The sequence below is a fragment of the Nansenia antarctica genome (assembly GCF_963989245.1).
Source record: "Nansenia antarctica genome assembly, chromosome: 7".
Taxonomy (NCBI): Eukaryota; Metazoa; Chordata; class Actinopteri; order Argentiniformes; family Microstomatidae; genus Nansenia; species Nansenia antarctica.
The window spans coordinates 36007605-36062604 of NC_137677.1; the positions used below are offsets into that span (position 1 = coordinate 36007605).

The 55000-nt window shown below is 42.8% G+C and overlaps 4 protein-coding genes across 4 annotated transcripts in view; all 4 read left to right on the forward strand.

The window, feature by feature from the left end:
* Positions 1 to 15065: 15065 nt before the first annotated feature.
* On the forward strand, positions 15066 to 22427 carry hce2l2 (high choriolytic enzyme 2-like 2; the record flags this gene model as incomplete). Its single annotated transcript, XM_080536701.1, has 7 exons — positions 15066 to 15087; positions 15465 to 15620; positions 16373 to 16490; positions 16686 to 16864; positions 17026 to 17107; positions 18025 to 18149; positions 22372 to 22427. The coding sequence occupies 7 exons, from the start codon at positions 15066 to 15068 to the stop codon at positions 22425 to 22427; spliced, it is 738 nt and encodes a 245-aa protein (XP_080392827.1).
* Positions 22428 to 22723: 296 nt separating this feature from the next.
* Positions 22724 to 28452, forward strand: LOC308162557 (high choriolytic enzyme 2-like; the record flags this gene model as incomplete). The annotated part of the gene is made up of 7 exons (XM_080536703.1): positions 22724 to 22760; positions 25305 to 25478; positions 26354 to 26471; positions 27154 to 27332; positions 27664 to 27745; positions 27837 to 27961; positions 28409 to 28452. 7 exons carry the CDS (start codon positions 22724 to 22726, stop codon positions 28450 to 28452), a joined length of 759 nt encoding a protein of 252 aa, XP_080392829.1.
* Positions 28453 to 32421: 3969 nt separating this feature from the next.
* On the forward strand, positions 32422 to 43258 carry LOC308161653 (transformer-2 protein homolog beta-like). The gene is made up of 8 exons (XM_080535696.1): positions 32422 to 32552; positions 33894 to 34030; positions 35679 to 35835; positions 38451 to 38639; positions 39965 to 40080; positions 40627 to 40821; positions 41165 to 41238; positions 42870 to 43258. Exons 1-8 carry the CDS (start codon positions 32499 to 32501, stop codon positions 42878 to 42880), a joined length of 933 nt encoding a protein of 310 aa, XP_080391822.1. The 5' UTR covers positions 32422 to 32498; the 3' UTR covers positions 42881 to 43258.
* A 3258-nt stretch (positions 43259 to 46516) lies between these two features.
* The window catches only part of igf2bp2a (insulin-like growth factor 2 mRNA binding protein 2a), a gene marked incomplete at its 5' end in the record, with an annotated part of 41342 nt that continues 32858 nt past the window's right edge, over positions 46517 to 55000 (forward strand). The window contains 2 exons of the mRNA XM_080536704.1: positions 46517 to 46691; positions 47700 to 47709. Of these exons, the coding sequence (XP_080392830.1) occupies positions 46517 to 46691; positions 47700 to 47709 (185 nt within the window). The remainder of the gene's footprint in view (positions 46692 to 47699; positions 47710 to 55000) is intronic.

Consider the following 55000-nt stretch of genomic DNA (forward strand, 5'->3'; position numbering starts at 1 on the left):
GTAGAGGTGGCTTAATAAACTGTAAACGAGCTGTAGAGGTGGTTTAATAAACTGTAAACGAGCTGTAGAGGTGGTTTAATAAACTGTAAACGAGCTGTAGAGGTGGCTTAATAAACTGTAAACGAGCTGTAGAGGTGGCTTAATAAACTATAAACGAGCTGTAGAGGTGGTTTAATAAACTGTAAACGAGCTGTAGAGGTGGCTTAATTAATAAACTGTAAACGAGCTGTAGAGGTGGTTTAATAAACTGTAAACGAGCTGTAGAGGTGGCTTAATAAACTGTAAACGAGCTGTAGAGGTGGCTTAATAAACTGTAAACGAGCTGTAGAGGTGGCTTAATAAACTGTAAACGAGCTGTAGAGGTGGCTTAATAAACTGTAAACGAGCTGTAGAGGTGGCTTAATAAACTGTAAACGAGCAGTGTTTTCCCCCTTTCCATATTTTAATAATAAATGTGTGGACTGACGATATAGCGGAGCCTAACATATTCTAATCATTATTTGACATACTTTTATTCTGATAACTATGCCCCCCTCCTCCCAGAGATACAACAAGACGTGAGCTTAGAATGATAAGGTTCTATCTCCGTTTAGGGTAGTTCAGAGATATTGAGCGTCAAAGTTTTTACATTCCATTATGTTCTGTGAGATGGAACCTTTGTATTTTAGGAATTACTAACTCAAAAAATGTCAACATTTTAAAAATAACATCACACAGGCAATAATAAACACATATTAGATATCAGATTATGTAAAAAACAAAATTTGGACAAAAATGGAGATAGAACCTTATAATAGGCTAGGTGCACGATCTCCCTACTTCCTGAAAGGCAACTAGGATGAACATATCCTGTCTCACTCTATTGGTTTAATTGATTAATCAGCTGTGCGGTAAGCGAATTTGCGAAACCTAGGATGGTAGGGGAAGGCAGGGCAATACCGCTACCTGATTGGTTGGCGAAGCACTCGTGATGAGCCCCCTCATTGGCTGGCGAGTCTACCATCTAATTAGCCAGACTCCTTGCTATAATGCTAAGCTAGCAATATTGGGCTAACGCAGCGTTTCCCAAACTGTGGGTCGCGACCCCCTAGTGGGGCGCGGGGGTACTGCAGGGGGGGCGCAGAAATAATATGGGAGGGGAAAAAAATGCACACACAAGAGCTGTAAACAAACACTGCTTGCTTAAGGTTACCATCAGGGGTGTTGTGGGCGTTGGATGATAAAAATGAGAACCTGAATGGAGCGCAGGCCATAAACTGTAACAAAGAGGCAGCGAGGGGGCTCCATTCACGTCATTGACGCGCGCTCCATTCACGTCATTGACGCGCGCACTCCCTCCTCCAGCTATCTAGCAGCAACAACAACAATGGATAAGTTTATGAAAGAGCCAGAAGCTAAACGAAAAGCGAAGGAGCCCATGACAAACGTCCCAAAGTCAAGAAAGTATGACGATACATACCTCTCCCTGGGCTTCACGTCTAATGTGGTCGGTGCGGAGGAACGACCACTGTGTGTCCTCTGTCTCAAAACTTTAGCGGCAGAAAGCATGAAGCCTAGCAAGTTGAAACGTCACTTGGAGACCACACACCCGACTGATGTGAAGAAGCCCCTCGATTTCTTCAAGAGAAAACTCCAAGAATACTGTGGTCAGCAGAGCCGTTTCGTTAAAACAGCATCTGTTACGTCTAATGCTCAACTTGCCTCCTACAAAGTGGCATATCGTATCGCCCAGTCTAAAAAACCACACACCATCGCTGAGGAGTTAATACTCCCTGCTGCAATAGATATGGTTTCACATATGATAGACGAGGCAACAGCCCAAAAACTCAAAGCTATCCCCCTGTCAAACAACACTATTGCGAGACGCATCAATGACATCTCAGAAGACATGAAAGAGCAGCTTGTTGAGAAAATAAAAGACCAACGCTTTGCGCTCCAGGTAGACGAGGCCACAGATAGTAACAAGGACTGTCTGTTAATAGCGTATGTCAGATACATTGATGCGGAGGGTTTGAGCGAGGATTTGCTATTTTGCAACTATGTCCCAAACAGAGCAACAGCTTATGAACTGTTCAAAATCATAGACAAATACCTGAGTGAAGCCGATCTGAAATGGGAGGACTGTGTGGGGATATGCACCGACGGTGCCCAGGCCATGGCAGGAAAACGGGGAGGGCTCCAGACGCTCATCAAGCGCGTTGCACCGAAAGCAGTGTGGACTCACTGCATAATACACAGGGAGGCACTCGCGTCAAAGCAGCTGAGTCCAGAGTTGAATGACGTTTTGTCTCATGTTATCACCACCGTCAATTACATAAAAACAAGACCACTGAAAGCTCGCATTTTTTCCGCTTTGTGCGAGGAGATGGGCTCCGAGCACACAGCCGTGCTATTTCACAGCGAGTCGCGTTGGCTCTCTCGCGGAAAGGTGCTGTCCAGGGTGCTATCGCTGAAAGATGAGATCCGAATCTACTTGGAGGAGGAAGGGAACGAACTTGCCAGCAAGTTTAATGATGAAGACTTCCTCATGAAATTGGCCTACCTAAGCGACATGTTTGAGAAGCTCAATGAATTGAATCTACAGTTGCAGGGCAACAACACACACCTTCCACATCTGGCAGACAGGATACAATCTTTCACACGGAAACTGGACATGTGGGGCAGGAGACTTGAACAGGGGGACATCGACTCATTTGGGAATCTGAAGGCATTCATCGAGACCAATGAGCTGCAGAGCACAGTGGTTCCATGTATGAGAGAGCACATCTCAGCCCTGAAACAAAGCTTCCAGAAATACTTCTCTGTGGATGACAGTGCCAAATACGACTGGATTAGAGATCCATTTGTTGCACCACCACCTGCCATGTTCAGCACTGCGGAAGAGGAACAGTACATCGACATGACTTCAGAGTCAACCATGAGGCTGCAGTTCACATCCACGACTTTGGCTGGGTTTTGGATTGGAGTGGAGAAGGACTACCCTCTCATTGGACAGAAAGCTGTGGGAATACTGCTGCCTTTTGCAACATCGTACCTGTGTGAGATAGGCTTTTCTGCTGTTGCTGCTATCAAAAGCAAATACAGGTCGAAGTTGAACATTGAGAATGAACTGAGAGTGGCAGTCTCAAAACAACAACCCCGCTTTGAGAAGATTTGCAAGGCAAAGCAAGCACACACAAGTCATTGATCGTAATTGTGATAGAAATGTGAGGAGTAAGAATAGTGATGCAGTAGAAATTAGTTAATGTTGAATATTTCAGTGGCACAGGATCATTTGCCAAGCACTTATGTTCCTTTTCAAACCATAATAAAATATAAAACTATAGTTGGATATACTGTATGTGTCTTGTTATTATTAGAAGAGAAAATGTAATGTTTTTACAACTTTATACAATTAATTATATCAATCTAGGTGGGAACCGGGTTAGGGGGGGCTCGAAAATATTTCCAATTACCCAAGGGGGGCCTGATTGAAAAAGTTTGGGAACCACTGGGCTAACGTAAACGCTGGGTTGAAATGCGTGTGTCTCACGCCCAGAGAAGTTAGAAGTCATAAGGAAACATGTTTATTGACTGGGCAACACAGTGTAAATACAGCACTAGCCTGACCTTGGTCATGTGAACCAGCTTCATAAAATAAACCAGAAACACTCATTCTGCAGTCTGCACGTTTTATTCTGATATTAACCAGCTTGTTAACATTCAATTTGTCACATTGTATACCCACAAACCTCTGCGGACCCCCGGTTGAAGACCACTGCTCTAGAGCCAACACTATTATACTGTTTCCTGATACCTATATAATTATTTGTTTAAAAAAAGAAGTAATAAATGGCTAATCTATATACTTAACATTTAGGTGTTGGTATGATACATGTGGTTCACATTGTAAAAGGAATAAAATAAACAATTGAATTGCAATCGATGTATTATGTTTAATTAAAGACAAAAACAGACTTTTACATTTGGGTGTTCTTTTTCTACGTTGTGTGTGTGTACACATCCAATAATGCTTTGTGTCATGAAGAGTCCGGAGGGAGCATGACTATGGGAAAGTGAAAGAGGGGAGCGGTGCACAGCAGAAAATGAACACACTCCCCTGAAGTTGCGTCAACACACACTGTAGCTGACCTAGTAATTGAATTACTTTTCCTCAGATTGCCAGAACCTGCTAACGCAGCTGAACGTGGAGATGTTTGCCAGTAGCTGAAGATCGGCTTGAATATAATCTAAGAGAGTTCAAGTTTAAACAACTCCTAAAGTTCTGAAATGTATTTTTGTGACATTACTGCTCCTTTGATACTGTATTTCCCCTGTGTGGTTGCTTATGCAGTAATATGGTTTGTGGGTATACAATGTGACAAATTGAATGTTAACAAGCTGGTTAATATCAGAATAAAACGTGCAGACTGCAGAATGAGTGTTTTTGGTTTATTTTATGAAGCTGGTTCACATGACCAAGGTCAGGCTAGTACTGTATTTACCAGGGACGTGCCGTCCATATAAGCAGAGGTAAGCAGTGCTTACCCAACAAAAAAATAAAAAAGGGTGAAAATATTAAAATAAAAGTGCATGTAAACCGTTTGTTTGTTTTCATTAAAAGAGTCGTATTTTAGGTCCCAGGGCAGCAGGAGTCTTTCATTTTGACGTTGCATTTTTAGCGCCACCTGTAGGAGTAAGCACTTCCTACTCTGCATTGCGTTGCATATAAGCACTCCTCTCTCTGCTTTCCCTCGCGTACATTCGAATGCGTGAAAATGTCTTTTTTATTTTTTCCGATGCCTCAGCCCGCTGTTTAATGTGGCCAGGGGAAGCATGCTTACAGCCAATCAGAGTAGTTCTTTCATTCCGATAAGTGATTGGCTCTTATCACTTTCAAGTTCACTTAACATTTCACCTTAAGTTTCTGATAGGGCTGAATGAGGTTTTCATAATGTTAAATAAGGTTAAAACAGGATACTCTATATAATTCTGTGTATCACTGTGTAAACTTTGTACAGCCTGTCTCTGGGCTCTGTTAATGATTGTGTGAACCTTGTACACCCTTGTACTCTGGACTCTGTTTATGAACTTTTCCTCACCCATTACCCCTCGTGTTATTGTCCCTGAGCCAATCAAAACAGAGAAGGTCAGCTCGCCCCTTCTCTCCCCTGCTTACATGTTTTGGTCGCTCACGGCCACATCTGTTAATGATTCGTTCTGAACACCACCCCCCTTTTCTAGGACTCTGATAGGATCACAAACTGCCTCCTCCTTTCCATTCTGTATGAGAATAAAAGACTGGCTTACAGGAGGAGAGTTTTAGTATGAATGTGGGGTCTCTCTCTCAGGAGAGGCCTCATATTCGTCCTCCTTGCAAGTAAATAATAATCATGATTGATTCCGTGTCTCTTTGTTGTTTAAAGTCTACTACGGTCTGTTTGAACTAGCGATGGGTTAGCATGGCTTGCTTTACAACCAAGCTGAACAGAATATAGCATTTAAGCCCAGAACCAACCCAACACGTGGTCCTTCGAGCCGGATCTCAAGGTCGTCTGATGGGGGAAGAAGATTCGACACACCGAAGTCTGTCGCGACAGCCCGGGATCGAGCGAACCCGGAGAAAGTCCTGGAACGTCAATTCGCTCCAGGCCGGTGACGTTAGATGTCGAACCTTTCTCCTCCAAAAGGACGGCTGACGAGATCCAGACCAAGACATAAGCAACAAAGACCGGTAAATATAATAGAAACTATGAATGAAAGTGAATTATAATAGAAAAAGAAAGATTGCAATCGAAATGAATAGTCTATCTATCCTAAATTGTACAAAATAGGAATTGTTTGACATGCAAAAAGAATCCATTTCGAAAGACAGATGTATATCTTTTTATGCTATGTAAACAGTAGACTAAGAATGGAACTGAAACTATGACTGAAAGTGAGAATTAGAAAAGTGTAGAATTAGAAAGTGTATGTGTTAGAATTAGTGCAAGATTAGGGTTACTGTATGATCAGTGATAGACAGAGAGAGCAGAGGAGAAGCACACGAGGTGGGGGCTATGTGTCAGAGTGGACACAGAACAGGAAACAGGGAGCATGGAACAGCAGACAGAGAGAGAGAGACACAGAGAGAGGAATGTTAAAGTTGTTTAAGGGGGGGGGGGTGAGGAGAGATTGAGAAATATTAAGAAAATACGCCTATAACTGATATTAAAAAAAAAAAAAAAAAAAGTGAGAAAAGATGAAACAGAAACTAGAAAAAGAAGCATAAATATAAAACCACAAGACTTGTGGAGTGACAGGATGCATGAACTATGCAGTTAAGGATCTCAGAGGAGACTAGGAGACAAGGAGAGGAGACGAGGAGACTAGGAGACAAGGAGAGGAGACGAGGAGACTAGGAGACAAGGAGAGGAGACGAGGAGACTAGGAGACTAGGAGAGGAGACGAGGAGACTAGGAGACGAGTAGAGGAGACGAGGAGAGGAGACTAGGAGACAAGGAGAGGAGACTAGGAGAGGAGACTAGGAGACAGAGACAGAGCGAGAGGGGCAGGGAGAGAGAGAGAGAGAAATATTTGAAGTGGAGTTATGACACAAAGAGGAGGCATGCGGAGAGAAAAAAGAAAAAAAAAAAACTGCCTAGAGAGAGGCAGACAGAGTGAATATAAATTAACTTGTAATGGTATTATAGAAGAGCCAAAGACAAGACAAGACAAGACAGACAGACAGAGAGAGAGGAATAGACAGACAGACAGGAGACAGACAGACAGACAGAGAGAGAGAGAGAAATAGACAGACAGACAGAGAGAGAGAAATAGACAGACAGACAGGAGACAGACAGACAGACAGAGAGAGAGAGAGAGAAATAGACAGACAGACAGAGAGAGAGGAATAGACAGACAGACAGGAGACAGACAGAGAGACAGAGAAACAGAGAGAGAGAGAGAGAGAGAAATGGACAGACAGACAGAGAGAGAGAAATAGACAGACAGACAGAGAGAGAGAGAGACAGACAGAGAGAGAGACAGACAGACAGAGAGAGAGAGAGAGGGAGAGACAGACGGACACAGACAGACAGAGAGAAAGAGAGAGAGAGAGAGAGAAAGAGAGAGAGAGAGAGAGAGAGAGAGAGAGAGAGAGAGAGAGAGAGAGAGAGAGAGAGAGAGGGAGGGAGACAGAGGACAAACTGCTATTTTATTTTTAGTGTGACCCCCTCCTGATCCACAGAACAGAGACCAGGGGAGTAATACGAATTTGGACGAATGACAAAGTTTATAGAATAGATGGGAAAATTGTATTACCACAAAGCCTCTACAAGCAGCAGCTAATTTGATACATGGTCTTTTTAATGACATGTATCAAAAAGCAGGGAAGGTGATTGACAGGGATTAATGCACATTTTCACGTATATAATTACACACAATTAAAAAAAAAAAAAAAAATATAGTGATAATGGCGCACATTTCGTGAACGAATTGATCAAACACGGGGTCCAAACACCTGGACATTGAACAGTGTGTTTCTCTAATGGAAACACACATGAGAATAACACTGACACCTATGGGAATGAATGAATGAATGAATGAATGAAATGAATGAAATGAATGAAATGAATGAAATAAATGAAATTAATGAAATTAATGAATTTGAAATAGTAAATGGGAGAAGGGGTTAGACTACCCATAGTAGACGACATTAGGGAAGTATTGATTGATTGATTGAAAACTTTATTAGAAGATTTGCAGAAGCAAGTGACATGAAAGTACATATTTCAATTGGGGTCCTTGATACTCAATTCATCGTTATATGTAAAGACAGCAGATTTGGCAGAAACGGAAAACACACTGGCCACGAGGATGGCTATTTAGGAAATAGGAAATAGCCAGAACAAATGATCTGCCAGACATCTGTTTCCTACAGGATTCAAGAATACAACCTGATGACCAGATCCTCATCGACGAGATGGAAGGAGAACACTGGCGCAGCCCGCGGTGGGTTGAGCCATTTGGGGTGCTGCTGAGCATCTCAACTGCTGTCAAGATCGCAGAACGAGATACGTGGATACACAAAAGCCATTGAAAGAAAGTGACATTGTTCCCCTCGAACGACGGGTAGTGGTGGAAGCCCGGGCTACAAAGGGGTTATTCATTTAGTGAATATTACGTCTCAAACCCGGTGAAGAATCCTTCAGATCCACTACCTCTTAGAATGAGGGGACCAAATCCTCCCGACGACCCAAACGAGACGCCCGTCCAGGCACACGACCCAGTCTGGGGCAGTAATGTCCCAGATGACAAGAAACCCTGAACTATCAATCAGAGACATTTGTAAACGCATCCCTTACGATAAACGAAGCCCAGAACCGCGAAATCGATCAGATCAGACTGATGACACTCCAGAACTGAATGACTCTTGACCTATCGACTGCAGTGGCAGGAGGAACATGTGTGATGCTTGACATCACATGCCCCTGCTTCAGAGCTATGACTAACAAACTGATTTCAGAAATACTTGTACAAACAAATGTTGATTCAAGAAATTATGATGGAACCTAAGTACCTAACCCAATTTGAGAAACTCTAATCCAAGTTGAGATTCATGTGTGATCTGTACGGCGATGTTGAATGACAGTTAAACTAGACAATATGAAAGAAAGTTAAACGACCTGAATAAAGAGAGAATGTTTGTATCGTGATAAATTATGAAAAACAGCAGGGAATGATAGGGCTGAATGAGGTTTTCATAATGTTAAATAAGGTTAAAACAGGATACTCTATATAATTCTGTGTATCACTGTGTAAACTTTGTACAGCCCGTCTCTGGGCTCTGTTAATGATTGTGTGAACCTTGTACACCCTTGTACTCTGGACTCTGTTTATGAACTTTTCCTCACCCATTACCCCTCGTGTTATTGTCCCTGAGCCAATCAAAACAGAGAAGGTCAGCTCGCCCCTTCTCTCCCCTGCTTACATGTTTTGGTCGCTCACGGCCACATCTGTTAATGATTCGTTCTGAACACCACCCCCCTTTTCTAGGACTCTGATAGGATCACAAACTGCCTCCTCCTTTCCATTCTGTATGAGAATAGACTGGCTTACAGGAGGAGAGTTTTAGTATGAATGTGGGGTCTCTCTCTCTCAGGAGAGGCCTCATATTCGTCCTCCTTGCAAGTAAATAATAATCATGATTGATTCCGTGTCTCTTTGTTGTTTAAAGTCTACTACGGTCTGTTTGAACTAGCGATGGGTTAGCATGGCTTGCTTTACAACCAAGCTGAACAGAATATAGCATTTAAGCCCAGAACCAACCCAACAGTTTCACCTTACTTTCTCTCGCCCGGCAGAATAGCTTATGCCAGCTAGCTCAAACGATCTAAATAATAATAATCAATAAGGATAACTTGCTTGATTTTGTGAATATGGACATTACTGTCAGCGACATAAAGGGATTTCGTAGACTGGACTGGAAAGGCCGGCCGAAGCCACCGGTCACCGATCTTCACACCCAGAAAGGGAGAGACGCCAGCAAGCCTGGTATGAGCGGTTTATATGATTTATATGATTCGCGAGGCTGGTGGCGATCTGTGCTTGTTTATATGGTTTGAGTACTGCTGTGCTGTGGTTCTGGACCAAAAGTGTTTGAAAGAGATAGAGAGGGAGGGTTTGTGATGTGATGTCAAGTGCCTGTGTGACAAAGTGTGAAAAGAAAGTGTGTTGTGAGTTTACTATGGAGGATGGAAACGGTGTGTGTCTGTGTTGTGCATGTGTGCGTTTGCGATGTTGAAACTGGACTCCCAGACTATTGAACCATGAGCACCCCTGATATAGTCGAAACTGGCAACTGTTTTTTTTGTTTTTTGTAATCTGATCACAAAGTGACACTACCGTTTATTAGCGGGTTCTAGGGCATCAAAATTGCATTTCCTTGAAACTGCGTTCACTGATAGCGTGTATGTGTAATTATGTGTATTTCTATATCTTATGCTGACCCAATCTAAAAGCTCACGGCACGTGCCTGGTATTTACACTGTGTTGCCCAGTCAATAAACATGTTTCCTTATGACTTCTAACTTCTCTCGTTAGCCCAATATTGCTAGCTTAGCATTATAGCAAGGAGTCTGGCTAATTAGATGGTAGACTCGCCAGCCAATAAGGGGGCTCATCACGAGTGCTTCGCCAACCAATCAGGTAGCGGTATTGCCCTGCCTTCCCCTACCATCCTAGGTTTCGCAAATTCGCGTGCGGCAAACTGTTGGAACACACAGTGCACAGCTGATTAATCAATTAAACCAATAGAGTGAGACAGGATATGTTCATCCCAGTTGCCTTTCAGGAAGTAGGGAGATCGTGCACCTAGCCTATTCTAACGTCACGAAATGTCACTCTCCAAAGGTGTAAAGGGGAGAGTTGACGGTGAAAACGGGGCATGTAACTAACACAAACACACCGTTCTACGGAGCCCCGCTGGTGAATGTAGCAGCCTGTCTCGAGGCCACGAAAAAATTAGTAGAGACCTCTACCGAGACGGCCTTGTCTTGTTATTGTAATACTTTAGGATAGTCAAACAAAATAAAACGATGAGTGAATTTGACGACGTTTCTAACCTAACCGACAGAGAACTCGAGGTAAGTTGGCAAGATGTTAAACACAGATCACCTCCTTTCTCTGGCACCGTGACTGCCGATGATCTTAATGTTTTAATCACGATGACTGTTGTATAGTTGATTCACTGACTTAGGTAGGGAAAAGTACTTCTTGTAAATCGCATTGGATGTAAAACGTCTACAAAACGAATTCAATGTAGAATTGGTTGCGGATGATCCCTTGCTTAGATGGATTGATAGCAGATTCATAAACACTAGTTTGAGACACGTGTACCTATGTATATACCTTGTATATGGATACTATATATAATATAGTATGTATATATACTTTGTACATATCATATAGTATGTATATATATATATACCATGTATATCTATACAGTATGTATACCTTCTTGGGGTTAGGTTGCCAACAAGGTTCTATCAACTCATACAAAGTATAAACGTTAGGCCTAATCTAACAGCCTTTCAAAAGATAATGTCAATGTTCTGTCTGAAATCTCAGGAGTTGACTGGAAAGCTGCAACGTGCGGTTCTTCAGACCAAAGCAGAGGTGGAGCAGGAGGAGGCAGAGAGGCGGCGTGCTCAGGAGGACTTACACAGAAGGTAAACAGTCATTATGCAGATAGGACGCCAGATCTAATTCTACCATTTCAACTGCAAATCAAAGAAACGGTCACATTTAACACACTCACTCACTCACTTACTCATACACACACACACACACACACTCACACACTCACTCACACACTCACTCACACACTCATACACACACACACACTCACTCACACACTCACTCTCACACTCTCTCTCTCTCTCTCTCACCCTCACACACACACTCTCTCTCTCTCTCTCTCTCTCTCTCTCTCTCTCTCTCTCTCTCTCTCTCTCTCTCTCTCTCTCTCTCTCTCTCTCTCACTCACTCACTCACAATGTTAGCGTTTACAATTCCAGTTGACAGGCCATAATAGTCAGTTGAGTGTGATGTATTTGTGATTCTTAATAGCATTGTGGTCATGTTTCTGTTTAGCACTGAAGAATGGGATCAGAGGATGGTGATGGAGTGGCAGGCAATTGACGTCTGTGATGCCCTGAAGGAATGGGGAGGAGCCCTGCTGCGGAACAGTGAGCTGACTGCTCAGCTAGATGATGCTAACAGGTAGGGTAAATGGTAAATGGACTGCACTTATATAGCGCCTTTTTTGCTGCTCCAAAGCTGCTCCAAAGCTGCTCCAAAGCGCTTTCCAACAGCCTCTCGGTCACCCATTCACACACACATTCACACACCAATGGCGGCAAGCTGCCATGCAAGGCGCTGGCCCGCTCACTGGGAGCAATTTTGGGTCATTTACAAAGTAGTCAAGTTTTTATCATTGGCGGATATTGGGTGTACATTAAAGCATCCCTGTGTGTGTGTGTGTGTGTGTGTGTGTGTGTGTGTGTGTGTGTGTGTGTGTGTGTGTGTGGAATCAATGCACAGTTAGTCACTTCATGAAATATTAGAAGTGTGTTGTTTTAACTCTCCAATATTCTCTCTTCAAAGGAACACTGAACAGCTGCGTAGAACACAACAGTGCCTGATAGACAAGGAGAAAGGTTTGCACCGCCAGTGTCAGGAAGTCAGGTGGTTGCTAGCAGAGGCTCCGTCTCACTGCAAGACAGGTAAAAGGTGCTGCGCTGGTCAGTAAAAAACACAACATGGCGTACTGGAGTGTCATTTGAGCAGGGTTCCCACGGGTCCTTGAAATCCTTGAAAGTTTGTGAATTTGAGGGGAAAAAATCAAGGTCTTAAAAGTTTTTAAAAATAGACATGGGTCATTGAAAGTGCTTGAATTCCCCCCTCTCTCTCTCTCTCTCTCAAAAAAAAAATCTATATTAAAAAATGTTTCATCATCAAGCAAAACATCTCTGTATTGCTTAACTTAACACATATTTCACAATGTATTGTTTTGCTGTGCTGTGGTAGAGAAGGCAAGAGATCATCTAGTGTTCACACATTCAAGCCTCTCTTTTTAATTGTTGTGTGTGAGCGGATAGTTCCTATTATATAAATGATAATCTAGATCTGTCTCAAACTATGCCGTGTTGGGTCCTTGAATTTGAGGGAATTTAGTCTTGAAAGTCCTTGAAAGGTGCTTGAATTTGATGTTTCAGACGGTGTGGGAACCCTGCATTTGAGTCTTATGGACAACCATGTAACTTGTTCTGTAGTAACTTACTGGGTTTACTGTGTGGTTTGGTGATGAAAAGCTGACCAGCCGCAGGAGGACCGGGCCATGGACGTGAAACTGCAGGACGCCTGCCAAGACGCCGCCACTGCCAAGACGACGCCACTCCCTCCTCCTGTCATTTCCCCAAACCCGTCTGCTCCACCTGCCCCTCACCTGGCTGCCCCGAAGGGCCGCAAACAGACCAACTCCTGCAGTAAGTGTGGGGAGCGCAGGACTGTAGCGACTGGCCACAGCCAGTACAAGGGACGTAGATATTGTCCCTCATTTGAGTCTCTGACTAAGGAGCAGTGGATGGAGAAGATGAGGAAGTAGCTCTCTTCTTCTCGTTGTAAATTTAATTTAATAAAACATTTTCTTTTTCAAATATAAATCTTTTATGAGTTTTATTCACATTGACACATTGCTAATAGCTAGTGATGCAGTCCACAAGAGAAAGAAACAGGTCTGATCTTTTTATAACTGATCGTTTCAGATGCATGAACAAAGCTACACACGCAACTTGAATAGAGTAACAGACCTGTAGGCCCATAGCACAGTCATTAAACATCATTAAAACAACAGCAATTGTATATAAACTTCTGTTTGTTATGTCACAAGAAGCAATATGTTGGCAAGGGATCTTGAATTTACACAAAGCAACACTTCTGAAGACGTTATCTGTTTTTATTTCTGGTGCTGGTGGGATTCGAACCGGTGACCTTGGATCCATTCTTCACCCCTATTCAAAAAAGGCAAAGGTAACCCCCCCCCTTTAACAGACTATCCTTCCCAAGCTATGTGGGCCTGGCTTGATATAGTCTGTAGTGACATTAGACTAGCCTAAGTCCCTGCCCGGGCGGTCATTTTTTCAAGTTTATTTATCGTAGCCAGCCGTAGACGGTGCAATGACAAGCTAGCTCCTCAACAAAGCAGCAAATAACAATCAAACAATGCAATAATGATGCAATTAAAGATGTCTGCCTCTTCAACCCCCCCCCCCACACACACACACACACACACACTTCTACCTCTTCATCCCACTACCCCTCTGTACAATTCCTCTACTGTTAATAATACAAATAATATATTTTAAAAATCCATTCATCTTCTAGCATTGTGGCCCCTGGTCCTACCATAGATTTCTTTATTTTCCTATGACTGATGTATAGGTGATTCACTTACTTTAGGGTTAGACCACATTTAGACAAATGTGACGCTTTGAATAAAAGCTCAGCAACTAAAGCTTGTATTCCTTGAGTATAGAAATAGCTAGGCTAAATATTGTGCTGTGTACCAGTAAAGTCATCTAAATATATGTTTTCCTACGCCAGTTGTCCTAGACTAATGTCAACTAAGTTATTACTATACCTACCATTACAATACTTAGGCTATTATTAAAATGAAAACAGGAGAGACATGATGCGATGTTGTATAATGTTGTTGTTGTTGAGGCTTGTCACTCTAAACCCTGAACACTCTAAACCCTGAACACTCTAAACCCTGATCATTGTAAACCAACATATTACATCACCAACAATCCCTGCAATTGTGCAGTAAACACACTTCTGATTGGTGTTTTCCAAAGACTAGCCCGGCTGGGGCTTATATAAGGCTCGATGCCAGCAGGCAAGACAGGTAACTAGTGACAGCAGCAGCTGTGAACACACCTGACTCCATGATGGACCTGCCTATCCTGCTGTGCATCGTTGTGTACACCTTTACATGGGCCATGCCTGCTCAGGTATATGCTAGTGCAGCTAAAATCTGAAGTGGCGGCAGGTAGCCTAGAGGTTAGAGAGGCAGGTAGTCTCGAGGTTAGAGAGGCAGGTAGTCTAGAGGTTAGAGGTCAGATAGTCTAGAGGTTAGAGAGGCAGGTAGTCAACAGAGTTGCTGTTGTCATATCTAAGGTGCTACCACTGCCGTTGTGCCCTTGAGCAAGGCACTTAATCCCTAATTGGGCACTGACTAAGGCTGACCCTGTGCCTAGAGCAAAAAATACATTTAGTTGTGCTCTGTGCAATGACAAAAAGGTTTAATCTGATCTAGTGCATAACAGTTTCATGTGTAGTAGCCTACTGACAACAACCGTTTTTCTCTCTTTTGGTAGAGTACTGTGAAGAGACCAAGAGACCATGACGCAGGTAATAGCAACACACATAATAACACTATTATTTCATGATTCAGGATACCACTTCTAACAAACTGACCCTCTCTTCATTTAGAAGACGACCATGTTATTATACGCAGTGAGATGACTGCAACGGATCAAATCATGGAGGCCAATGACTTTCAAGGTAAGTGCTGTATGATAATTAGCTATCACTAACTGCATACATGTGAAGACATATTGGCCAAAACTATTAAAAACACACAAGTGCACTTAGAAGTGGCATAGCACGCAGATATGCACTTAGAAGTGGCCTAGATTATTCTGCATTGTGTACAGCATCTCCCTCTCATTTAGCGAACGTGGACTTTGCATTTTCTGTCCAGTTAAACTGAAGTGAACGTGTCAACGTGATGATGTTTTTTTTGTGTTTTTTTTTGTTTTTTTTATGTTTTCCGTTCTCCGTTCGTCACTGTTTTTTCTGATACGTTTTCCGTAATGCTACTGTGAACAATTGTGCACGGACAATAACGTTTTCTATTCTATTTCCCGCGTCGTCCTCAGCCGTCCAGGTCCCCGAGGACGGCGCCAGGCTCAGGGACGGAGACATCGCCGTTTCCAAGGGGCCGCATTCCAACTCCTGCTTCGCCCGGAGCTGCTTGTGGCCCAAGTCAGTGGACGGACATGTGTACATCGCCTACAGGCTCTCCCCTGAGTACAGTAAGACCACCATCATGTGTACAGGCTCTCCCCTGTTTATGACTGAATGTTGGTGCTGCTGTACCTCTCCACAGACATCTGAGTACTGAACAATGTAGAATTCGATTAGAAGGAAAGCGGGGTCAGTGAGAAAATAACGCAAATGGTTGTTTTGGTCTGGAGCCTTCGTGTTGTGGTGTGACGGGATGTTGTGGACTTGGTTGGGGGAGTTAGCCTGGTAGTTAGTTAGCCTGGTAGTTAGTTAGCCTGGGAGTTAGTTAGTCTGGTAGTTAGTTAGCCTGGTAGTTAGTTAGCCTGGTAGTTAGTTAGTCTGGGAGTTAGTTAGTCTGGTAGTTAGTTAGTCTGGTAGTTAGTTAGTCTGGGAGTTAGTTAGTCTGGTAGTTAGTTAGTCTGGGAGTTAGTTAGCCTGGGAGTTAGTTAGTCTGGTAGTTAGTTAGTCTGGTAGTTAGTTAGCCTGGGAGTTAGTTAGTCTGGTAGTTAGTTAGTCTGGGAGTTAGTTAGCCTGGGAGTTAGTTAGTCTGGTAGTTAGTTAGTCTGGGAGTTAGTTAGCCTGGTAGTTAGTTAGTCTGGGAGTTAGTTAGCCTGGTAGTTAGTTAGTAGTTAGGTAGTAGGTAGTTAGTTCTGACATTCAGTGAGTTCTACTGTTATATGCTATATCTAATGTTTATATATAATATATATATATATATATATATAAACATTAGATATAGATGTATATATATAAAACGTCAGCCGTCACTTAACCTCCACAGGTGACCTGGATAAGAACGTGATAAGGACAGGCATGGAGGCCGTTGAACAAGGCACCTGTGTGCGTTTCCGTCCGTGGACCCATCAGAGGGACTACCTCGACTTCCAGCCCAAGTCTGGGTGAGAACCTCACGGACCTACAGTACAATTATGTGTGTGTCTCAGGGGGTGGGGCTCAGAGAGGCCGAGCTAGCAATCGGTAGGTCGCTGCGCCAGTTCGATCCCCGACCACCCCAGGAGGGAACCCATGTGAATGTCCGACCCAACGTCTTGACATGCTGTAAGCTGCTGTGTTGTGTGTCTGCTGTTGTGCAGGTGTTGGTCCTACCTGGGGTACCATGGGGGCAGACAGAGCGTGTCTCTGCAGTCTCCAGAGTGCATGTGGTCTGGGGTGACCTCCCATGAACTCATGCACGCCCTGGGCTTCGTGCACGAGCAGTCCCGTGCTGACCGGGACCAGTATGTCGCCATCTTGTGGTCAAACATTTTGAAGGGTAAGACACTAACTAGACGGCGGACACGGTGAGTTGTGTCGTGCATTCAGGAATATTTACAGGCTATAAAGGTCATTTGTAGGTTAAAGGTCATTTGTAGGTTCTAAGTTAGGTAAGGTACGTGAATTAGCTTGTTTTACAGAGATGCTCTGCGTTGACAGATCGCACGCGGAACTTTGAGAAATTCAAGACCAACAACCTGGACTTGCCCTATGACTACAACTCCATCATGCACTTCGGAAGGTGTGTAAGGCTCGCACGCGCTATATATATAGAGATATATATATAGCGATATATGTATATATATATATATATATATATGTATATATGTTTTTAGGGCATTTCTGCTTTATTGGGATAGAGACAGTAGAGATTGACAGGAAGGATGGGTGAGAGAGAGGAGGATAGAGACAGTAGAGATTGACAGGAAGGATGGGTGAGAGAGAGGAGGATAGAGAGAGTAGAGATTGACAGGAAGGATGGGTGAGAGAGAGGAGGATAGAGACAGTAGAGATTGACAGGAAGGATGGGTGAGAGAGAGAGAGGAGGGATGACATGCAGGATATGTCGACGGCCAGAATCGAACCGGGGACCCTGCGATTACACGGCTGATGCCTTAATGTGCTACGCCACCAAGCACCCCGTCTCACTAAGATTCGGATAGTTTCCCAGATTAAACAAAAATGTTAATGTGACAAATCTAGTCTAGTTTGCACTATAATCATTATGATCTAATTTAACCTATAGATATTTTCAGGGTTCCTGCGCTGGTCTTAAAAAGCCTTAAAGTCTAAAATCCAGCAAATCACATTTCAAGGCCTAAAATGGTCTTGAATTTCAGGTATTCGGTCTAAAAATTAGGTGCTAGGTCTTAAAAAATGAGATCCTGCAAGGAAATCTATTTACGCAGAGATTAATCAAGCTGGAACCAAAAAAATGCCACGTCGCTTCCTTTTTTGTCTGTATGGCAGTGAAATCCCTAATTTCATCACCATGAGGATGACAAAAAGCTATCATATGGTGTCGTGATAGGTCTAAAATTATATTCAAAGAGGTCTAAAAAAGGTCTAAAAAGGTGTTATATTTGACTTGTTGAAACTTGTAGGAACCCTGTATTTTGAGGGAATATTGGTTGATGGGGTCTTCGTGTGTAACCTCAGGTATGCCTATTCGGAGGACGGGGACCCCACCATCGTTGCTAAGAGGAGGGTGAACATCCAGATGGGCCAGAGGTCTGCTCCTAGTCAGCTGGACAAGATGAAGATCAACAGGCTCTACAACTGTGGTTGGTTTTATTTTATATTTTATTTATTTTTATTTAACCAGGAGGTCCCTTGAGACGGAGCTGGTGTTGATGCAATGACGGCAAGCGTCAAGCGTCAAGCGTCAAGCCGTTCACACATGCGCATTGAAACAAAATGGTTGTCAACAGCAACAACATTAAGCACCAACTCAACTTCATAGTCGGTCCACACAAAATAATCTGTTTTTACTTTCTTCTTGGCCGCCATAACTTGCTTTTCTGTCTGTTTTGTACTTTTCTTTTCTGTCTGTTTCAAAGAGTTTGGTCTGTTTACGTTTTGAGTAACTGCCCCGTTTGATTACAACTTACTGTGCATGCCCATAACGTTCGATCGGGCGATTGTGTTCAGTTTTGGCTCTTCGTATGGACAGAGATATTTTTGTGGTGTGGACAAAAATATCAGCTTAAAAAAATATCCATATACGTGTAGTCCAGGCCTAAAAGCTATTTTTCAGGGAAGCCTGGCGAAGATAGCACACCAGTACAAGTACGAGGTTACAAAATTGGAGAATAAAACATGATAAAAACAGATACGGGACAACAGATAAATATTATAAAATCCATGGGTTGGTCCCATAGTGTGTATCCTTATCTGAATGTTTTCTGTGAACTACTTTAATCCAGTATTTGAAATTCCTAACCCTAAAATGTTTGTTGTTAACAAAGGTTATCATTATATAAAGATAATAATAGTATGTAATAGTAGAGATAGAGATCTAATTGTACTGTATCCACTCATGATGTCCTGATTCCACTCTCTCTCTATCTCTCTCTCTCTCTCTCTCTCTCTCTCTCTCTCTCTCTCTCTCTCTCCAGATGCTGATACTGTGGCCTACTAATCAGACAATGATTCAAAATGATTAAATTAATTGATGAAAAGATAATGGGAACATTTCAATAAAGATACATTCCAAGCTTCATATTTGCTTCACCGTGTTTCTCTATGTCCAGTGTCTCACGTACTGTTGAGCCAACCAAGTTAACACAGAAATAGAAACTTTAAAAGTAGAGTTTCAATGTTTATCCCCACCATAAAGGAATGTATTGCTGTTCCTATGAAACATACTATTTTGTGCAAGACGTTTAGAAGAACTCAGTTTGATAACAAATGTGACAGGGTCTGGTGAAAAAGTCCCCAAGTAGGGCAAGTTTTTTTTACAGATTATAAAAGTGCAGATTGTAAGCTTTCAAATGATGTGTTATACTGGAGAAAATCGCTCTGAATCAAAACAGACGTGTTTGCTACCATTGCGTTGGTAGCTAGCTAGCAGCTAAGAATAAACATCACTATGAACATCTAACTGCATGTTTAGCACATCACAACATGCTGATAGAACATCAACATGCAAAGAAACTACACATAATTAGATGATCACACAGTCCTTGCTTTTGAACACGTCCTAAAATGTAGGTTTGTTTACAGACCATGTATGACTAACCCAGTGGCCTAGAAGCAGGGCGGCAGACTATACAGTGAATACAGGTCATTTGCGCGACTTGAGAATTGCTGGCATGCGGTCCTTTTCGCCAGACCGTGTCACAAATGTGGTATTGCGTCCTACGGTACCATCTTACTGTGTGTGGTAGCTGTAGTTATTTTAGTCGTCATTAACTTGTTATTGCTCCCTGAGAAAATGACTGGTTTCCTGTTCAGACCTCGGATCGTCTGGGTCAGATGATCTTAACTGGGTCACGTGATCTCTGGATCCTAACTGCTGAGTTCTTCGACAACTCAGCAAAGGTGCAAAACACCCTTGGATGTCTCATAATAATAATAATAATAATAATAACTTTTTATTTGTATTTCCTGCAAACGTTGCAGCTCAAAGTGCTCCAATCATTATATAATCATAATTTAATTATTTAGTCATTTAAAGGCAATATTAAAAAGATGGGTTTTTAGTCTTGACCCTAATGTAAACTGGCAGTGCATTCCACAATTTCGGTGCATAAAATGAGAATGCAGCCTCACCAAATCTCTTCTTTTGTACATGTGGTACACAGAGAAAACCAGCGTCAGAAGACCTAAGAGCTCTATTGGGCACAAGATCTTTCAGATATTCTGGTGCTATGCCAGTGAGAGCTTTATAAACAAGCAGACTCATGTCTCAAAAGTGCTGAATGTCACACATGCAAAAGTACAGGGTATAGATGGGAGACAGTAACTTTAGCCACTCATTATGGACTTATCATCATTGGCCATCATCACTTAATGTCATAGTGGCGATATGTGGGATAGTCTGAGGGAGGGACTACTCTGAGCTTATGGCTCAGGTCCTCTAAGGTAAATGAGGGGTACACCCGTCACGGTGTTCTTTGTTTACTCACACTGGGTCCTGACTCACCATTGATCAGGCTGGGTACACAGTCACACAGTAGGTGTGTTGGAGGTGAGGAGGAGGGTACATAGGTATGCTGTCAGGACCAGTGTGAAGAAGACCAGAGACCAGTCTGGGCCAAGGTGATGCACTCTGCCTTGATCTACCTCGGAATCCTCTTTGGAATGATGACCGACACCTGCAGCCTACCTGTTCAGGTAGGCCCTGATGGAGAGGCTCTTGCATCCCTCCTTGTTGACCTAATACTACATCACCTGTCTTAATACTCCCTCACTTGTCTTAATACTCTATCACCTGTCTTAATACTCCATCACCTGTCTTAATACTCCATCACCTGTCTTAATACTCTAGCACCTGTCTTAATACTCTTAATCACCTGCTCACCTTAGAAACATTGCTAAAGTAAGACCACTTCTAAACCAAAAATATGCTGAAAAACTGATTCATGCCTTTGTTTCAAGCCGGCTCGATTACTGTAACGCACTTTTTACTGACCTTCCTAAAAAAACTACTGCAATACTTCAGCTCATTCAAAACTCTGCAGCTCGGCTTCTAACTAGAACCAAGAGGAGAGAGCACATTACTCCAATCCTAGCTACTCTGCACTGGCTGCCAGTAACATGTAGGGTTGATTTTAAGGTCCTCCTCCTTATATACAAAGCCCTTAATGGGCGAGGGCCAAAGTACATTGCTAATTCCCTTGTCAACTATGTACCCTCAAGAACACTAAGATCATCTATTGCAGGTTTATTAGAGGTCCCCAGCAACAGTCAGAAGAAGATCGGGAGCGAAGCCTTTGCCAACTATGCCCCAAAGCTTTGGAACACATTACCTTTAGTGATCAGGGAAGCCAGCTCACTAAATATTGTTAAAAGAAAGCTAAAAACGTAATTCTTCAATATAGCCTTCAACTAGCTCATCTGCACCTGCCTGTTGCTCATTTGCCAGCTACTGCACTTAAAATGTTTTTTTTATTGTATTTTCTTTACCTCTCTGCTTTTTACTGTAGGCTTAAGGAAGGGACAGTAGGTCCTGGATACTAGATTTCAGGGGTAACCAGACCCGCCGAGATCCAAGTAGGCTAAAGGAAGGGACAGTAGGTCCTGGATACTAGATTTCAGGGGTAACCAGACCCGCCGAGATCCAAGTAAGCTAAAGGAAGGGACAGTAGGTCCTGGATACTGGATTTTAGGGGTAACCAGACCCCAGGAAGGGACGATAAGTCCTGGATTTTAGGGGTAACCAGACCCCAGTTGAAATACCCTGCAAACTAAGTGAGAAGGGTAGGACATTGTGGGTGGGGTAGCGTGCACGGCAGGACTGCGAACCCAGGCCAGGGGGAGTCCGGTGCAGGTCCCACGTTAGCATGCCTCCACTCACAAGGGGCACAAGGGGGACTAAAACAATGTTGTTACGTAATATTGTATTTTATCTTTACCTGTTCTTTTTACTGTTTTCCCCTGCTTTTATATTCATTCTATGCTTGTATATGTTTTTATATATGTTTTTAGGGTTACCTGCCTTAATACTCCATCACCTGTCTTAATACTCCATCACCTGTCTTAATACTCCATCACCTGTCTTAATACTCTATCACCTGTCTTAATACTCCATCACCTGTCTTAATACTCCATCACCTGTCTTAATACTCTATCACCTGTCTTAATACTCCCTCACCTGTCTTAATACTCTATCACCTGTCTTAATACTCCATCACCTGTCTTAATACTCCATCACCTGTCTTAATACTCCATCACCTGTCTTAATACTCTATCACCTGTCTTAATACTCCATCACCTGTCTTAATACTCTATCACCTGTCTTAATACTCCATCACCTGTCTTATCTTTCCCTTTCCTCAACAGAATTTATCTTCAGTACAGGTGGGGAAAATAAGGCTGAAAAGAAGATACTCTGGTAAGTTCTTGAAATATTTCTGTATTGTTGTTGCAATGGCATAGACCTTCCACTGTATTGTCAAAATAGAACCTTGGATGTTCCTAATAGATCATAATTAGCAGATAATGTTGAATGGATTTCCGCTCCTCAGCGATTAGTGTAATTACAGTCATATCAGCACAATAGATTTTTGGGGCTCAGAGGTTTTCAGCACAGCGACATGCTTGAACAAAGGAAGATTCCTGAACTAAGAAGCTTTCTTCTTTTGAACACATTCCTGCCGTCATTTGAATAGAGGTGATAATCAACCCAGAGGACATGAACGCCATGGATAAGATCCTGGAAGCCAATGTCGGTAAGTACATCCACAACAACAACAACAACAACAACAACAACAACAATAGAATGAAGATAATAAGCTAATCAAAACAGTAACAGTAATAATAATAAATAAATAATAATAATAATAACCCCACTGCAAATAATAGATCCCTGCTGCTAGATTTATCTAGCAAAAATATTCTAAAATGTTATATATTTGTTATTATTGTTACTGTAACTGTTTTCATTAGCTTATTACCTTTATTACATTCTATTGTTGTTGTTGTTGTTGTTGTTGTTGTTGTTGTTGTGTAGAGCTGGGGGCCATTCCACTAAAGGTGGCTTAGTATAGCGGCGATATAAATAAATGCGGCGATCAGGCAACTCGAGATTGGAATTCAAGCCTCAGGTGATTCCTCGAACGAGGATCAGCCTTGTGTTATGAGTGTTCACAGAAGACAGGCTTACAAATCTTCGATATGGGCGCGTGCACGCAGACATAAAGAGCCCAGAAGAGTCGATCTGTCGAAATGTAGATACTCCACTCTGCAGGGGTTCTACATTTGCGCAGCATTCCCGAATTATTGATCTTTATGAAGACGGAAAAATAAGATGTAAAATAGTGCAATACTGCCGCAATTAACAAGGCGAGGGAAATGGTTTGGCAAGAAATTGTTGACCGATTAAATGCGTAGGTCATACTAGCCCCAGTTATTGTTATATGTTCATATTTTAATAAATGAATATTACTACTGTGGTGATATACGCAGCAGGCTACCAGCCGTCATATCGCCACAATGGCCTAGTGGTACCGACCGCTGCCGTGGTATTTGTTCGTCATTTTAAATCGGTGGTTCAAATCCTTCTTCAGACGCACTTTTTACTGCATTTCGTTGTCTGAATCTAATCTAAAATCTCATCTAAAAATGTAGGCTATAAAATTATGGTGCAGGCTAATTTACAAGAAATTACACGATTACAATGGTGTTTGAAGCCCACTGCAAAAATGTTTGACGCGTGTCTTACTATAGCCTGTGTTTTAGCCTGGAATGCTCTGCCCAGGGGGGTATTCCACGAAGCTCGATAAAGTTCTAAGCCTCGATAAAGTTCTAAGCCTCGAAAATGTTAGCTTGCGTTCGGTGCCATCAATGTGGCTCAAATAATTCGCTGCTTGGTTGAGCTCCTTCTGAGTCAGATATAATTAGCCTGCTCGCGACCAGGTTAAAACACAGGCTATAGTAAGACGCGCGTCAAAAAAGGCTCACAGGCGGAAACTAAACCCCGAACGACAGTTCCTCTTTTAGGAAATATTAGTTCCCACTTCACACGAGATAGATAGATGGATAGGTTGACTGTGTGATAGATAGATAATTTGATATTTTGAAAGTGTGATCGATCGATAGATAGTTTGATTGTGTGATAGATAACTTGATATTTTGAAAGTGTGATAGATAGATCGATAGATCAATAAAGAAAAGAGTGTAAAAAAAAAGTAATAGTCTCAACTTGCATTGCTGTCATCACAGCGGTCTGGCTGGCGTAGTGGTTAAGGCAGCCGGCTGGAGTTCCAAAGGTTGCGAGTTCGAGACTTGACTAAGTGATTCTTTTTTTTTTTTACATTTAACCGAAGATTTCATGCAAAGGATTCAAACACCATTGTAATCGTGTCAGTTCTTGTAAATTAGCCTGCACTATAATCTTATAGCCTATATACTTTTTTAGATGAGATTTTAGATTAGATTCAGACAACGAAATGCAGTAAAAAGTGCGTCTGAAGAGGGATTTGAACCACCGTCTAAAAATGACGAATAAATCCTATGGCAGCGGTCGATACCACTAGGCCATTGTGGTGATATGACGGTTTGTAGCCTGCTGCTGATATCACCACAGTAGTAAATATTCATTTATTAAAATATGAACATATAACAATAACTGGGGCTAGTATGACCTACGCATTTAATCGGTCAACAATTTCTTGCCAAACCATTTCCCTCGCCTTGTTAATTGCGGCAGTATTGCACTATTTTACATCTTATTTTTCCGTCTTCATAAAAATCTATAATTCGGAATGCTGCGCAAATGTAGGACCCCTGCAGAGTGGAGTATCTTCATTTCGACAGATCGACTCTTCTGGGCTCTTTATGTCTGCGTGCACGCGCCCATATCGAAGATTTGTAAGCCTGTCTTCTGTGAACACTGATGACACAAGGCTGATCCTCGTTCGAGGAATCACCTGAGGCTTGAATTCCAATCTCGAGTTCCCTGATCGCCGCATTTATTTATATCGCCGCTATACTGATCCACCTTTAGTGGAATGGCCCCCAGGGCGTTTCCTATCATTGTGTTCTTGTATTCAATGTAATAATAATAATAATAATAATACATTTTATTTGTATTGCACTTTTCATTCAAAAGAATCTCAGAGTGCTACAGAGTGCTACAGAGTAAAACAAACAAACAAACATAATAAGTTAAAAACAAAACAACCTAAAAACATAATAAGTTAAAAACATAGTAAAAAACAAACAATGTAAATGACAAATAAACAGAAGTTGAACTTGAACTGTCTGTCTGACAGCGCCATGGCGTCCGCGGGGCGTGTGGTTCCGGGAGGGGGACATCGCCCACTCAGCAGTGCGCCGTGCCACCTCCACCATGCGCAGCGCCGTGTCCTGCCCTGACAACTCCTGTCTGTGGCCCAGATCTGTGGATGGATTTGTCTACGTGCCATATGTCATCTCTCCGCAGTATGGCGAGTATCTGCAGGTGGCCGGCTGTCACGGGAAATACCGTCCCGGTAGAATGCGTCCCGGTGACAACATCAGGTCTTTGGAACACCCTTGTTATGTGGATGCTGGCATTCTGAACAGACTCCACACTCTACCACCGGATTAATGTCCGGATTGTGTGCGAGGCGACTCAGGTACATCGCAGCGAGCGGTAGAGTTTACTCAGGAATGTCTGGAATGCTAGCATCTGCGATTACGTCACCGGGAGACATTCTGGTAGCCCGGACAAATCTAGCTAGCTGTCCCGAACACTAGCATCGCCATAGCAAGGGCGTTCGAAAGACCTGATGACGTCACCCGGACACATTTTGGCCACCCGGACAGTATTTGCCATGACTGGGATGCTTAGTGGCGTAGCACACTAACGCACATACCGCATGATTGCAAGGTCCCTGGTTCGATTCTGTCCATCAACATATCCCGCATGTCATCTCTCCTCTCTGTCTCACACACACCCTTCCTGTCAATCTCTACTGTCTCTATCTCAGTCAAGCAGAAATGCCCTAAAAACATTATTATTATCATTACTTTTTTTTAATGTAATTTTCTGAAGCAAGAAGAAAAAGAAGATGGTATGTCAGTCATAAAACCTGATGTTTACCTAGCAAATATTTACCTGATATTTACCTACCTATTTACCTACCGCATCTACTCTACAAACAACCAGCAGTGAGTTAGAGAGTTGTAAATATCAGGCTTTATGACAGACGCCATCTTCTTTTTCTTCTTGCTTCAGAAAATGACATTCTTAATTTGAAGTTGAACCTCAGAGGTGATCGACTATGTGAACTACACATATAAGCCAGTCATTCAACTGTTTTTTGTTGTTGTTGCACAGATGATATGGATAGAATCACCATAGAAACAGGAATGTTGGACATCTCCTCCGGTACGTGTGTGAAGTTTGTACCACACAGCCACGAGGTCAGCTACCTCGACATCCAGCCCAAGTTTGGGTGAGTGCGAGTGTGCTATCTGCTAGTTTGTAATTCCTTTATACATTTGTACACTCCTGTCTGTCCAGTTGCTTGGTGTACGACAGAGAACACACAAGAGAGAGTCCTGTACATTGACTAATTCAGTCCAGAGGGTGAATAAAGTCACCCTAATTGTCAACACTCTAGAGTGCCAAGGGTGACTGTATTCACCAAAAATGCATATATTACGATACTTCATTTTGTAGCCAATCAAAGTACTGTTGCTAGGTAAATACCACATAAAACATCTGGAACTCTAGGTGGTGAGTGTTCTGGAATGATTTGGCAGTTGTTGAGTTAATGGTAATGTTCCATGTTGTCTCTGCTGAAAGTGTGGATATCTTTAAAAGAAAACTCAAAACATACCTTTTTAGCCTGGCTTTTATCTAGTGTCTATCTCAACTTGCACTCCTATTTCTTATCTCCTATTGCTTGTTTTATTGTATTTTATTTTAAGCGCTTTGAGTTGCATTTCATGTACGAAAGGCGCTATATAAATAAAGCTTTACTTATTTACTTACTTACTTACTTATTTACTATTGTTTTTTATGTTCAGCACTTGGAGTTGCATTCAATGCATGACTTGTGCTATATAAATAACGTTTGATTGATTTATTGCTTGATTGATTGATTGATTGATTGATTGCTGTTGTCCTATCAGCTGCTGGTCCTTCGTGGGACAGACCGGAGGTCCCCAGCTCCTGTCTCTGCAGTCTCCCGGGTGTATGTGGTCTGGGGTCGCCTCACACGAGTTCATGCACGCTCTTGGCTTCGTGCACGAGCAATCGCGCTCAGACCGGGACCACCATGTGACCATCATGTGGGAGAACATCAGAGCCGGTTAGGAACCTCCTATACATTGAATAATGAACCCGTGGCCTGAAAACTCACTGACTGCCAAAGAATCTCTGGAACACTCACCACCTACAATGCCAAGTGTTTTATGTGGTGTTTACCTAGCAACAACACTTGGATCGGCATCGTCATTGTTGCATTCTTGGTGAATAAAGTCACATCTTGGCACTGTAGAATGTTGACAATTTGGGAGACTTTATTCACCCCTTGGCAGTGAATGAGGTAGCTTAAAAGAGTCCTCCTTAGTATAATGAAAACACACAATCTGATCAGCTAATCAACTTTCCCTGCTGTGTTTTTTTGGCTCCCAAACTAGATGCAGTGCATAACTTTAAAAGGCACAAGACAAACAACCTCAATACTGCCTATGACTACGGATCCATTATGCACTATGGCAGGTGAGTAGGTGGATGGGGTTTATTGCTTATCGCTCCTTCACTGTCCGCCTGTAGACTCTCAGTCTGTCACAGCTCTCTCCCCTGATGCCAGGTATGCCTTCTCGGAGGGCGGTGAGCCCACCATCATCCCTAAACCAGATCCCTACATTCCTATTGGACAGAGAGATGGGCCTAGCCAACTGGACATCCACAAAATAAATGTTCTTTATGATTGTGGTAGGTAGGCTAACCCTCACACTAACCGTAAACATTGTCATTCTGTCTGAACTGCATGTCATCTGTCTAAACAGTTACAAAGTCCAGTGTTGTTGTTGCCGTTGTTCTCCACTAGGTGGCCTGGTATAGCTGGACTGACAGGGAATGTCATCTGGGACCCAGGAACTTTTCGCACAAAACAGGACGAGATCATTCGATCATAGATGTGATAAATGGATGCCATTGAAACAGAAACGTTGTTGAGATGATCTATGTGTCAACTGGACCAAAAGCAGTTTGCTTGATGATGGCTTTAAATGTGCATCACAACTAGCAGAACAACAATAGCTGCTGCTTTGAGAGATGTGGAGTATATTTACTGCATTCAAAGATGGTAATCCTGTGTAAGAAAATAAAAGGACAGTGACAACTCCTGTGTTTAAGGAATATTTTACTTGGTGTAATCAGGCAGCAGAGCAGGTCCATGCTCTGGGTCCAGCAGGGTGCTCTGAGACAAGAAGAGTTTTACCTCAGGTTTTCTAGTGGTTTACCCCTTTGACCATCACCCAGTCTGAAGCAGGATAGAAAGCATCACCATCTTGATTGTTTCCCCCCAGGTAAGGCTGCATCTTTTGGGGGGGTGGGGGAATCTGGCCTACAATACAGAAATGAAGCCTACACACACAGTCAAGCATGAGACAGATCAAAATAGTTTTATTACAAGTAGTGTGCAATCAGACAGAAAATGGGGTACACAATGGAGTTATATTGTTGTCACGACAACTGTGACTCATCCAGTGTTATGTCTAGTGTGTAGTAGTAGGTCTCCTGATAATGGCGTAGGGATTAACCAGAACTGGGATGGATAGTGCACGGTGATCCTCTTCACTCCAGGACAATCTGATCGTTCATGACAGCCCGGGGGGGGGGGTCCGATCACAGGACCACATTTAGACACAAGTCTGAACTGGGTCTGTTATAATGTCAGTCCTTGCACAAAGGCACAACATTATGATTATTTTTTGTCCATTATAAAGGGGTTAAGAAAACAGAACAAGCCTAAGTTCATTTCTGACCATATTTTATTTATTTATCTATTGTATGTTTCTTGACTTGATGACAATGATTTTCTGCCCACAATTTTCTGCCTGGCCTGCTGAGGTCCACTGGGCATCAGTCAGAACAGCTGATGGGCCTACTCCTGCGACAGAAGCCCAGTGGTGTGGACAACCGTCCCCTTTCCCTACGAAACCCAACTGTCACTTTCTGCCTGTCACTGTAAGCGATTAAGCTGCGGAGGAAGGTGAAGGAGAGGTAGAGGGCTAGATACGTGAGGAAACGGTAGCAAGATCAGAGAATAAAAACCATTACCACGGTGAGTAGCCTATGTGTCAGAAATGGGCCGTCCCAGAGAGAAACCTATGCCATACATAGAGGCTTAGGTAATATCCTGAAGGATAGCCTATTCATGAGGAGGGTGCAGCCGAAAGCAGAAGATGTTCAAAAAGTAACTGTCAACTTCAAAAAACTAAACAAGATTATACAAATCGCTACTTTAGAATTATAAGGTTCTATCTCCATTTTTGGTCAAATTTTTTTCTTCTTCTACATAATCTGATCCATTAGGTGTTTATTAATGCCTGTGTGGTGTTATTTAAAATAAAATAAAAATGCTAGTAATTAATAAAATACAAAGGTTCCATCTCACAAAACATAAACCGAGTTGGAGTTATAAGGTTCTATCTCCAGTAGATTCAATATCCAATCAAAACCCTGAATGAACACGGACGGACCAATCAAAACCCACCTCTTAGCTATGTAGCCTGACAGCAGGGGATTTGTGAAGCCGGCGATGGCGCCCAAAAAAGATCGGTGAGTTGAAGCACATAATATACACAAGCTGGTATATCGTACTTAATTTGCAAATCATTAGCTAACTAATGTTAACTAGCTAGGTCGCCAAGGTTAGCTAGCTAGTTTGCTAGCTAACGTTAGCATTGGTTAGCTTGCTAGCTCATCAACAACTTGATAACATAGGCAGCTACAGCTTAGCTAGCTCGCTAACTAACTAACTAATGTAACGCCAATTTCTAAAGTTACTCCCCTTCCATAAATTCTAGCTTGCTAGCTTGCTATATTATTGGTGACTTGATAAAAGTTGCCCCATTTATATTAGAATAACATTTAAACTGTTTTTGTTACAGAATAACAGAAATGGTGATAGTGAAAGACTGTCAACTTCAAAGAGAGAGAGGAGAGGCAAAGAGACAGACTGCAGGAGATAGTGGTGGGTAGGCCTACTGCCATAGATGGGTGGTATTTCTGTTGTATTTATACATTTGTTTTTATTCATTTTAAAATGTACAATTTTTAAATATTTATTTTATTTTATTATTATAATATTGAATCATGTAATAAAGAATCTATAACTACTCTTAGCGAGAGCTGTCAGGAAGGTCAAAAACAGAGAACAAAGATTCAGAAACTAGTATCAAGTATCTAAGAGAGACAGAAAACGATTTCTCACTTCTCAGTCAAAAGAGAGAGAACCAGTGCGGAGAGCATTTATCTTACATGATCCATCAACTCAAATATAGATATATCAAATACTAGAGAAGCCGTTCAGAAGACCAATTCCTGTCTCAGTATGATATTCCTTATGAATTAAACAGTTGAAGAGTTGAAACAGTCTACTACTCCATCCATAGCCTACTCCTGAATATGAGACTAACCACAGAGTACACCACATCACTCAAGTCTGCTCCCTATCTTAGTCTGAGTCATTAAGAGGCTTAGAGAAGATTAGTGACAGCCATGCTGTGAGCTATCTCTCATTTGGTCATTCAATTTTGTAACCCAATTTTGTTCCATTAAATTAGTCATTAAGTACGTTTTCCACAGGGTAATTCAAAAATCGAAGGGTTATTATGGACAACATGTCTTATTAAAATAAAAACACGAGACAACAAAAAATACACACAATCCTCACCAAATAATAGCAAGGCCTTTATTAGCTTAACTTTTAATTTTGACAAATTGTTGATGACAATTGTATTGTGTAAAATGATAAGGAATAATTCATGCGTCAACATTGAAGTTTCACCTGTGCACAGATCTAGGATCAGCGTGTCGTCTCCTTATTCAGTTCTCATTCTGCAGTGCTGAAAAACGCTAAACTGATCCGACACCAGCGTCTAGGAGCCACTACTCCCTCCAGCTCCCCCGTAATATATAGTATATAAACGCCACCCAACTACTCCCAGCTCCCCCGTAATATACAGTATATAAACGCCCCCCAACTACTCCCAGCTCCCTATATATAAACGCCACCTAACTACTCCCAGCTCCCCCGTAATATACAGTATATAAACGCCCCCAACTACTCCCAGCTCCCCCGTAATATACTATATAAACGCCACCCACTACTCCCAGCTCTCCCGTAATATATAGTATATAAACGCCACCCACTTCTCCCAGCTCTCCCGTAATATATACTATATAAACGCCACCCACTACTCCCAGCTCTCCCGTAATATATAGTATATAAACGCCACCCACTACTCCCAGCTCTCCCGTAATATATAGTATATAAACGCCACCCACTACTCCCAGCTCTCCCGTAATATAAACGCCACCCACTACTCCCAGCTCTCCCGTAATATATAGTATATAAACGCCACCCACTACTCCCAGCTCTCCCGTAATATATACTATATAAACGTCACCCAACTACTCCCAGCTCTCCCGTAATATATAGTATATAAACGCCACCCAACTACTCCCAGCTCCCCCGTAATATATAGTATATAAACGCCACCCAACTACTCCCAGCTTACCCCGTAATATACAGTATATAAACGCCACCCACTACTCCCAGCTCTCCCGTAATATATAGTATATAAACGCCATCCACTACTCCCAGCTCCCCGTAATATACAGTATTTAAAAAAACAAAATGTTAACCTTTATTTATACAGGTAAGAAACACATTGAGCCCCAAGGGCTCATTTTCAAGTGTGACCTGTTCACAGGCATACAACAACAACATCCACCACAAACAAATACAATACAAAACCTGGCCTACATAGTCTAAAAACTAAACTAAAAACGACATTGTCTAAAACTAAAACTAGTCTAAAACAGTCTAAGATAAACTAAAACTAAACTAAAACTACAAAAACCTAAAACTAGACAGTACGGTATATAAACGCCACCCACTACTCCCAGCTCTCCCGTAATATATAGTGTATAAACGCCACCCACTACTCCCAGCTCCCCCGTAATATATAGTATATAAACGCGCCCCAACTACTCCCAGCTCCTCCGTAATATATAAACGCCACCCACTACTCCCAGCTCCCCCGTAATATATAGTATATAAACGCCTTCCAACTACTCCCAGCTCTCCCGTAATATACAGTATATACACGCCAACCATTTCTTCTCGTCTTGGGCTGCGCAGAAGCCATTAAGCATAAGCCGCCACCGCGAACAGGACGTCGTGTGTGTCGGGGTGTAGATCACGTTACTTCTGGCCACTTTCAGTCACATATGAAACATGAGCGTGAAACGTGAAAACATGAGCGAAAACGAGAGAGGTTATGGAAACCGGGTGCGTATATTATTATACATTTATCCAAGAGTATAATTTGGGGTGTTTGGGTGTTTTCCTGCCTTCGGCGGAGAGAGAGACTGTCTAGTCTAGCGGATAACACACACCGGCCAACTCGTCTATTGTTAACATGTTAATGCCATTGCTTAAACCATCTAATATGCGTATATATATATATTTATATATTCACTTGTATTTATATATATATGAGATATTAGCGTCGTGTGCTAACTTTGGCTGTTGGAGCACATTCAGACGGAGTGAGTTTGGGTACATGAGGGAGGAGGACATGGCGCTTCAAGACGTCTTTATATCATGAAAACCAACATGTTAATGAATACAATGTTTATTGTGTCGTGGATACAGTTAAAGCAGAGACGATTACATTGGTTTGCTAGTTATTAGGCCACGTTATTTATATGCAAGTTTGAGTAAATAACGCCGCTGGCTTCATAACAGCTAGCTCTGGCTGCGTTCGTAAATTCGCTCTGGAAATCTGATCAGCACACATGGAATGCCTCTTGTCCAATCAAATTACTTGGTCCCTTTATGACGTTGAACCCAGTGTACGCTCCGGCGCTCTCAGAGCGAGTTTAGGAACGCACCCGTCGTGTTTTGTCGAGGCGAACACTCCTGCAGGCCGCAAGCAGCTCACTTCTGGTCTGATTACATGAACACATGTAGTGTATGGGGGTTGCACTTATGATTGTAGTTTTATACTCTTCATCCTTTTGTTTTTCATTAAGGTTAGGTTGGAAGAGGAAAAAATGCGGGAAGAAGTCACATGTCCAGTTTTTTTTTAATGAGAATAATTCAGATGTTCAGATTTGTGAAGCTGAATTTAGTGAATGCATGGTAGTTATGAGGAGGAAAGAGAGAAGAGTCCCCACATGTAGTCTATATGAACATTGTGTGAAATGTTGAAGTGAAATTGGGTGAAGAGGAATGAAGTAGAACATCTGAAACTGAAGAAAGAAAGAAGAAAAGATTGTTTTGAAGTTATGATCAGAAGTAATCTGGAATAAGGTCCCTGCGCTAAGTAACTACTAGTTTACTAAAAGTCTGTTTGTCAAATGCATGCATGCACTTTTAGAATACAGATGACTTTCTTAATGTAAATCAAAGAAATGCATTTATTTATCCCACACATTTTGCTGCTGACATAATAGACTTTTGCGTTCTGTCTGAAAAGTGCATCTTTTGTAGAGAGCTGAAGTAGTTGAAAGGAACATTCTGGACCGTGTTAGTGTGTCTCTGGTGCTAATGCGAGTTGTGTTGGTGTTTATGTGGTTGCTGTGTCTGTCTGTGTGTGTGTGTGTTTGTGTGGGTGGTTCTGTCCAGGCGTCCCGTTCGGCCTCCAGGAGTGAGACCCCACAGCGGCGGTCCGGTGATTCTGCCAGCTCCTCGCCGGGCCGCTCCCCAGCCCACTCTAAGGATGGCTCCCGACACTCCCACTCCAAGTCCCGCTCTCGCTCCAGGTGAGTTAAAATCAACGCTTTTAATTAATGTTGTTTTGAGTGGGGGCAGCAGTCCCACTCTTTCTCTCTCTTTCTTTGTTCAGTTTTTATTGGGTAGAGACAGTAAGTAAAGAAAGACAGCAAGTAAGGAGTAATGTCAGCAGGGCATGGGCCGGATTCAAACCCATGTCGACATGGGTGTATGGGTGTATGTGTGCACTGTAGGCCGTGGTGCTAGACCACCGGACCACCCCAGGCCATGGTACTAGACCACTGGACCACCGCAGGCCATGGTGCTAGACCACTGGACCACCGCAGGCCATGGTGCTAGACCACTGGACCACCGCAGGCCATGGTGCTAGACCACCGGACCACCCCAGGCCATGGTGCTAGACCACCGGTCCACCCCAGGCCATGGTACCAGACCACTGGACCACCCCAGGCAATGGTGCTACACCACTGGACCACCGCAGGCCATGGTGCTAGACCACCGGACCACCCCAGGCCATGGTGCTAGACCACCGGTCCACCCCAGGCCATGGTACCAGACCACTGGACCACCCCAGGCAATGGTACTAGACCACTGGACTACCCCAGGCAATGGTGCTAGACCACTGGACCACCGCAGGCCATGGTGCTAGACCACTGGAACACCCCAGGCAATGGTGCTAGACCACTGGTCCACCCCAGGCCATGGTGCTAGACCACCGGTCCACCCCAGGCCGTGGTGCTGGACCACCCCAGGCCGTGGTGCTAGACCACCGGACCACCCCAGGCCGTGGTGCTAGACCACCGGACCACCCCAGGCCATGGTGCTAGACCACCCGACCACCCCAGGCCATGGTGTAGACCACCCGACCACCCCAGGCCATGGTGCTAGACCACTGGACCACCCCAGGCCATGGTGCTAGACCACCGGTCCACCCCAGGCCATGGTACCAGACCACTGGACCACCCCAGGCAATGGTGCTAGACCACTGGACCACCGCAGGCCATGGTGCTAGACCACCGGACCACCCCAGGCCATGGTGCTAGACCACCGGTCCACCCCAGGCCATGGTACCAGACCACTGGACCACCCCAGGCAATGGTGCTAGACCACTGGACTACCCCAGGCAATGGTGCTAGACCACTGGACCACCGCAGGCCATGGTGCTAGACCACTGGAACACCCCAGGCAATGGTGCTAGACCACTGGTCCACCCCAGGCCATGGTGCTAGACCACCGGTCCACCCCAGGCCGTGGTGCTGGACCACCCCAGGCCGTGGTGCTAGACCACCGGACCACCCCAGGCCATGGTGCTAGACCACCCGACCACCCCAGGCCATGGTGCTAGACCACTGGACCACCCCAGGCCATGGTGCTAGACTGCCTGACCACCCCAGACCACGGTACTAGACCACTGGACCACCCCAGACCATGGTGCTAGACCACTGGACTACCCCAGGCCATGGTGCTAGACCACCGGACCACCCCAGGCCATGGTGCTGGTGCTACCTGACCACTGTCGATTTTAAGTCCTACATTTCTTTTCACCATGATGTCTAGCCTCATATCGTAAGCAAGACACAGGGTCAGGCACTTTATTAATATTATTAAGTGCGCGTCCGTGTTGCTAACGGTGACATTGTTGTGATTGTTGTTCTTCTTCTCTCTCGTCCCCTGCAGGTCCCGCTCCCCCCGCGCCTCCCGTAGACAGTCCTCCCGCTCCCGGTCCCGCTCCTCCCGCCACCGGCGCTCCCGGAGCCGCTCCGGCAGTGGCGAGTACCTCAGACGGAGAAGCCACTCCCCCATGTCCAACCGCCGCCGTCACCTCGGCAACCGGGTAGGTGCATTGTGGGATCCAAGTCAGATTTTATTTTTTATGTTTGCGTGATCTTCCTGTGTAAATCGTCAATACGCTTAGATAAAAGCTTGACACTCTATACTATAAAGGAATGGTAGTATAGTAATTGTTTGATTTTCAAATTCAAACCTTTGGAGTATAGTATAAAACCCATCTGTTCACCAAGGCCTTTGGCCCCTAGTCACTGTTTCTGTTTTGCTTTGTTTGTTTTCTGTTTTGTCTGTCTGACCATCTCCTCTAGAATTGTAAAGCGTCATTGGGCTTTATGAAAGGCGCTATACAAATCCAAGTTATTATTATTTATTATTATATAGAGCCAAAAGAAAAACACTTCCATGTCTTGCCTCCTCAGTGTAACTGTGAATGAATGAATGAATGATCTTTATTGTCATTGTACTGGTACAACGAAATTTAAATGCAAACCCTAGGTGCTAACAATCAACACTGTCCTAAGATAATAAAACACAGTCCTAAGATAATAAAAAACAAGAATGAGACATAAATAGGGGGGATATAAATAGGGGGATAAGTAATCGGTAGGAATCTGAGAATGTATCTATTATGTGAACTTATATACACTATATGGCCTAATCACTGGGGGTTATATAGACAGGGGGGTGTTAGCATGTAACTCAGGGTTTCCGTTAACCGGTAATTACCGGTCTTTGTCCGATAAAATCTGTTGAAGTCCGACATATTTAAACCTCTTCGGTCATATTGTCCGGTGAAAATAACCGCTAAACCCAGTAGCCCATTCGGCGGTGACCCGCCCCATCTGGCAACCCTGTCTCTCAACGGCGCGAGTAGTCTAGTCAGTTAATTTAGTTTGATCTAGTCTAAATAAAACCACTGCAGTGACCGGAGTCAAGGTTATTGTTCTGCGTGTTTTGGATGTGCTAGAGCACAGTGAATGACCACCAAGGGCCGTGAGATGCGGCTAGTAAAGGACGCTAGCCATCTCAACCCCGTTCATTGATTGAGCCTGCCGTGCCCGTTCCAGCCCTGAGTCGGGAGAAGTACTACGGGAGTAGTGCGCTACTATCGACAACCTGGGCTACTGGTACCATTAGATTAGGATTGATTAGATTAGGTTGACAATACCACACTACATTTGAGTTTAGGGATATCAATGTTATATATTTGTGTATGTTTTATCTTTATGTATTAAATGTTATAATTGTTCCACATTTGAGACCTGTCTTCCCCCCACTCAGTTATTCAGTCGGTGTCCATCATTTAAGTTCAATTTAGTCTATCTATAGTGTTAGAGTTTAATTTGTGCCACTAAGGTGAAATATACTCCACGGGTGTGTATCCCCCCGATACATCCTCCTCATTCTCATACTCCCGAGTCCGAGTAAGTATGATTTGACAGGCAGCTAGACTTAATGCCTTCCCAATCAGCGAGACGTGGTTATAGAAATTACGTTGTTTTATTGATAAAAAGGATAAAACTGGAAAGAGAATATAAAAAACTTACATTACTGTCGTGAAACTATTTAACACACTTCAGTTAACGTAATGTGGAGTCCGTTCATTGATCGATCGATGCAGTCCGTTCAAATGAAAAAGTTCAAATCAAAAGCTAAACTAGGCATACTTAAAATCACCAATTACATACTCAAATCCCATTAATGCAATTGAAATAAACATCTTAAAGTAGCCTACAGTCGTAATTCAAAGTAGCAAAGGTGACTAGGCTGCCCAGTGTGGCGCGTGCAGCCCTGGACATATTATGCCATAGTAGCGCATGCGAATCATGAAAGCTTATATTATTATATAGTTCGCGATCTAATCGTATCGGATGAGAAATAGACATTAAACGGCATATATAGGCTACACAACAGCTAATCACCGCGACAAACAGCTATATTATATTTGAATATGATGACCGGAATATCTCACGTTTGTCCGGTAAATTGAAATCTTCCCGGACACGTTGACCGGCACAATTTTTTTTTTACGGAAACCCTGATGTAACTATGTATTTTTATAAACATATGAACTAGTAACTTATATGAACTTTATATACAGTGTATGTAAACTTAACACAAGAATGTTAACAAGAATATTAACATTGCATGGTTATAGAACATTGCACTGTTCCTTCGGTGTCTCAGTGGTTCAATGGTTAACAGGTTGTTTAAATTCTTTATATTCTGGTCGTACCAGAATCACTTTTATTACATCCCAATGTACAAGTACACACAAGTAAAATTATTTGCTTTGGTTCCTCAACATTGACATTGCAGCCTTCAGATACAAAAACACAATAATAATAAGTAAAGTAAATGAGTAAAATAAGTAATCCTGTGGTGGTACAGTGCCTTCGGTTGTGCAAAAATGCTGGGCAAAGTACAATGGGGTGAAATGCAATATAGTACATGCAATATAGTACATTGCAGTAGCAAGTAGTTTACAAGAAATCCATTAGTGTGCAAGTAACTATAATAATATAATATGTTAATTTTTTGTAGTGAGCGTGAGATTGGTTTGGAGGTGGCAGTCTTTTGTTCAAACCTTTTGTGTCAAACTTGTGTCGGTGTGCTAACACCTCTCCTCCCCTCGACTCGACTCCCTTCCCCCCCTGGCAGGCCAACCCTGACCCTAACTGCTGCCTGGGGGTGTTCGGCCTCAGCCTGTACACCACGGAGAGGGACCTGAGGGACGTGTTCTCCAAGTATGGCCCTCTGACCAACGTCAACATCGTGTCTGACCAGCAGTCCCGACGCTCCCGCGGTTTCGGCTTCGTCTACTTTGAGAACAGAGAGGACTCCGAGGAGGTACGAGTAGTTTCTGTGTTATAAGACCTAGGCCCCTCTAATGGTGTATTCAGCCCTTCTAGGCCCCTCTAATGGTGTATTCAGATCTTCTAGGCCCCTCTAATGGTGTATTCAGACCTTCTAGGCCCCTCTAATGGTGTATTCAGATCTTCTAGGCTCCTCTAATGGTGTATTCAGCTCTTCTAGGCTCCTCTAATGGTGTATTCAGATCTTCTAGGCCCCTCTAATGGTGTATTCAGCTCTTCTAGGCTCCTCTAATGGTGTATTCTGCTCTTCTAGGCCCCTCTAATGGTGTATTCAGCTCTTCTAGGCTCCTCTAATGGTGTATTCTGCTCTTCTAGGCCCCTCTAATGGTGTATTCAGATCTTCTAGGCCCCTCTAATGGTGTATTCAGATCTTCTAGACCCCTCTAATGGTGTATTCAGCTCTTCTAGGCCCCTCTAATGGTGTATTCTGCTCTTCTAGGCCCCTCTAATGGTGTATTCAGCTCTTCTAGGCCCCTCTAATGGTGTATTCAGATCTTCTAGGCCCCTCTAATGGTGTATTCAGCTCTTCTAGGCCCCTCTAATGGTGTATTCAGCTCTTCTAGGCCCCTCTAATGGTGTATTCAGCTCTTCTAGACCCCTCTAATGGTGTATTCAGCTCTTCTAGGCCCCTCTAATGGTGTATTCAGCTCTTCTAGACCCCTCTAATGGTGTATTCTGCTCTTCTAGACCCCTCTAATGGTGTATTCAGATCTTCTAGGCCCCTCTAATGGTGTATTCAGCTCTTCTAGACCCCTCTAATGGTGTATTCTGCTCTTCTAGACCCCTCTAATGGTGTATTCAGCTTGTTAGTTTTAGCTTTCTCACAAGCACGTCCTATTCTGCAAACAAGATGGGGCGGTTCTGTAGATCTTTTCTGCCTGCCGCAGTAATGCTGTCCACCTCCTCCTCCGGCTTGCTCCATCTGGCTCCTACCTACTGTATATAAGGTCCCAATTGTCTATTGGTCATATTAGCTTTATTTTGTATTTTTAATCTATTTTATTTTAGCGTATTATTCAATTGTCAATTTATTACGTTGTTGTTGTTGTTGTTGTTTTGTGGTCTTAGCCGCTGTAACGCCTGAATTTTCCCTCAGGGATCAATACCTATCAGTACCTGTCTGTCTGTTAGTTAGTACTGTTAGTTAGTACCCTAACCCCAACCACCAGTACCTGTCTGTTAGTTAGTACCCTAACCCTAACCACCAGTACCTGTCTGTCTGTTAGTACCCCAACCCTAACCACCAGTACCTGTCTGTCTGTTAGTACCTAACTATTTTGCATTTTTGTGAATGATCAGGCAAAGGAACGGGCCAATGGAATGGAGCTGGATGGCCGCAGGATCAGAGTGGACTTTTCCATCACAAAGAGAGCTCACACCCCCACCCCTGGGATCTACATGGGCAGACCCACATAGTAGGTCCCCTTTAAACATGGTTCCACATAGTACGTCCCCTTTAAACATGGTTCCACATAGTACGTACCCTTTAAACATGGTTCCACATAGTAGGTCCCCTTTAAACATGGTTCCACATAGTAGGTCCCCTTTAAACATGGTTCCACATAGTACGTCCCCTTTAAACATGGTTCCACATAGTACGTCCCCTTTAAACATGGTTCCTAGTCGTTAAATCTCCAACTGCCAAACAGTTCTGGAACACTCACCACCGAGAGTGCCAAGTGTTTTATGCTGTATTTTACCTAGCAACAACTCATCATTTATGCATTTTTGGTGAGTCGAAAGTCACCCTTGGCACTACATGTTGACAATTCGGTTGACTTTATCTACCCTAGGCACTGAATGAGTTATGCGTTCTGCTACATCTATCCCAGCTCTCCCAGGGTTCATGGTAAAACTGGTGATGGCAGCAGTTTGTTGAACTAGGCCTTTAAAATGGACCCTGATGTTGATATTTTGGAGGGAAGTCTCATCCAATCACGTGTTGTTGTTGTCTCCTCCAGCGGAGGAGGTGGAGGAGGCGGCGGGGGCGGAGGAGGAGGAGGAGGAGGAGGTGGAGGAGGAGGAGGCGGCGGCCCAGACGGACACTACCGACGCCCTTCACGGGACTACGACCGAGGGTACGACCGGGGTAACGACCGAGGCTACGACCGAGGCTACGATCGCTATGACGACAGGGACTACAACAGGTCGTCCAGGTAACCAACGAAATGGTGTCCGCTCATGCCTGAAAGCGAGTGCCACTGTTGAAAAAGAAATACCGGTACTAAAAATGCTAAACCTGCCGTGGCTAATCTCTCAGCTGTCCACCCAGCGGTGTCGGATGCCAATCGGTAATTCAATATGGTGGAATACTTTTTCGGGCTGAATGCAAAAGTGGATGTTTTTTCTTCATTGACTTGACTGCGCTCACTGAGGCTTGTTTTACCCCAGTGTGGGCTTATGAGAGCCTGCAGAGCCAACAGAGTGTCCTTATGAGAGCCAGCAGAGACTACAGAGGTGTGTCCTTATGAGTGTGTGTGCTTCTGTGTGTTGTTGCAGGCGGCGATCTCCCTCTCCGTACAGCAGGGGGGCGTACAGTAGGTTCAGATCCCGATCGCGCTCCTACTCTCCCCGTAAGTACACACACACACACACACACACACACTGTCTCCTACTCTCCCTGCGAGTACACACAAACACACACACTCTCCCCGTAAGCACACACACACACACACACTGTCTCCTACTTTCCCCGTAAGTACACACACACACTCTCCCCCCTACTGTCCCTGTGAGTACAGTACACACAGACACGCCCCTACTCCCCGTGTGCTCCAGTGGAACACATTGGTACATGGCTTACCTGTCACATGACATCAATGACATCCTGTTTCTGTTCAAACATTGAACAGTGATCCTGATAGGACGCCTCTAGAGAATACAATATGTTACATGTCACCATTTCACATGTTGTGGTTTGCCATTAAATATAGTTTAATATGTTTAAATACTGTTCAGTTTACTGTTACAATGTTATTTTTGATAGAATATCTGGCTTTTTCAGGTTGATTGTCACTGATCAAGAGCACAATGCCATTGTGATTTAGATTAGATTCAATTGTATTATCATTGGGTTAGGGTATAAGTACCAGACAACGAAATGCAGTTTAGCATCTAACCAGAAGTGCAAATAGTGATATAACACATGATAGTGATACGTGATGGGTACAGTATGGCAAGTACGGTAGTTAGATACATGAGATGGATAGGGGTAAGCTATGTACAGTTAATTGTGATGGTTAGGATGTTGTTGATGGTATCAGTAATAATGTTGATGTTGTTGATATTGTCAGTAATGACGTTGATATTGTCAGTAATAATGTTGATGTTGATATTGTCAGTAATAACGTTGATATTGTCAGTAGTATCGTTGATATTCTCAGTAATAACGTAACGTTGATATTGTTAGTAATAACGTTGGATGTTGTTGATGTTAGTCATGACGTTAATCAGAATCAGAAAGCGTTATGGTCATTGCACAAACAGTACAACAACATTTGTTATGCATCACCAAATAACGATACCTGCATGCACACACTACCACACCACAACATTCATGTACCTCATACACCCATATTGGTGTATATTTCACAATACGAATAAGTGAAAAGGAAGTGTAAAAAGCAGCATTTAAGAACATCAGAACATCAGAGCATCACAGCAGAATATTGCATATCAGTGGAAAATATTGCACATTGGTAGCCAAAGTCATATTGCACTGAAGGTCCTGGGTATTATGATGAAGCGGATGTGGTGGCAGGGGGAGGGGTGATGGCTCTAGGAAAGAAGCTGTTCTGTATCCTGGAGGTGCGGCCTTTGAAGGCCCTGATGTTGTCAGTAATGACGTTGATGTTGTCAGTAATGACGTTGATGTTGTCAGTAATGACGTTGATGTTGTCAGTAATGACGTTGATGTTGTCAGTAATGACGTTGATGTTGTCAGTAATGTTGTTGATGTTGTCAGTAATGACGTTGATGTTGTTAGTAATGACGTTGATGTTGTTAGTAATGTTGTTGATGTTGTCAGTAATGTTGTTGATGTCAGTAAAGTTGTTGATGTTGTTAGTGATGTTGTTGTTGATGTTGTCAGTAATGTTGTTGATGTTGTCAGTAATGTTGTTGATGTTGTCAGTAATGTTGTTGATGTTATCAGTAATGACGTTGATGTTGTCAGTAATGACGTCTCCTCATGTTCCTTCCCCAGGTCGTTACTGAGCATGGTGGTGCAGCTCCTCCTACCATAGAGGATGGTATGGCGTCCAGGACTGGATTTTGGTTGATTTCTAAAGATTACACTGTCTCAGTTGGATCACCACCTATAACTTTCAGTTTGTTAATTCACCTGACAACGTTGACATCTATCCCCCTGAGTAATTATGTAGTTCGGTGGATGATTTGTAGCTAATTGAGTGATTTTTGTCCCTTCTCCCTCATTTTTGTATTAGTAATTGTATGGCATGCTCTCAATCTTTAACCTGTTTGTTTTTTGTACGCCAGCCTGTGCTGGGGTGTGCCGGGGAGAGTAAATAGGAACTAGACTATCTTGTGTGAACATGTTTTAGGCTGGCAGTGACAAGCAATAAACTGCTTCTTAAAACATGTCCTGTGGTGTTTATTAAATCAGATGATAATAGATATTCCTTTGTTTTCTTTTTGCTGAAAGGAAGACATAAGGCCCTGTATGTGTTGAACTAGTGACTCGGTAGGGAGCCTTGCAAACTGCTAGGATGGTTATAATAATAATAATTATTATTTTTATTGGATGGTGTAAGATGGAGAAGACAGAAGACATGCTAATCACTCCAACCATTTGGAACTGGTTTCACAACATTCTGTGGACGGTGAGTGATCAAGTTAGGTGTGACAAGAAATGTCAAACCAATCAACCGATGGTGATGCTCTGCATCCTGTTTCAGACTGGGTGATAGGTCAAAGGGGTAAACCACTAGAAAACCTGGCTCAGACCACCCTGCTGGACCCAGAGCATGGACCTGCTCTGCTGCCTGATTACACCAAGTAAAATATTCCTTAAACACTAAAGTTGTCAGTCATTTTATTTTCTTACAGTGGTACTTTTTTCTTCTTCTTTTTTTAAAAATACTATTACCACAGGCTTTTCCCTGGTGCCAAATGTTGCTGAGTGGTTATATATATATATATATATATATATATATATATTATATATTATTATTTTTAGTCATTGCTTATTAATATAATTAATAATAACCACTACCATGTTATTCCTTGAGTGTCTGTATCTTCTTCTGGAAACAAATATGACTGGTTGGCTGGTGGATAGATGATTCACTTAAACAAATGTATTTGTTGTGTAAGTCGCTTTGGAATAAGGCGTCTACTAAATGCCATAAATGTAATATTAGTCTTAACGCTTTACGTTATCCTCTTGGGTGATGGAGGAGTTGTCATTGATGTCACAGTCATTGAACCGTGAAACACAAGCAATAGCCTTGGCTGCTGTTGCTGCTGGCCTCCGCTCAGAGAGCCCTCTCGAGCCTCTGCTGGAGCCAGCCTCTCAGGCCCGAGGAGGAGGCCCACTGCTGCCCTCTACCTTCTGCCAGTGATCAGACCAGGCAGCAGCCAGCGGTCTCAGGCCTTCTTCATCATCTACGAGGATGCAACTCGGACCCTCTTTGTGTTCTTTAAGCAATACAACTGACGATTTTAATGTCACTACAATGCACCTACATTAGAACGGACATTGGCAAATTGTTGGATGTGTAAAATCTTGCTGGGGGGGGTTTAACGACCCTAAATAAAACCATCAAAGACATAAATAAATAACCAAACCCTAAATTCCTGTTTGTTCGATATGTGACGTATTAATATTATCATACTTGTAATGTTACTCAGAATGGGTGTGTCAATAAATTGATGGGTGCGTACGTACGTAGCCTACTATGCCAATGTTCAGTCTAACAATGCAACTGGTTTGACGGCCACTGACACACACACACACACACTGCTAAGAGGCATCTCTCTCCGCGACAGTAGGGTGGCGGTAACGGGTTCAAGGCAGTGAACTGGATGGCGAGTCTCACTTTGAAACCCGCTGAAGTATCATAGTCCAGGCTGCTCTCTGTGGCCACACCGCTCCCTCCTGGCTGTAGGCCTCCCTCCGTAGTAGCACCAGGGCAGGGAAGCCATGGGCCTAGAACACATCTATACATACCGCCATAGGCTTTGACTGTATAATAGTGACGAGACGGGGGCTACGAGGCAGCTTATGCGCATGGAAAGTTGAACAAAGTAGGAAACGGGACTTGAAGCCCGCTCAGATGCCCCAAATAGTAAAGTCGCCCACAGGCATCCAAGCATGCAGTAGTGTCCTCTGCAGACTAGGGCGTGGGCTTGGTTGGAACCTGATTGAAAGAATCCAACTTATGAGATCAGTATCTCATTTGGATGGATATGTAACTGTAAGCTAATGCATTGCCTTGATATGATTATTTGTGTTTTTAAGCATAGACAAATAAACCTACGCAGTCAGGGGAATCCAAGTGACATGCATAATACCCTCACAGGGCATTTAACATCCACCACACCACTGTAGGATGCACACACCTTTCATATGAGGTTTAATTAAATAGCAAATCAAAATATAGGTAAATAGATTTTTTACAAATCCATTTAAGTCTATTATTACAACAACAACAACAAAAATGCTAGGCCTATCTAAAAAAATAATAATAATATGGAAATGCATGTTTCATCAATGAGATGGCGGAATTCCTTCGTATATAGGCCTCGAATGGCGCCTTACATGCATATTCCACACGATGGCCATGAAATCTCTCCAACACATCCAGAAGCACTTTGAGTCGCTCAAACACATCAATATGCACCCGGGGTGTCTCAAACGCATCCATATGGATCTGGAATCTCTCAGACATAATCCATATGCATGTCAGTCACTTTATCATAGTGCGTATGGGCGTGTTCAGTCCAGAAAGAGGGTCCCTACATTCAGCCCCATGAGTGGATGGTGGAGAACTCGGTCAGAGGGCAACCATAGGGGGGGCTTCCTTTAAACCAAGGTGGGTCTAACACGGGTTAACCATGGTAACATGATCGATTGATTAAATCCATAATTATGCACCACAAACCCCCCAGGTAACATACAAGGCCACCAGACAACACTCAAAGATGAAATCCCATGTTTTGTAGTTTATTTTATTTTATTTTATTTAAAACATACAAAAGGCCTATGAACTTATGTCCTGGACGTAGGCTATAGACCCTCCTTCCATGTGTGGGGGTGGTGATCAGTGTCATTTAATAACGTGACAAAGACTCTTAAGAGGCGTGTTAATAATCACCGGACTTGATTTTCCAGTATGACCCACATGCTTTGCCCGTGAACCCATGACAGCCTCTTTCGAGGAGTGGATGTATCATACAACACAACCTTTCTGGCCCAACCCTGACTTCATTTACATCATAGATTTTTGGCGACACTTTGTTTAACCTCATGACTTTTTTTTTATGAGTAAGCACTGATACTCAGGTTTAACAAACACCTACAAACATAACATGTAACAAAAAAAAAAAAAAGGAAAAAAATATATATTTTAAAGCAGGTTTTATTTAGAGGCGGCGCTTGCAGCTCCGGAGTGGCGCTGGAACGACACTTTTTTCTCTCCCAGTGTAAAGAGTTTGACCAGGAGCGGAGTTGGAGCTGGGGGTCGACTGCATCTGGGGGGTGATTGCTGTTTTTTCCAGCCAGATTTTTTTCTATTTTATTTTTTATTTTCTTATGATTTTTTTTCTACTTTCCGGAATTTCATTTCCCCCCGAAAGGTTTGATTCCATATCGAGATTTTCCTTTAGATCATGAACAAACTATATGTGGGGAATCTGAGTCCTTCGGTCACTGTGGAGGACTTGAGGCAGCTCTTCGGCGAGAGGAAGCTTCCAGTGGCCGACCAGGTTCTGCTCAAATCCGGCTATGCTTTTGTGGACTTCCCCGACCAAAACTGGGCCATAAAAGCAATTGAGACTCTCTCTGGTAAGTGCACATTTGGACTACGGGGGGATGATTGCAGAATTGACAGATATCACCAAGTCAGAGCTGAGCAGTTCACACAACTACTATTGGAAAAAATAAATTAGAAATAATTGTCATTCCCTTCCCAGTATTTCGCAGGGGACTGTGTTGGCTGTAGGCTCTTACCTCAGCACCAGAGTTCGGATGAACAGTCACTAGCCGTGGTCAAATAACATTCAGAAAAATGATCGATCATGATCATTCACGAGTGTCGCCGTATGCGTGAGGAAAAACACGTTACATTGTAACGTAATTACCGCAATATTACCTATATTCTATAATATATATCCTATGATATACTGAGAGGCGCTACTCTGTAACCACCCAGTGGGACGTATGGGACGGTCTGATCTGATGTTCGGGGGTAGGCATAATTATTTTTCAGTTATTTTTTATCTTGATTTTATTGAAAAGAACCGAGCGAAGTAACCGGAGAGAATGTGTCAAATCCATGTTCCTATGATGCCTGGGTAGGTTTTTACGAGGTGTCTTGAAGGTGGGTGATGGGGGTCCGGAGCTAGGGGAGAGTAAACAGGTAGCTGGGGGGGCCGAGGTGAGACCAGGGCTGCACCGCCAGGCCACTTACACATCAGCCCGATGAGACGGGGAACACGTCTGTGTGTGCGGCCCGAACAACGGGCCACTCCGGCTGGGTCACCACGGGGAAGACGTAGCCTTACCTAAGACACCCAGGCTTGTCTCTGTGCAAGGATCACCTCTTTGATGTTGCATTCTTTACTGTTAAAAAAAAGAAGATCCTCATCGCAATGAAGCTTTGTGGGAGTGGAAAGCATGGCTGCCCCTACGAGTCCCCATCGTAAGCTTTTAAATATGAGCTCATCAACCTCTTTTTGGCGCCGATTTCCCTGAAATGTGATTCACAAAATTGCACATTAAACAGTGTTATCTAAGTCATCATGACTGTATTTGCAACCCAACACAATTGTGGTGTTGTCCATTTCCTCCCAGCTAGTGAACAGTGAGATGTCTGCAGACTGCATATGGGTTGTGTGTGACACTCACACGTGAAGTGATTGCAGATTGTTACTGTAAATACAATGTGACAGTGAGAAGATGTTACTACAGACATGTGTGATGCATGCATCACTCAAGTCATTACAACTGTACTTCCAGCATGTTAACCTATCTACCATATCCATTTCGTCCCTACAGGTAAAGTTGAATTACATGGAAAGGTGATTGAGGTAGACTACTCTGTTCCCAAAAAACTAAGGTAATGATAATGCATTTTTCTTTCTAATAATGCCTCTAATAATAATCTTGTCTATTGTCCCCATAACCAACCATGTTGGGCAGGTTGTGTGTGTGTCGTGGCTTGGGCACGTTTAGTTTGGCTGTAGTCTTCTGTTTACCACTCAAGATGTGATTTTTTGTTTGTGTCCAACATATCTGATGTAGATGAATATAACACTGCAGGTTATCTCAGCCCAACACGTTTATTAGAATAACAAAATGGGCGAACATGTTCAACAACAACACTTCCTGTTTTAATGCCCTCAGTGAATTGGTGTAAATTGTGTTGATACTCCTGTTTTGAAAGTGGGCTTAACAAATAAAACGACACAAAAATACTTAAATGAGCACACCTTCTAGTGTTCTGTGTGCCCTATTCATGTGAGGCCTCTGCGCTGTATTTTCTCATAATGTGTATTTTTGTGATTTACCACTGATTCACTCATTGGCTTAGAAACACTGCAATGTATAATGTTTTGCATACCAATCAAATGGGTCCATCGTCTGCCTTATGGTAGTCCACCACAGAGTGTTTGTATGTATGTATGTATGTATGTATGTGCATATGTGTGCGTGCGTGTGTGTGTGTGTGTGTATGTGTGTGTGTGTGTGTGTGTGTGTGTCTGTGTGTGTGTATGTGGCTGGTAGATGATCCTTGGTTCTTGATTCCAAGTTGTTGTTGTTGTTGTTGTTCAGCATTGCCATAGGTCTGTACTGTACCAAGAACACGTAGCATTGCCTTATTGCAAGGGCCTGTTAGAATGGTACGAAAAAATCAAGCCAACTCAAATGCAAAAGTGTGTAAAAAAACAACAACTTGTATATCACTATTATATCATGATCACGTTTAACATAGTCATACAAATTCCTTCAACATAAGTCACTGGGGGGACTTATGAGAAAGTACATTGCGTGACATAAAGGTAAATATGCAAGCCCCTTGTGGTGAACACGTGACCAGATCTGTATGTGCTCCTTCCCTCTCCTCCCCCTCTCCTCCCCCTCTCCCCCCCTCGCTGGGGAAGCCTACATTTTCCTGCATGTGAGAACTAACGTCCTGCTAATGTCCTGCTAACGTCCTCCTCCTGGCGGGCGTGAGCTGTGAGCTGGTTGATTTGAGCTCCCCAGAACCACCAGGACATGAGATTGAAGGCATTACTACTTACAACATATTTGTGTAGGCTACAATAACCAGCCTATGGGAGAAACACACACACACACACACACACACACACACACACACGCACACACTACTAGTAGTTTAGGCTCGCAATGAACGTAAAAAACAGCAATTTGCTATGTGTGTGAGCCACTCCCCAGAGTAAGAGCAGGGCCAGTGTGTGTCATGGGAATGGCTCCAGTCTTGATTGGAGAGTCTGAGGGCTGTCATGGGTGCCTCGGTCAGACGGACATGGCTAGGCCTGTACGCTACTGAGCCTTATTTAGCCCCCTCTTAGCATGTCAGGAGGAAGTAGGCAACCATGCGTGTGTGCAGCCATGCGTGTGTGCAACCATGCGTGTGTGTGTCGCTGAGGTAAAGGGTCAAATTCTGATCAGAACGTTTGACACATTTGTTATCTTGAGAAGGGGCATTATAGAAGGCATTGTGATTTGGATGCACATGCACAAGAATACACAGGCCTAGAATAATGACATTCTGCGCCTTGTTAGGTGGCTGTTAACAGATTCATCATGTTTAGGTCTGATGGAGGTTTTTCCGTGTGATTTGTGGAAATAAAAATGTGTGCTTAATGTGGGCCAGCTCAGCAGATAATTATTTGATGATCTGTATGGGTTGAAATAAAAAACGAAATCACAATTTTAATAGGAAGAAGTCAATTCTATTATCAACTCTTTATTTCTTAATTTTACAGCTCAATATTATCAGACATTGTGTCTCCTGAAGCACATTTTTAAAGGTGTCATCGTTTTAAAAGGGACTTGTTACCTTCCACTTGTAATTCCTGCCAAAGGCTAAACCAGGACCATGCAAACTTTCTTTGGCGTCAATTGTCACTAAATGTAAGATCTCAGATTAGATGATTTAATGCTACCAAGTTGTCCCTATATATTTTCCAGCACTTCAGTTTTTTTTTAAATGTTCTGAAATTGAAGAAACAAGTGGATGTTATAACATACTTTTAATATGATAAATTAAAAACATGTTTATATATCATTTTAACAATACATTCCACAACATGTTGTCACTTCTCTGTTGAAATGTGTTTGATTTTAAATTTCGACATGCCAGAATATTTAGTTTAAATGTTAGACCTGGCTTCTAATGATTATCAAGTTTATTTACTGCGACGTTTTAATATGACTCATCAAGTCAGTTGTGAAGGCTATTTCCTTTGTTGATTTCTTCAATTCCAGTAATCACATAGCTTTAAAAGGCCTGTACCAAACTATATTATTAACCGTCTTTGATAGTAATCTTAATTCTATTTTAAACACAATACATTTGATACACTGATTATATCAGAGCTGTTGTAAGAACTTGTAATTCGTCCACTAATTTCCTTATTGCCATTTGTCTGGAGATGTTGTGAATGTAGCTGGTGTGCAGTCATGGTGTGTGTGTGTTGTGTTGGTCTGTGTGTGCAGAGTCATGGTGTGTGTGTTGTGTTGGTCTGTGTGTGGGATGGTTGAGGTGTGATAGTGGAGTGACACCTCCTGGTCCAGGAGGCCTGGGTAATGACACGCTGCAGCGCTGGTTGGCTGTGGGCTGTGGGGCTCCAGCTACACATTTACTGAATGAAGTCTCCTCTAGAATATGAGCTGCAGACCACAAATAGTATACAGATGAGTTTAATCTGAGTTTAATCTGAGTGCTGCTGGCCATTTTGTTTAATTCAGTTACTGTATAACAAGTTGATTACAATACATAATATAACATTGGTCTTATTTGTTCCATATTCTAGAAACATGTTTTGTATTTGGTTTGAACAAATATATTACTGCACATGTAATGTTATTTAATATGATAGTAATTAGATTATACCATTCAGAATAAGTATATTCAGGTATAATCACTCTGCAAGTGGAGTTTGAAATTATGCTGACACTAAAAGATACTTATAGATGACTCTAGATATTTTTATTGAATGTTGCATTTATTGTTAGTGGTTTTGAACTTTGTGGAAAACATTTCATGTTGAGTGATTAAATAGTATTAGAATGATCACGTTGTATGTGTCATTACTTTAATCTTAAAACCTATTATTATTATTTTAATAGAAGAAAGGACAACTGCCTTCAGTGTTTCTGGTGTTCGTAGGAGCCGGTTAGATATTATTTCATCCATACAAATTATCAAAAGATTTGATTTAAATAGATGCACAATTAGCAATTTATATGCACTTAATTTAAGTGTTCATAATGCAGTTAATTAAGTGTTCATAATGCATGTTCTAATTGAATATATTTTCACAACACTGTTTTACCAATGAGGTGTTTTAAAAGCCTGTTGTGGTTTATGTTGATCTTTTTACATGAGTGTAATTGATTTAATACAGTTTATCAGAACATATTTTACTAATATATCTATTCTTTATTGCCTCAGAATTGATATCTTTAATTACACAAAATCATTATGCTACAAAGTATAATACAACACTAAACTATACATGTATTACAGGCCCTGTAAAGGACTAAGACATATCATATTTTAGGATGAACAAATCATTTGTTACGGAAAGACATATATTATGAGCAATCTCATATTGATTCATAAATATCTCACTTCAATGCCAGTTCTCCCATGCCTAGTCTGCATTCAACAACAAAAATCATAGGATAATTATGAGTTTCAAAAGAAAGAGTAGATAGATATCCTTTTCAATGCTTTCAAATACCAATGCACTTGTCCCTGCAAAACAGTTTTATACCACCCAAGTCAATATTTGCATAGCTTTTGAATTGAAATTGTTTATTGGAACTATTAGCTAAAACCTTTACAATAACATTAGGCTGTCGGTTCAATGAGTAGATATGCTGGTTGGAATGGATATGAAAATATCTGCCATGTTTGTTTTACTTGTTTTTATCCTCCTACATTGATAGTGGCTTTTACATTTATTCTGTTTTCCTTGTTTGTGTGGGAAATATCCCTCCTATGGGACAATGTGTAGAATCTTTGAGAGGCCCACAAGATTATCATATTTTTTATTGTCATAATACCAAATCAAAATTCAGAAAGCTTGTAAATTGGACTATTGAAACCCTGCACCAGTATGTGAAAACTCAAGAACCACTCTAAATGAATCGTTCATTCATTCATCATTAATCATCATAATCATCTGAATCATTATGTTTTAATGAGGTAGAATTTGAAGACAGATAAATTGATTGGGGCTGAGAGAAGAGGCCATTGGAATGTGCTGTATGCTGAGGTAGTGCTGCAGAGAGATCTTTGGGAGGCTGCACGGCTACAGGCTACAGCTCTGGAGAGGTAGGATGCACCCTCCATAGCCCTGTAAGACTGTCTGACAGACAAGGTTGGTGACAGCACACAACCTGCTGTCAGGTAATTGTGAGGTAATCACATGCATAATTTGAGATTCATGAAAACTTTATTAGACTGCGATCTACTGTTTCTTATGGGTGCTGAGGTGGTTCGGCGGTAATAATTTACAAGCTGAAGAAGCCGAATGACGGTCTCTGTCTTATAGAGAACATTAGGAGAGTGTCTTAACCGGTTCACATGCCTCAGACCATTAACCAGAGATAATCAGATTGCGTTTGAGGTTCTCCGGCGATCCATTAAGGAGCCGTTTGCGCATGGCCCACAGTATGGGCACCTACTGTCTAACTGTGTGTAACGTCGTTGACTATGTTGTATGTGTTCTCAGCGCAAGAGTGCTATCAGATTGTGTGAGTTGACATCCTCTCTCTCAATCTCTGTGGCTCTGTGGAAGTGAAGGTGTGACGACAAGTGTCAGAATAAACAAACGTGACACACTCATTATGAGTTCACAGGTGCATGTCGCGGCAGAATTCGGAATGAAACAAAACATTGGGATGAACGCAATTTACGACCGTCACGTGCAGATGTTTCTGTGTGTGTCGGTGTGTGTGTTTGGTGTGTGTGTCGGTGGGTCATCAGTGTACCAACGGCGCACAGCGAAATACGATAGCCATCAGTTGATCCACTCTGAATCCGTTAATACTGGCTGTTGAATCCTGGTGTGTGGGTGTGCTCTCTCAGTAGTACCAGTGTTCCCTAACACCTCCTGTCCCCTGTCCCCTTACCTCCTTGTCCTTATAGCACAGGAGCCCTGAGGCTGCGTTCCAAACCGACCCCTAGCCCCTTACCCATCTACACTCCTGACCTAGAGGAGACAGACAGGGTGAACGCCTTACTTAGTCTTATCAGATGGCCAGATGGATCTGTTGTCGCCATATTGCTTATATATCGATCGCATCCTTTTCAGAGGTGAGGTTATGTCTAGGGTTAGTAGAGTTAGTAGACAGTGTCTAGAGTTAGTAGAGTTAGTAGACAGTGTCTAGGGTTAGTAGAGGTAGTAGAGGTAGTAGAGTTAGTAGACAGTGTCTAGGGTTAGTAGAGTTAGTAGAGGTAGTAGACAGTGTCTAGGGTTAGTAGAGTTAGTAGGGGTAGTAGAGGTAGTAGACAGTGTCTAGGGTTAGTAGAGTTAGTAGAGGTAGTAGACAGTGTCTAGAGTTAGTAGAGTTAGTAGAGTTAGTAGACAGTGTCTAGAGTTAGTAGAGTTAGTAGAGTTAGTAGACAGTGTCTAGGGCTAGTAGAGTTAGTAGAGGTAGTAGACAGTGTCTAGAGTTAGTAGAGGTAGTAGAGGTAGTAGAGGTAGTAGACAGTGTAAACGCCTGAACTTCCCCACCGGGGGATCAATAGTACCTGTCTCTCTGTATCGATCTGAGGGGTTCGGAGTTGATTTGGGATATTGAGCCTGGGAGAGAAGAAGGCTGCTCTGCTCCTGGCGCTTGGAGGATCTCCAACCCAGAGGACAGGGCCGGGGGGGGGCGGGGGCGGGCGATATCTGTGATCTCCTCTCTGCCCTCGTCAACACTGAGATGCCCTCAGAGATCTCCCCAGGGGGCCGCTGGTGCTACGTACACGCGCGTCACACGCTGTGGGGCACCCAGCGCCCGGGGAGGGGGGCAGCATAACTGCCTAACGATCACCAGAATCATCATAATGTTGAATTACTTCATTCGATTTAAGATGAAGCACAATGACAATAGGCACCGTTAGACCCGTTATTATTATTATTATTATTATTATTATTATTATTATTAGATGAAACCGAATCCCCCTGAAGCCCAGTAGCAGCATTGGGTTCTGACACGGCGCCACGAAGGCTTTCGGAAGAGGCAGATGAAAAAGAAAAGGCATGAACTGAAATTGACGTATGTTGAAACAGACTGTCAGTGTGAATGTTGAAACGACTGCCAGAGTCGATGTTGTTAATGATACGGCGTGTCAAATGTTTTGCTTGTCGCACACATCTAGTGAGCTTTAGTTGTCAAGGCAAGGCAAGGCAAGGCAGGTTTATTTGTATAATTTCATTGTTTTTGTTAGGACCCTAGCAGCGGCATTTAGGATGAGCTGCAATTTACGAACAGCTCCTTTAGATAGGCCTGATAGTAGACCATTACAATAATCAAGTCTACTCGAAACAAACGCATGGATGAGTTTTTCACGGTCTTGCTTGGACATGAAACCTCTCATTCTTGTTATGTTTTTCACCATTACACCAAGATTTCTGACCTGTTTTTTAGTTTGAAGAGAGAGAGAATCAAGTTTTGCACTGACTTTCGATCTTTTGTCAGGTGCACCGAATACAATTATCTCTGTTTTGTCCTTGTTTAGTTGGAGGAAGATTTTTTTTATTTGCTCGATGCAATTACAGAGGTCGTCAATGGCACTATAGTCGTTCGGCGAGAGGGCTGTGTAGATTTGAGTGTCATCCGCATAGTTGTGGTAGACAATTCTGTTCTTGTTTATGAGGCCGAGGTCAAGGCCGCCTTTGGTTTCT

Coding starts and splice junctions, on each gene's coding strand:
- LOC308161653 (XM_080535696.1), top strand. CDS start 32,499: ATGAGCGTGAAACGTGAAAACATGAGCGAAAACGAGAGAGGTTATGGA. Junction 35,836..38,450: donor GCCGTCACCTCGGCAACCGG/GTAGGTGCATTG, acceptor CCCCCCTGGCAG/GCCAACCCTGACCCTAACTG. Junction 40,081..40,626: donor TACATGGGCAGACCCACATA/GTAGGTCCCCTT, acceptor TGTCTCCTCCAG/CGGAGGAGGTGGAGGAGGCG.